General features: G+C 44.9%; 2 protein-coding genes across 2 annotated transcripts; one reads left to right on the top strand and one right to left on the bottom strand.

Moving 5' to 3' along the window:
* Positions 1-23,734: 23,734 nt before the first annotated feature.
* LOC135383675 (uncharacterized) lies at positions 23,735-33,381 on the bottom strand. The gene is made up of 4 exons (XM_064613050.1): positions 33,283-33,381; positions 31,314-32,982; positions 23,806-23,896; positions 23,735-23,738 (listed from the first exon to the last, which is right to left on the bottom strand). Exons 1-4 carry the CDS (start codon positions 33,379-33,381, stop codon positions 23,735-23,737), a joined length of 1,863 nt encoding a protein of 620 aa, XP_064469120.1.
* Positions 33,382-33,599: 218 nt separating this feature from the next.
* LOC135383664 (uncharacterized) lies at positions 33,600-38,873 on the top strand. Its single transcript, XM_064613042.1, has 3 exons — positions 33,600-36,563; positions 36,671-38,440; positions 38,574-38,873. The coding sequence occupies exons 1-3, from the start codon at positions 33,600-33,602 to the stop codon at positions 38,871-38,873; spliced, it is 5,034 nt and encodes a 1,677-aa protein (XP_064469112.1).
* Positions 38,874-72,089: the final 33,216 nt, after the last annotated feature.

Genomic DNA, 72,089 nt, shown 5'->3' with positions numbered 1-72,089 from the left:
ACATCTCCTTGAGTCTGAGGAGCAACGAAGGGGGGAACTAGACAGGACGGCACGTCGTTGTCGATTCTGGTCCCGTGTCCGTCCTGTCTCGTTCCCCCCTTCGTTGCTCCTCAGACCGAAGGAGATGTTTCCGTTCCATCGGACTATATTTGTTATGCAAGCGCCATGTAGTAAAATCGCGCCAAACACGCCTAGGGAAGAAACCTCCCTTTAATGAGTTTATAAAATTTGCAGAATATATCCATATGTAAGTCTGTAGCATTAGAGACGTAGAACGGATGTTGATGTAGTTTGGTGAGCTCCAGGATTCCAAATATCGACACTAAGAGGAAAATTTTTGCAAACCATGGCGGCAGAGGGAACCTACAAGTGCGCGACGTGCCATGATATGAAACGGCCGTGTCATGACGATACATGCATGTGTGTGTGTCGACATACGTATGTCAAACAGTCTGTTCGTACATCTCTTATATGCGTACGTTTGTAAGAGTATGTACGTACGCACATAAGAGATGTAGGAGTCTGTTCGCCGAGATCCCTGTGTACTGTTTGTGTTTCCATGTCTTTCATTTCACAGGGAATTGGGCTTCAGATACAAAAGGGAAGGGACCTGTGAGCACATGGCACCTTACCCTTTGTGTAGCCCATTCAGATACTCCAGGATAGCTATTGCGAAATGAAAACATCTGCATGACAATTAATGAAATACGAAAAAAAAGGAAAACAATGTCCACAGACTGTACAACGAAGTGACTGCTTCGGTGAGGTGAGAGAAAAACACACCCTTTGTAATGATGGCCTCAACTCCCTGTACAGTTTCCATCCAAGTTCCCTCAGAAAGTGCAGCCGGTACACATCCGTAACCGTCTGGAAACAGCCGTTACGGTTATCAAATAGCAAGCAGAGCGATCCTCATCGCCAAATTTCAGCAGGTACAAAGCCGTCACGTTGGTTATGAAACGGCTGTGTGCCAGCTGAATAATGTGTGTGCCTCCTGAACCTTGTACTCCTGTGCTTGTTGAATAATGCGTGCGCCGGCTGAATATGCGTTCCTCCGTTGTACTACGTTGCTCCGCGCTCTGCCGGTGAGGAGTGACATGGCACAACGTATTCTTCCGCAGTACATTTCTTCCAGCTTCCCGCTTTCTTGCCCGCTGTCTGCGTTGCAGCCTCGCCTTTGAGAAGGATGACACCTTGCTTTTTAAGTACAGGTCTAATGTTTGCTTAAGGTAAGTCAACCTAGCTGTGATGCATCGTACGACGCCTGCGTTTTGCTCGTGTTTAACAATCGAAGTACCTTCTGTTGCAGACGGTGGACGTATTGCAGATGGCGGCAGGAGAGGATCGGCTGCATCGGTGAAGCGACGATGTACATTACAAGCGAGGTTAATTGTATTATTTCGTTATAGGTGACCGTGGGACTGTATCGATTGCGAGGAGGTGAGTTACAAAATGGAGTACTATTCCAGCATTAACGTTGGAACAATACCAGCGTGATATTCACTTCGGTTTCTTTACAGGTTGTTTCCTGTCTCAACGGTCACACATACGCGTGCAAGATTGCATCTGTTTCTCACGTCGAATTGGTGTCTGTTCCCACTTGTTGGACAATTGTTCCTCGGCCATTTCGTTTGAGGAACTGTCGTGTTCGTCACTAAGGATCTTCATTGAACTTTGCAATGCCAGCCTGTTCGAAGTTTCGAGGGTTGTGTGGTCGGCGTTTGGAGGACTGCCTGGTGCATCGGATCATCGGATGGGTCGTGTGCCCGTGCAGCGTGTGCTCCATATGTGTGTCTTGGGATTAGTGAACTGTAAATGCTTTCCATTCGGCAAACGATGATGTACTGGATGCAATTTACTGGTATCTTCAAGCCAATAAAATTTGGTGTTTCATGTTCAATGTGCTTGGAGCATTTTCTTCCTTGCTTTTTCTTTTCTTTGTGAAGCGTGGAGGTAATTTTTCTGTTAGGGAACACGAGAGGCGCAATGTGTTTCGCGTATTAGTGGGTACAAGTAACCCTTCGATACGTCCGGTGCAATGTGGCTCCTGGCGTCAGCAGGGATGTCGTACCAGTTGCTTTAAGGGACACATGGCGCCTGCAGCATTAGAAGGCACCACGTGCCCCTTGGAGTCATCTGGTGCTTAGGTCATAGGTGCCGTCTGGTCAACTGGCACTTTTCTTTTAATGTGGCAGTTGATCAGAGGGCACCTATCTGTCACTGGGTTTAGAGTGCAGCCTGTTCGAAGTTTTGAGGATTGTGTGTTCTATGTTTGGAGGACTGCCTGGTGCATCAGATGAGTTGTGTATCCGGTCAACGTGTGCTCCGTTTGTGTGTGTTCGGATTAGTGAACCATGTATGCTTTCCATTCGGCAAATGATGAGATACTGGATGCAGTTTAAAGGTATGTGCACGTCCAATTAAATTTGCTATTTCAAGTTCGATGTCCTTGGTGCATTTTCTTCCTTTCTTTTTCTTTTTTCTTTTTTCGCAATGTCTGGAGGTCATTTTTCTGTTAGGGAGCTCGATAGTCACAATGTGTCACGCTAATTAGTGGGTACAAGTAACCCTTCAATACGTCCGGTACACTGAGGCTCCTCGCGTCAGCAGGGATGCCGTACCGGTTGTTTCAGGGTGCACAGAGCACCTGCAGCTTTTGCAGACACCGCGGGCCTCTTGAAGTCATATGACACATTTTTTAAAGAAATGTGCCAGTTGATCAGACGGCACCTATCCGTCACTGGGTTTAGACTGTATGGTGGAGCACCAGACTACCACGGGTACGTTAAGGCTTCGGTCCTGCTCCCCTTGTGAAAACCGTCGTGTTTTGCGCAGAGATTTCGCCGCCCCTATGTGACACAAGAGTAAAAAGCGGGACTAATGTACCGAAAAGGGGAAATAAGTGGGCAATATGTTGGACATCCTGCGACACTTTCGGGTTCCCCTTTTTCTGATCAAGAGCGTCCGCTCGAAACGTCAAGTATCCTAATTACCCTCCCACTTATTTCCCCTTTTGGTACGCCAGTCCCGTCTTTCACTCTTGTGTTTTCTGTACATGGCAGTCCTTTTTGCCGCTCCTATTTGTCTGAATTGGAGGTATCGGTATCGTAGGCAAGCATTTTTTCTATACTAAAACGCGACATCGTTCATTTGTTTTTATTGTCAAGTGGAGGGGCCCCTCTGGCTTTCTCGGAGCCTTTTGAAAGGAGCGATCGAACGGTTCACGGACCTCCCGCCGTAATCTGGACGGGAGGTCCAACGTCTGTATGACACTTCACACAGGTCAACGGGTCCCCGCCAGCCCTGCGAAACGACAACGGGTAGGGAGCCCTTCCTCCGGTGATCCCGACAATCCACAGGCAATGAATGTTTCCGATAACACCATGGACACTTCGGTACCGGCAGCTCCTCAGCAGACAGATGAGATGAACGATGGCAACCTTGCCACTTCTTTTCATGACCCGTTCACCGCTGTCACCTACAGGAAAAACCGAGCCGGCGGTATTCCCATACTGTTTCGACCAGCAACTAGTGGCTACTCCTTCTGGAAGGTGAATCCTAATGCGGTCGCTAGTGGAATGCGCCTGCTAGCCCAACAACAGGTTATGCACCACCGTTTCCACCGAGATGGTTCTCTCTTCGTCTCAGTACGGTCCTAAGCAGCTGCCCGCAACTTTTTGTCAGCTAAGCGCTTAGCTGGGATTCCGGTGATACCATCAATACCCCAATCGTATGCCAGAAATATGGGCAAGATATATGATGTTCCCAGAGAGTATTCGAACGACGACCTCATGCTCTACCTCAAAGACGCAGGGGTTTTATCTGCACGGCGACAGGTTCGGCATTCCATGGCAGAAGATGGCAGTGGTGTATTTACCCCGTTACGGAGCGTTACCCTGACTTTTGAACCTAGAATCCGTCTTCCCCACCGAATTGCCCTCGGATTTGAGACCTTCACAGTCAAAGAGTACATAGAAGGCCCCATGCAGTGTTATAACTGCCAACGATTTGGCCATACGCAGTAAATCATTTTACACCTTTATTTGCTCAAAAAAAGGTGTATTCTTATAAAAACACCCTTTTGCTATTCCGCAATAGGTGCAAGAAGAGCATTACTAAAGGTGTAATATCGACATACACCACGTTTTATCCAATGTCGATCATTAAGGGCGTAAAGTGGGGTGTTGAAACTGGCGTTTACCATCAAACACACCTTTTTTACACCCTACTTGAATTGAGACTATGGTGTTAAAAATGGTGTTTTATTTCGTGAGACAAAAATTGTGCCGGTTTCACAGCTCCGCTCAGCAAGTAAATACATTATAGACGATAACCCGAGTTAAAAGCACAGTATTTGACAGGAAGCGATGTTAGAAATTTAGCTTACATCTTTGACTCGTTGCAAGCGTGGGTGTTACTTGCAAAAACGCACTCCTGTCACCGTCACAAACGTTTCCCGCCCCACCACATGTAACGAACGTGCCCCAACAAATTGTATTTCAGTATATGATCCATCCGACACGCCAATATAGGCTACTGAGTGGTTGGTGTTCCACCATGATGCCAATACATACTGAAGGTGCCCGAGGTCTCTTCAAGCCTCGGCACTCACGTTGGTCCCACAGTGTTACCAAGCTAACAAGGCGTGCCTGCGACGCATTGCGCTCCGGTTTAGGTTCTACGATGGAACCACGGCTTGAAGTCTGCCGTGTTCACAGTGCTGCTTGCCATAGAAGCAAGAACATCGAACTGTATGTCTCGGCCACTGGTCTCGGCATGCTGCCGCGGAAGCTTCTATTACACTATTTGTGAGGGAATATTTGCTAGCAAATAATTCCATCATAAAAGGTGTTTTCAATAGAATACTCCCCTTTTAATGGTGTTTTTGTTTTTAAACGCCCATTATAACAGTGTTTTAGTAGGAATACACTTAACTAAAGGGTGTATTGGAAAACACCCATCATTTGAGTGTAAAGGCAACACCAAAAAGGTGTGCGTCATGGGACAAGCCATTTACACCAAAACAAGTGTAAAAACGTTTACTGTGTATTGTACGAAATTGCCCAGGTTCCACACGGTGTGGCATATGCGCCGGGCCTCGCCAGAGATCAGACTGCAACAATAAAAGAGAGCCAAAGTGTGCTAACTGCAAATCCAGCCATCCCGCATCATTTTCTTTATGTCCTGTGAAGACCGCCGCCACCAAAAGGCACCAAGACCGGACACTACGACTTCCGTCTGACGCTTCTAGGGGTGGAAGTCCCACACTCTCGTCTGGTACAAATGCACAAGAATTTCCTGCACTACGCCCCCGATCTGCACGAGGTGAACGAGTGTCCCTGAACACAATCATGGCTAAGCCCATCACAAGCAGCCACCCACCGCCTCCTCGTCCATCAAGGCAGATTACACACACTTACGCCAATGTGACGGAGCCAGCAGGCACGAGGAGACAGTTACCCTCATCAGCCCCTGAAAATATGCCTTCTCTGGGACTCTTCTCAGCGGTACTCGCTGCCCTCAAGGCAATTGGCTCTGCTTTTCCTGGTGCGTCGCAACTGCCTGAGGTCCAAGCGCTTCTGGCACTGGAGGCATTATCTTTGCATCAGCATGACGGCATTGTATAGAAAGGTCATGGCGATACACTGGAATCCTCGAAGCCTGTGTAACGAGCTCCTTGATTTTAAGTTACATCTACAACAGTACAAGTTCACTTTCATAGCTGTACGCGAACACGGCATGGATTCTACACATCGCGTTAAAATACAGAGTCTATCGATCTCATCAATCCTCTGAGAGCAGAACAGCGCTATACGTTCGTAATGACCTCGTTGCTGCGCCCATAGGGTCAGTTTGTCATCGCTCTTACGATTATGTCACCTGCAGGATCCGCCTTGGTCCCATGCTGTTAAGGGTCGTCAGTATCTAAATACGTCCCGCGGTACAGGTCCGCTGGAGTGACCTCGAACGCTTACTTGGTTCTCTGGAAGCCCCGGCGCTCGTGCTGGGTGACTTCAATGCCCATCATTCGGCCTGGGGACCGAAGCCGAAGGACGGACGGTAGGGGAAGGAGGTTGTTGGAGGCAATCGAGAATAATGACATGTGCCTGCTGAACAATCGAGAGCCAACTTACATACGATCCCCAACGTCACTCGATGTATTGGACCTCTCGTGGTGCTCACCCGACATAATTCTTGTCGTGCGCTACGGACGTCGACACTAGATGAAGCGATCATTTTCCTCTATATATTTCGCACGACAGTCTGCCCCTCTTAGCAACTACTGGACTGATTTCTTTCACAAAGTGGAAACTTTTTCGTGACGGCCTCAGAACATCTGTGCACACCAGTATGTCCCCAGAGGCTCTCTCGCAAGCAATTAGCCGCGGTATTCAGGACGCGGTGGTCATCTCTAAAAGGGTAACAGGACATGTCGGTCATTCTCCAGCAATTAACCACCTTAGGGCATTACGTCGCCGAGCAGAAGGAACGGCTCGTCGGACAGGGCAACTTACGGACACTGTGGAATACCGCCGGATAAAAGCTAAAGTAACACGAGAACTTAAGAAAGGGGACAGGAAGCATTGGCGTAAGTTTTGTTACCATATTTCACCGTTTGACCCGGCCACGAAGATCTGGCGGACAGTCCGAGCTCTGAAGGAGGTGCCCCCTCAAAAGAATCCTCTCGCGGCCTTGGCAATCGTTAAGAGTGTAGACGAAAACTCGCTAGCGACGGACTTCTGTGTGGTACTAACGACACCGGCGGCTGCCTCGACGACTCCGCTACACCGCAGTTTTGTCCACAGTTTGACGGCTGAACTTCACCAAGACTGGCCCCGTCCACCGGAAGCTATGGACCGCGACTTCACACTAATCGAGCTAAAGGCAGCGCAGAAGCTTGTGAACGCCGCGTGGTCCCCGGGACCCGATAAAATCACCTATGCCGCACTGCGCAACCGTGACGGGCGGTCACTCCAAGCTCCCCTTTATGCGTATAATACGTCTTGGCAACAAGGATCTTTACCACCTACCAGGAAGGAGGCATTGGTTGTTCCCATCTTGAAACCAGGCAAGCCCTCAAATGCCCTATCCTCTTTTCGCCCTGTGAGCCTGACAAGCTGTATGGGAAAACTGATGGAGAGAATGGTTTTGCATCGCCTTGACTGGTGGCTCGAAAAACGACGTGCGTTCCCTCACGAAATGGTTGGGTTTCGTCGCCACCGAAGGTCCATGGCAGTTGCTTCGCGGCGCTAAAACGGAATTTAAAAAAAAGTCCATGGATCCAGTTCTCGACCTAGTCTCTACAATCCAACATGCTCGTGCCCTCGGCGGATCGTCCTATCGGCTTTCCCCGACATCAAGCGCGCATATGATACCGTCTCGCACATTTGTGTGCTGCACGCCTTGCGCTCGTTTGGGGTATCCGGTCGGCTCTTCATCTGGCTCCAAGAGTTCCTTACGGACCGAACTGCCGCTCTCCGTACGTCCCAAGGCCAAAGCCCTCAGCATCCTGTTCCTCAAGGAGTCCCCCAAGGAAGTATTCTCAGTCCGACACTCTTTAATGTGGTGATGGCCGGCCTACAACTAGTAATTCCTCCCAAAGTGTCGTTTTCCGCGAATGCAGATGACGTCGTCCTTTGGACAGTAGGAAAATCACGCCCAGCTATACAGCGCCGCCTGCAGCTCGCTTTAAATAACGTACATATGTACCTCACGCACCTTGGAATGGACCATTCACCCGAAAAGTGCGTCGAGCCCTCTTTCACGCACAAAGCTATGATCAATTTCCCTCTTTGGGTTGGTGCCAAGAAGCTTGAGCCGGTACCCTTCCACCACTTCCTTGGCGTGGTAATCGATTCAGACTTACGCTGGGCTCGCCACATTGAACACCTTGAAACTAAACTGTAGCGATGGTTCCCCGCAATTCAACATCTTTCTGGCTCAGGATGGGGCTGTGATCGCCGTTCCCTGCTCGCAGTTCACGCGGCGTTGGTGAGGGCGACTGTGCTTTACAGCCTTCCGATTCTGCACAGGATATCAACAACATCATTAAATACCCTTCGGTCCCTGTTTGCTCGAAGCCTTCGTCGCTGCCTCGTAGTTCCAAGAATGGCTGAAACACGGCAAGTACTGGCTGAAGCTGGCGAACTCCCAGTTGAGGTTCTACCTGAACGTGAAACGGCTCGGCACTTCCTACGTTTGCGTGCTCACATTCCCCGTCACCCGCTCCTTAGGAAAATTCGATACCGCCCAGAAAGCGACTTCTATCGAGTAGCGGAGAGGACACGCCACACCCTCACCGGCTTCATAGCTAAGGACATATTACCGCCGGATGGCGCATCCCGAAACAACAAGTCTGCCTCAGCATTCCTCATACTATTCGAAGTCGTAGTGCAAGGACGACGCCTTTTACATCCAACCTCCTCCACAGCTGCGGAACTCTATGCCATCCATTTCTTTCTACAACACATCGCTGATTTTACCCCGCGGGAATGGGCAGTCTTCACAGACTTCAAATCTGCACTTCAAGCTATTGAAAATTCCTGCATACGAGGCCCATCCGCACCCCTACCACACTGTCTACGCAGCAGGCCACAGGCTACTTTTCCAGTGGCTTCCAGCCCATTGTGGTGTCGTGGGGAACGAGCTGAAGCAGCCCTCTCGTCCCCATTATTGTTCTGCTGAGAGGAGATCGCCGTTCCATTCTACGACGCCTCGTGACCCCTGGCTTCCCGCCAATGGACAAGCGACATTCTCCCCCCATCTATGTTGAGCAGAGTTGATCCAATGCTCGCTTTCCGCATGCCACGAAACACCTCTCGTCAAGATGCTGCATGATTCCACCGAATGCGACTCGATGTGGCCTTTACCGCTCAGTGGCGTTACCGCTTGAGACAAGTTGCCTATCCCACGTGCTGCCACTATGGTGCTCCTGAGGATCTGGAGCACATTCCTCTTCATTGCCCCCACTACCAACCTTCCCGAACCGAACTCTCCGAGTCTCTTAGTCAGCTGGACTCTTGCCCCTTCTCCCTATCGAAATTTCTTGATCCCTGGACCAATCCAGCCCAGCAACGATCTGCGCTCAAAGCTCTTTTGACATTTCTGGACACCATCGGACTTCGATCGTTATTGTGAAGGGGCTCATTATTTTATTCCCCACTTCCCCACCAGTACTGGGGTAGAGTACCGCCTCTGGCGATGAACCTCGCCACTCTCCATCTCAAAATAAGTTGTTGTTGTTCGTTCATTTGTTTACACATCGCTCATCTGTGCTACTATAATGAGAGGGACATTACATATTTTTGCTGTCTTTGTCCATATCTTAGATAGATATATATATAAGATAGAGCTATATAGTTTTTTGCAGGCTGGTGTCCTGGGACATGCAAAGTGCGCCTTATATCAGTATTACATATATTTGGCGTAGGTAGCTTATAAAAGTTCCTTAGAACTGAAAAATGAGATTCTTCAACTTGTCATTTCGGATTGTTCTATTCCTTGTCTGAAACAAGATCCCTACTTAAGACAGACAATTATCTGCGCAACGAATTCTGAAATTTTCACTATTACCAGAGTTTATCAAGGGAAGCCGGAATGTCAGGAAGCTACCCATCCAACGCCCAGCAAAACGGAATCCGACGGGCCATGGCAAGCGAGATTTACCGCGTTTAAGTTGGTAATCATGGCTTGTAAGTCCCACCCCAAGCAGCACAGAGAACACGGAAAAGGTTGCGAAGCAACGGGGCTACTGGTTCTGCAAAGGCCGGTATGGAATGCAGGAACCCGAGGCTATGCCGATAGTATCCCGGTCCCAAGAGAAAAGAGAAATGCGAGAGGGAAAAATTGTGAGGTCGCACCCCGAAAAATCCCCGATAGTCACCCGATTCGTGATCACCTGGTAGATGTCAAAACAAAGCAAAATCGTAGGATTTCCACCCGGTTCATTCCCCGACACCATGCCGATTCCGTATCACGTGGCTGAACCCCATACGGAACAGGCAAGCTCACTTTTAGGACATCTAAGCTTACCAGGCTGATGCAATGCAGAACCATGAAGGCGCCACGGCGGCTACAAATTCAAACGGCGAAACGCGAGAGCAGACAGGGTGAGAGGTGAGAGTGACAGATGTGACAGTTGGGAGTTGGACGCGTTGCGGTGAGTTCGTTTTGACTTCGGTTGCCGTAGCAAGGATCGTGTAACTTCTGTGCAGAATTTGCGTGTGTTTTAGTGCGCTTGCTAGACAATCGAATGACAGTGGCCCCTGCGCAACACATTGTCGTTTTCCCGGAAGAGTTTTCACAAGAAACGGACGGTGAAACGCCAACCGGACTGCACGTGGTGGTGCTTCTGATGTTCGAAGGTGTGAGTGATGACCGTGATGTTTTGCTTACTATTAATTAGATGTTTCATTTTAGAAACTTAGCAGGAACTCAGAGATACAGATTCCAAACGTATCGTGAAGAGGAAGGGGGTATATGTCGCGACCTGCATGGAAAACAGGAGTGCTATCTTCTCCGAGAAAATAGAAGATGTGAGGTGGCGAACAAAACGTAAAGCTCCCTGTGGTCCGTGAGTGCGTCGCACAGTCAGACATATGCTTTGTCTAGACACAGTGAGTGATCAGACTTATACTACGTAGTACGTATATATGGAGATGCATTGTTTATTTCTTACTGCTTAGTGTATGCTTTCAGCAGAATAAACAGTATATTTACTTGAGCAATATGTTCATTTCCACGTATTATTTTCGCTTATGCATTCAGTGGTTCCAGCTGCCAAGTGGCCGGATCACGGACCACTTGGAGAGGGGACCATAGGATCAGTTCCAGAAGTGGCACCTCAAGTGAAACTGGTTCAACTTCCACCTGCTCCTGGTCCCACATTCAAAGTGGGGCCTGTCCAATAAACCACTTTTTTTGCCACCACCAGATTTTTGCCTTGGACTGTGGGTACTTTGACTCAGCCACCGATTTTACGCTACACAATGATGATTCCTCATTCCCGAACGCTACCATTTGCAGGTTTCACGTGTTTTAAAATGTTGGTTCGCAGATAAAAGTTGTATTTTCTCAAAATGCGGATTAAGTTTGAGTTTTCATGACTGCTAATGCAGACGAGGTAATTGGGATAACCGTTCTTGATGCAAACTCGCCGTACATTACCAGGAAAAGGTCCACAAGTTCCACACACTATACGAAACGTTACACATAGACGAGCATCGCGAGAAAAAACTGGTTTGGGAGCACACGTTCAGTTGGATATCATGAACCCAAACATACGATGTACACTCATTAACCTTACCACCGCAACGTCTTTCAGTTTTACTTTGTGGGACAGCGTTGGTGTCGGTTAAATGATGTTCTGATATTTTCTCCATGTTTGAACTGCCCCCAACTGCATTGGACTTGTACATGGTTGTCGTGGCATGTCTTTTTACCTCTTTTACTGTGACTTTTTTTTTACTTTTGGTTATATTCCTGCAGTGAGTCTTCTTAGGCCCTCCAAGGGTGCTTCATTATGCTTTCCTTTTGACAAGCAAGTACCACTGAGTCCAGACGAGTGCTGCTTTGTAGCGGTTTTGGTAGGCTGGAAAATATGTAGTCACTTATAGTCAATCTGCTTCTTTTGTTTACCTAATAATAAATGAGAGCGTCACGTGAGCGTCTTGTCCTTGGATGCAGAACACTTTCCGAACGGCCGTAGGAGGAAAGCTTTTTTTCCTGTGGTACGTTAAAAACTGGCGGTACTAAAATTGTGGCCATTTTAAATCCAGCAAGTATTGCAGAAATAGTCAGTTTTCCTTTTATCGCTCGGCTCGGAAAGTGTACTTCGTTTGAAATAAAGATCTAGCCATAAAATCGAAAACTGAAAAATAAAAGCGGGCGAGGAGGAAGGCGAGGGTAGGCTCCTACTCAGTACCGGGGACCAGTCGGGTACGCACTGGGCTCCGGTACCACGATCCGATTTTCGTCGGATGTGTTCCCGGTATTGCAAAACCAGTACCGGTCTGATGTTGTGCCCTGTTACTATCGCATCTCATACCGCCGTCGGACCGAAGTTTTCCCGACGCGCGGTGCTGCTTTTTGACGCTATTAGAAAAATCCGAAGGAAGTCTCACCATACAAAAGGTGTACAGAATTATTGGACAACAGAGGCCATTCACTGTACGGAGTCCGCAGACCACAGATATTACGTAGGTAATGCGAACTCCTCGGAACCCTAGCCATAGATGATACGGACTCCACTTGCTCTTCAGGGTCCATTAGCCACGGGCGATATGGATTCCACATGCTGTACGGAGTTGCTATGCCACAAATAGTTACAGAACAGAAAGCTATTGTCCGTTCATACAAACACATATTATCCTTTATTGCACGCATATAGATCATACGCGTACATAAAACCAAATCTTGGAATATCTAGCCAGCTGTCTATTCTTCTAACTTATTGGCTGTCTTTAGGCCGACACTACGGGCATTCACTGCAGTGTTACACATATGGATATAATATGTTCTGAATTGTTCTGTTTGAATGTTTGTTCTGAACTGATTTAATGTTCCTTTGAGGGGAAAAAGATAAATCTATTGATATGCTGTCCTTGCTTGTCTTTTCTTGCCTTTTTTGAATGTCAGTCACATGTTCTGTCTTGGGAAATGAGCACATTGAAGCTGTTTTCTTTACGGCTTTTTGCTCATTTTTTCCAATCGTATTGTTGTAATGACTCCTGCTTTAGTATACCCTTTATGTACATGAGTATGAATAAATTATTTCGTCCACAAAATGTTTTAAAATGCTGTAGGAGTTCCTCGATGCAATAGACGATGTTTCACAAAAAGCCTGAAATCGTACCGCCTGCGATTGCCAGTATATCGGCGGGGTTGATCAGAAATGAGCCTGACCAAGAGCACGATGAACCATGTAAGCCACCTTCCAAAAGACCCAGGCGAACACTTTTAGAAAGGACAGTGGCTGCATTAGAGCAGTTCAATACTCTGTTTAAGGAGTACATAGAAGGGAGATTTGGAAGCTGAAGATAAAAGGGAACCCGAAGCCAGCGTTGTAAATATTAGTGTTCTAGTTCTTTTTTCATGTATCATATCCTATTATTTTGTGTTCTGCTTTGTTTTTCTTGTGTGTGTGTGTTATTTTGTGGATCAGATTTCGCTCCCGCAAACAGATGCAAGGATTTTGTCTGGAGCCGTTTTTTGCATGCATCTTCCATGCATACATATGTATGCGTTCAGGGTGTCTACCATTCTGGAAAACTGGTCAGGTAATTTTGAAGGAAGGAACTGTCAGGTAAATTGCCCAAAAGCAGCTGAAGCCAAGGAAAGTTGCAGGCAAGTGTCGTAGATGCGTGCTGTAGAAGTGTTGTTTTGTTCAAAGAATTGGCTTGAAATAATCACTGAAAACCTGGAAAAGTCGGGCACTGATATTATTATTCGTTACATATTTACAATATACTCTTAATATAGTTTCGTTTCGCTACACCACTGCTCTCACTTCCTTCGTACAGTTTGTCAGCACTATCTGGAACTTCGTCAACAGTGGCGACTTCAAAGTCGTTACCCTACATCAGACATGCATTATGCAAGACACAGGCCCACGTGATGACTTAAACAATGTCTGGCTTCCTTGTCTCAAGGTAAAGGAGCCTCCTAAAGCGCCCTTTTAAAAGCCGAAAACCCCTCTCGATTGCCACTCTGGAATGGCACATTTTTTGTTAAATGCAAGGACAACACTTCTCGGTTTCAAATGCAATTAACGTGGAGTATTGAACTGGTCAGAGCGGCGCATCTCAAAGTACAAGTTAGTACACAACATTATTGCTCGTTTGAAGTACCACTGTAACGGGTGGTTCAGACTGGATTTTTAAGTAGAATACACAGACTAGGGCTGTGAGCATTATGCAATGCGATTGCCAGTTACATCCAGGCTAGTTTCTTTCCGAAAAATGCTAATAGTGGAGCTACATATAGTGTGTTTTGTGTCTTTTTGAAGGGATCCACGTCCTCTTTCCGGCTACTTTTGTCGCGTAAGCACGCGGCGCTTCGTTCTGCAGAAATTCGCTTAAGAGGAGGGTTCCGGCGCCACTGCGCCTGGTACCAGCTGGCCTCTGTCTAGGGACGGAACTCGCTTCCCCCTCGTCGGATCTGTTGAACTTTTAGGTTCGTTATATCCCGTTTGTTCCCCAAAAACTTTATATCTCACATCTGTGTTGTAGCCTATGCTGTAGTTATTCGGCAAATTCCTATGCCCACCTCCAATTCTGCCACCTTGATCGTGTTTCTTGGTTCGAAACCAACGGCGTAACTGCACTATACTTCTGTACGGCTTTTGAATTATCTTTTACCCTCTCGATCTCTTATAATGCACGGTTTGGCAGAACCTTTCATCCTTGTAGCCTTTCATGACATACCTTTCTACGCTGTGTAGAATGTTTTGTGTCTATCGCATACCAGTGTTTCACAGTATCTGATTCCTGTGTTTTTTCATTTTACGCGTATTTGTTTTGTGTGAAATGCTTAGAGGCTATCACAGTAAAAGTTTTTTGCATAACATTAATGCTTAATTCTTACATAGTACGTTTTTTTCTCTGTTACTTGCTCAGGGTCTTTCTACCTAGAGAGCAGCAAACAATGTATGCAATGCAACACAGCGGTTTAACTTTCTTGCACGGAGTGTTTACCAAATAATATGGGTTGACCTTGATGTTTTTCAGGTGTAGAACCAATTTGTACATTTCATCATGTTGAGTTTTTCGTTAGGGTGCTGTCAGCCTCCCTACTGACGACTTGCCTTCCACTGACGCCAGAGGTCAATCATGAAGGCCATCATTCCAAGCCAATGCCACAGAAGGAGAAAAGAACAATGAGTATATTACGTAACAAAACTGACAGTAGCTCTTACTTTTGCTCATGCTCAGGTGCTCTTTATCCTCGTGTATTTATTCTCATTCAACAGTTTCTTATAAGTCCCCAAATCTGATTGGTATAATCTCAAAGTCTGGAAGATTTGGCACGGAATGACAAAGGATATTCAGCTAGGTAGCGAAGGGGAGAAAAAAAATATGACCCTGCAACATTGCCATCTCTGTAACGAACCTGGGTGTTGATAGCACGGACGTAAATACAATTATTTTACAGGAAACGTATAATTGCTGTGTGTACTAATTATGCATGTAGATTTTCAATGTAGTCAAAACACAAAGTGATTGTGTGACAATGTCACGCGAAAGTCATTCGCGTGTCCGGATCTTCGGGCTCTGCACACGTGTACTCGCACTTTGTGCTCGTTTATCCGTGTTTCCGTGCAGTAGTACGTGATTGTAGTACACAGTCAGTACACGTATTTTGGCTGAATTCCACTCAGGTAAGCGAGGCACGCATCTCGGAACAAAGGTAAGATTAACATGTTAAAGCAGAGGAATGAAATATGTGAAGAACATATCATGTTATAAGCTCTAAGTAAAGCCTTACGACAAAGCGAGATATGTCCGCCGGCGCCGCTTTATGAAGAGCAGAGGGGACTTTGACGCTGATGACACAATCAGTAGCATTGCATTCCACCGCTTTTCTCAGGATCCTGTTAGGTGAGCTTTTCAACAAGCATTGTACAACAAGGTGCAACATTCGTCAACGTAATAGAAGTACAGATCCCGACAAAAGTTTACGGAACACCGGAGTGGTGTATATAGTCATCCTAGCGATACCGTTGCTGCAAACAGGTGACTGGGTACTTCATGCACCTCTCAGTAAGTGTGTCCACTCCCGTTCGCTGCTATGTTGTCGCTCCGATCAAGAAATACGTCGCTCTGGTGTTCCGTAAACTTTTGGAGGGATCTTTACGTCCAAAGAGGCTAACTGTGAGAAACTGGCTGTACAACTGGCTGTGCAAGGAAAGGTGTGTAATACTAGTGCGTAAAACGATATCTGATTTCCAGACTGTAACTTCGTGAACATCTATTCCCACTGGTCATCTACGCGCACATAGTTCAGTATGTGCTTTATTGGTTCTCCTGTTGCAGCAAAGGGAGCACTATTCTGCACGACGTAGATGATACTGCATCCCACTTACAAATGCGCTGGCAGCATGACATTTGGCTTGCTCAGTTGCTGTTGCGTTTCCATAATTGTTGGGGATAACCTATACATTTTTCTATAACAGCCATATGGCATGTATAACGTCTTACAGATGCATAGCACGGCTGGCATTTTGAAACACGGCACTGCAAGACACTCCCTCCTTTCAATTGCATGATAAGGTCCTCTGTACCTAACAGTTTGCATCCAGTGGATATTTGCGAACGGGTAGCCTCAGATGGGATGCCAGTCCAACACTCAGACGCAGTTGGCATGGTGTTGGTAAACACTGCCTCACCAAAAGTTTTAGAGTTATCACTTTTCTTTGATAATACTATATTGATGTATGTGCAGTTGCAGGGAGAATAAGACATTGATTTGTTGACGTTTTATAGGAGGACAGAGAACATATGCAGAGGGCAGTAGACATGTATGGGGACCAGTGTTGGTGTACCAGTTTTCATTGGAGAAAATGTGGCAGTAGAAGATACATCACTCCTGGTGGAGCATCGCATTGATGTTGGAGGTACACTGGGATGAGTCGCTGTTTGCGCTTTCGTGCCAGTGCATCCATCCCCTTCCCAACCTCAATCATCATCATCGCAGCCACACTCTCACAAAGCAACCGGATAGTAAGGGTCAAAAATCGTCAAATTTTTTACCCATATTCTAAGGGTCAACACCTTACGTATAAAAGTATGACGGATAGTAAGCGTAAAAAATCGTCAAATTGTTTACCCCTATTTTAAGCGGTGTTCGATGCCGGTTGGGCTGTTTGGCTACCCTTGTGAGACCGCTTACTGCACCTAAAAATGCCACATAGTATGCGTCAAACCTGAGCACCCTAGGCGTCACATGACCTCACGGTCCTAGTACAGGCAACGGCCACAATTCTGAAATGACCCGCAATGCGGTTTTCCGGCGGCTTTTCTGGAAAAGGGTATGTGGTTCCCGATTGACAAAAGCATCAGAAAGAAGTTTCCAGAGCAGTAGACGGAAAATCGGATTGCCTGTCAATTTTGGATTGCAGGTATTGCCTGCCCAAGGGACGCTGACATCACGCGGCGCCTAAGGTTGCAAGATAATAATAATAATAATAATAATAACTTTATATTTGTTATGGTACCCAAAAACAACCACTAGGGTCTACGTAATTGGTGCACCACACAAGGTTAACAGTGACACAAACGAAGTTAAACAGAAACAATGGCACTAATACTAGTAAGAAAATCACGAGAAGGAGCGAAAATGTCGATGTCATGGTGTTGTAAGGCGGAGTTAAACATTAGTTGTAAACGATTGATTGGATGAAGCTTTGCAAAAGAGTGAGGATAGAAAAGAAGGTGAGACCTCAGAGAACGTGAGGGCACTCGAAAGTTGATGCACGATAGTAGTTCGGGGCAGGCGATGACAGAATGTATGAGCTTATGCAAGAAATGACAGTCACGAATCGTTCTGCGAAATAAGGTACTGTGCGGCATTCTGGCGGTGAAATTCTCTGTGCAAAGACGGCATACCATGCGAAATAGTTTCATTGGAAAAACAGAACACCTGCCACAACAGGATCTTGATGATACGAATCTCACAGGGCATGAAAAAACAGTTCGTATCATCCTAGACTCGGTAGCAGTACCACATAGGTGCACGAAGCATGTATACGGACGGAAGCTCGTTCACTTTCGTATGCTATCGCTTAGAAGATATTCATGGTATAGGCATAGCTTGTTGCTCATCCAAAAGACTTGGCAATTGACAGTACGCCACAATAGCTAGGCCCACTGCACTGCAAAATCGTATGACACAGACAAACGCACCCATCACGTGAATAACAGATATAAAAGGCACGTTCTTGCGCAAGGCAAGCAATGTGCAAGAGTTCTCGCGACAGTCACAAGAGAAATAAGAAGCACGAGTGCATCACTTGAACCGGGTTCATCGTCTCACTATAGCCCGCGTACGCCGCTATCTCATTTAAATCTGAACATCTGGATACATGGAAGTATTTCCCACAGCGTTAGTAGCACGCATCTAAACCGTAATGCAACAAAAAATCGCCAAATAATTCCACTTTATTGCAGGAAAGAGCCCAGAATAATAGATACATGCATGTGTTTGTAGAATATTGCACCTATGGCCTGAAAATGATGTGGCATAAGGCGCACGTCACCAAACATTAAAAAAATGGGAACAGCATACTAGCCATAAACCAACAGATTACAACACCTGCAACATTTTACAGAATTATGAAATGACATTGGTGCATTTTCACAACACTTCAACACCTCAACACAACAAAATATAAATTGTAGACTAGCTATATGAGCTAGTAAATGGATAAAATTACGTTTATAATGGAAAAATATTTAATGAGCGTTATATTGTAACGACGATAAGGACGGTGGGCGCATGCAACGCAACCCATGCGCACTCTGTATCATTCTGCCATTAAACGCACAACATCGTCACGACGCTATGCTGCCTAACATTTGGTGGAGGTGCGGGCCGTCCACTGTCCTCGAGCTGCTGCCGCAGCCGCCGAAGCCCCAGCCCTGAAGACATGACGCAGATCTGGAGCCGTGACCCGAAGATTCTGTGAACTAAACGACGATGTGATGTTGTGTGACCCGAAGTCAACGTGATCCCCAGCCCAAGCAAGTCCCATCGGCTATGGCGGCAGCACAGTGTGGACGTCCGTCAACGGATCCAACCGTCTACGGGCAGCGTAGCGTCACATCACATTCGTCACCATCGTTCTTATCACAACCACGTCCTGGTCTGTCATCCATCCATCATCAATTCTGGCCATCATCAACCACCGTCCACGTCGTCATTGCAGCAACTGACTTGTTCGACAACTGGCTCCTTCGCCGCCACGTACCGCGCTCCGGAGGGCCACGTCTCCGGGAGGGGGTATTGTAACGACGATAAGGACGGTGGGCGCATGCAACGCAAGCCATGCGCACTCTGTATCATTCTGCCATTAAACGCACAACATCGTCACGACGCTATGCTGCCTAACATTTGGTGGAGGTGCGGGCCGTCTACTGTCCTCGATCTGCTGCCGCAGCCGCCGAAGCCCCAGCCCTGAAGACATGACGCAGATCTGGAGCCGTGACCCGAAGATCCTGTGAACTAAACGACGATGTGATGTTGTGTGACCTGAAGTCAACGTGAACCCCAGTCCATGCAAGTCCCATCGGCTATGGCGGCAGCACAGTGTGGACGTCCGTCAACGGATCCAACCGTCTACGGGCAGCGTAGCGTCACATCACATTCGTCACCATCGTTGTTATCACAACCACGTCCTGGTCTGTCATCCATCCATCATCAATCCCGGCCATCATCAACCACCGTCCACGTCGTCATTGCAGCAACTGACTTGTTCGACAACTGGCTCCTTCGCCGCCACGTACCGCGCCTCGGAGGGCCACGTCTCCGGGAGGGGGTATTATAACGACGATAAGGACGGTGGGCGCATGCAACGCAACCCATGCGCACTCTGTATCATTCTGCCATTAAACGCACAACATCGTCACGACGCTATGCTGCCTAACATTTGGTGGAGGTGCGGGCCGTCCACTGTCCTCGAGCTGCTGCCGCAGCCGTCGAAGCCCCAGCCCTGAAGACATGACGCAGATCTGGAGCCGTGACCCGAAGATTCTGTGAACTAAACGACGATGTGATGTTGTGTGACCCGAAGTCAACGTGATCCCCAGCCCAAGCAAGTCCCATCGGCTATGGCGGCAGCACAGTGTGGACATCCGTCAACGGATCCAACCGTCTACGGGCAGCGTAGCGTCACATCACATTCGTCACCATCGTTCTTATCACAACCACGTCCTGGTCTGTCATCCATCCATCATCAATTCTGGCCATCATCAACCACCGTCCACGTCGTCATTGCAGCAACTGACTTGTTCGACAACTGGCTCCTTCGCCGCCACGTACCGCGCTCCGGAGGGCCACGTCTCCGGGAGGGGGTATTGCAACGACGATAAGGACGGTGGGCGCATGCAACGCAACCCATGCGCACTCTGTATCATTCTGCCATTAAACGCACAACATCGTCACGACGCTATGCTGCCTAACAATATCACAGGATGAGGCATCGAGGTACACAGAATATCAGACATATACAGAAAGAAATCCATAGCAGACATGTCATAAACTAATTATCTAGAGGGCGATTCCACGCCGGATCGGGCACACTGTAAACTTTTTCACACCTTTAAAGGTGTGCGCTATGCACATTCAACCTGGTTGCGTAACATTGCATCTCCAGGATGATATTTTACAAAATTCGGAAAGCATTACTAAAGATCAAGTGTCAGTGTAAAGCTTGCTTTCATTATGTCACGGATATTGTAGGTACGAGCTAATGCATATATGCATCGCTGTCGATAATCGAGCACGCGCAAGTGTCTACAATACTGTTGAACAATGCTGAGATGTTGCAAGACTGAATTTTTGGAGGACAAACAACACTCGAGTAAAGCAAATTTGTGCGAAACCTTGCTCCATTATGATGTTACCAAAATTACACCTAAAAAGGCGTGCGCCATGCACGTTATTACACCGTTAAAGGTGTGAAAAGATTTAGAGTGCAGGGTGGTCCGGTCGACCTCCTCATTTTTTTTTTCTTTCAAACATATGTTAAAGCCTTGTCCCTAGCGGGCATATTGGCGCTGAAAGTAGTTGAAAATATTGGTGGTTATTTTTTAATGAATTATCATTCAGATGTGAGGTTCCTACGCAGCTTGACACCACGCATCTTAATAACCGTTTGATATATTCAGCCCATTACTTTTTCCTTCTTTCTTTTTTTTCACGTATTTTCTGGGGTGGGTAGCATTTCATCCAAATTTGTGAAGATCCTAAAATTTGCCTTCCAGGAGACGAAAAATCGCAAATTTGCCTCATTTGTAAAATATGGTACGTTTTGGGAACCTCATAACTCCTCCCCCAGTTGTGATACCCGAAATTAATCTACATGATTGTGTTCGTCTCGAAATGCCCTTTCTTCGCATAGCGAGTACGCCGTATTGTGAATTGGGGTCCCAGTTCCAGTTCCCGCGTTGCGTTATCGCAACGCTGGAACTGGGTAAATAGGCCATCCAAAGAAAAAAATCACCACCGTGCGTGATCCGGCGTGAAATCACCGTATATTAACTGAAGCATATAGTTCAGTGTATTGCAGACGTTGCATTTATCGAGCAACGCATCATTACTCATGAAGCAGTCACAACTTACAAGTCATCTTTACAGGTGAGTTGTACTGGTTGTACATGCGTGAGGGAGTAGAGTCTTGTGTACTTCTTCACAGAATATCTCGCATAGTAGAAATTTTAGGAGCACCACCTAATGCAGCTGAGGGTGCATGCCTGGTATTATGCAGTCCAGCATGGTTACGAAGAGCGTGTCGTGTCCTGTTCTTTGTGATGCTGGCCATAGAAATTTATTGTCATGAGCGCGAAATAATGTGCTTGCTGATATTGTCAAATGGCTACGCATGTCCGTTCAACAGTACATTCCAAAGATATGGTATTGCATTTCAATTAGAAAGCTAATCTCGAAAATGTGCTAGCGTCATAATACGTGATGCAGATAAGGTCTTCTTCGCCAGACCTGGGTCATCTCCAGAGACCTCCCCCATGAAATGGTCACAGGCTGCCAAACATAGCATTCTGAAATCTTTCTCGTCCTTTGAGTAGCATTCAAATGAATTTTGTTAGACCCGTAAATCATTTTATCATGTCATTGATGGGATCTGTGGTACTGTCAGATGGGTGCACGTGTCTGTGCAGCAGTATATATCGCGGAACTGATACTGTTTCTAGCGTTTAAATGGGAACACTAATCTCGTAAATATGGTAACGTCGAAATAAATCATTCCGATAAGGTGCTCTTTGCCAGACCTGAGTCCATCCCCGCAGGGGCCGCTTACATGAAATAGTCATACATGTAACATGGACTTCAAAAACCACTTACTATAACTGGAAACACTCTAGTCCTTTAAGATAACAGTTAACTGAATAACGTTAGACGCGTAACTCATTTCAGCTGTCTAAGAAGTGACGTTCCACACGTGTTTTGCAGCACCACCACAACCACCACCTGCACCACGTTATCGAAAATCGTGACCGTCAGAAAATCGATTTGCTTCATGTCAACACATCATGCTGCGGTATAATCAGCAATAATCATCCGAACCCCTATTACAAGAACGGATTGAGGAATCGTTAACACAGATGCTTCAACGGGGAGAAACGCAAATCCGAGAAAAACGAGAACAAAACGAGTCTCACCTGGTGGACAATGGGCGTACGCATACGAATTTGTAGCTTGGAGAAAGCTTGGAGAATCACAACTGTTCAAGCAGCGTCGTCCGCGTGCATTGCCAACATATCGTTCGATGCCATCACGTCCTGTGATAAGTTTGACACAAATGAAATATGAAATTAAAAAACTACAGACACCCAGCGCAAAACGTGGCAACTTACATTTGCTAGACCGTGCATGATGTGAGGCCGTGAGACGCCAGAAGCCAGAGTGACCGTTAACGAAGCGAAAGAAAAGACGCTTTGCACACGGAACCATGCACGTGTTCTCAGAAGGCAGGGCCCGTATAACAATTGAAAAACAATAAGCGTCAATATAGGCGTAAAGAGCTAATACTCCAACGCAGACCCTCAGTTTATCCGTCAAGACGAAATCGTATGCGTCAGGATATAAGAGTAAATCATGTCCTCCCTAGTGAAAATGTATCTGAGAGGCCTCTCAGGTCTAATATCCATAACTTCTAATATGTCTAATCTGGTCTAATATGTACTCTAATATGTACTCTAATATGTCTAGTCTGTCAGGTCTAATATGTTATGGGACTGAGAGGACCTCTCAGGCTGAGAGGTCCTCTCAGGCCTGTGGACCTCTCAGGCTGACCTCTCAGGTTGAGAGGACCTCTCAGGCTGAGAGGTCCTCTCAGGCTGGTGGACCTCTCAGGCTGACCTCTCAGGTTGAGAGGACCTCTCAGATTGATAGGACCTCTCAGAAGCTAATGCCCAGATCTGGCATCGGAACATCAATGTTCAATTTCGCCGTCTACGCTGCACCTGTCATCGGAGTGGTATAATCATACAGTGCTATGATACACCAGACATAGATACAGACAAGTACATGTCACAAAACTCCACATATATTGAGTTCCTTCGATTGTACAGATACACTCAAGGCATGCACACTGCTATCTGATTATGTAACAGTTATTTCAAATGTCTTACAGAATTGTGAATATCTAATATTTGTTGAAGGATCGCTCGCAAGAAACTACACGAAACGGTAAATTGCACCAACAGAAACTAGATTTAGCACTTACATGTCTACGAAAGCGTACGAGTCATCATCAACACATACTGTCGTATTCCACAAAGCGTGAACTCATTGGACACATATTCACAATGTCCGTACAGCGGCGATGAAAAATATTCTTGAGGAACTCTGCTTCTCGGTGATCAAGTTCATCTGTTTTACGTATACTTCGGGACCTGCGATGCACCGTCTAGTTTCCCTTGCTTGCGTAAGCCACCAACTAACTGGAGAGATTGGGTTTTCACCACCTTGTGTTCTCACCACCTGTCACTTCGTACGAGATTCATCTGTAAGAAATACAACTTCAAAATGTCAGTGTAAGGCAGTGTGTAGGCATCGAAGTATATAACACACCGTTTGGCACCCAGCGCCATTGGTAACGTTACGTGGTTGGTAATCTTCCTATCGGCGCTCATAATGCGTGTCTGCGAACAGTAGTAAAAGCCTAAAGTGAAGAGGAATGACTGTCAATCACAAAAGCATATTTGAGACATCGCCTACATACCTCAAAAACAGTTACAATCCCGAAGAAAAAACGCAAATTACTTGAGATCCGCGGCCCACGTCCTCACACTTCAACGTTTCAAAACAGACTGATTCAACCGCTGGCGACTGACCGAAACGCTTCCACTTACGTGCAGTGCAATAATGCACGGATTGCAAGAACAATAGCTTCAAGGGGGGAAGGCAATACAAGGTTATCACGGCACATGTTCCTTGAAGGAATAATGCACAAACACGTGAAATCTTGCGATCTATTTTCCAAAGCGGACGAGGTAGCATGTTCCGCGGCGCGGAAAACACGTAACAACTTGCTCTGGGAGGTGTTGCATGACGCACTGTCGCAAAGCTGTCTGAGAGGTCCCCCCAAACCTCTTAGGGCTACATGAATGATTATACAACGTCTTCCAGATTTTCTCTAAGAGGTCCTCTCAGACCCCTGTGTGCTGCCTGAAAGGTCCTACCAGACCTTTCAAGATTTCTTGAAAGGACCTCTCAGACCCTTCAGAAGTGCTAAAGGGTCCTACCAGACCCTTCAGAAGTGCTAAAGGGTCCTACCAGACCTTTCAAGATTTCTTAAAAGGTCCTCTCAGACCTCTTAGGACTGCTTGAGAGGTCCTCTCAGACCCCTCAGAGTTTCGTAGAAGGTCCTCTCAGACCTCTTAGGACTGCTTGAGAGGTCCTCTCAGACCTCTCAGAATTTCTTAAAAGGTCCTCTCAGACCTCTTAAAAAATCCTGAGAGGCCTCTCACATACATTTTCACTAGGGCTCCGTCCCATTTACACATAAAACTCCGCCCTTTACGCTTACAGCGAGCGCGTTTACGGGTAAAACAGAGCTTTACGGATACGGCGTCTGCGATTTTGTCGAACTTTACACTTAGTAAGAGTAAGATTGCACATAAGCGTAAATTTATCCGTTTCGTTTCTGAGAGTGTGGACAGAAGTGCATCCTGCTTTTTAAGAAAAAGCTACATTTGAGCACAGTAGTCAAGATCTGATTTATTTCAGTGTTAGAGGAGTACAATGGGCCTTCCAAAAAAATTCAGATTAAGACGTCTGATGAAAGTGTGTGTGTCATTTTACGGAATGGCGCTAAAGGTTTCGATGTGTGCAATTCGTTTCCCAGAAAAAAATTCACATAAACATTGGTCCGCGCCTTCACCCTTAACTCGCCACTCCGGGTATTACGAGAAGGAGAAGGAATAATGACACGTCACCGATGACGTTATAAGGAGAACTCGTTCTGGTTGGCCGGTCAGTGGGGCTCAGCGCCTTCTTCCTTCGCCACCGTAAACCAGTTTTGTCAGTTCTCCCGGAGAATTGAGGACAGAAGGAGCTGCCGAATCATTACCGAGCCAGGAGAAAGGCTTTTTCAGAATCCCGAACAGCCGAATAGCAGACGACAGAGGAGTAGCAGACAACATTTCTCTAGGCCAATCAGCGAGCGTTCTCCTTATAGCGTCAGCGCGAGGTCTCAGGCAGATCACAGGCTGGTACTGCTCTTCACCACCGTTGCGCACGATCGCTTTTTGCGGCCTATTTTAAATTCAATTTCTGCGATAATTATGACTCCGTGGTGTGAATTACTTCGCATGGTACATCTTACTGGCATACTTAACAGTTATATAGGAAGAAAACAGGGTGTTGAAAATGACGTCTGCGCTACTTTAGAACCCCGGACAACTCTGATTTCAGCAAACAGTCTGTGTTTGTTCTGCATTCCCAGGCAGCACAGCGCGACGACCCAACGTCGGTGCGCCGGCGGCGACCGACCCGACCATGGTCCGGCATACGGTTTGCAACACGGGCATGTTAATGGTCCGCTATCAGCAGCCTGTATCGTACCCCAACGATTTCCCGAGGTGCAGCCAATGCACACTTAGGGGTACCTCCTACCCCCCAAACAAGAGTTAAAGGAATACAGAGGGCCATCCAAAAAAATTTCAGATTAAGACATCTGATGAAAGTGTGTGTGTCATTATACCGAATAGCGCGAAAGGTTTTGATGTGTGCAATTTGTTTCCCAGAAAAAAACTCACATAGACATAGCTCCGCGCCTTCACCCTTAACTCGCCACTCCAGCTATAACGAGGATGAGGAGGTATGATGGCACGTCACCGATGACGGCATAAGGCTTGCCGGTCAGTGGGGGTCAGCGCCTTGTCTCTTTGCCGCCGTAAACCTGTTTTGCCAGTTTTCCCGGAGAATTGGGGATAGAAGGAGTGGCCGAAGCATTACCGAGCAAGGAGAAAGGCTTTATCAGAACCCCGAACAGCCGAGTAGCAGACGACAGCGGAGTAGCAGACAACATTTCTCCAGGCCAATCAGCGAGCGTTCTCCTTATAGCGTCAGCGCGAGGTTCCAGGCAGATCACAGGCTGGTACCGCAGTAGTCAGAAAAACTAGCGTATCTCGCAGTGCCTATCTAGCAAAACAATTGCTAGATACGCTAGCTAGCGTATTTAGCATCAACAAACAAGACCGCCCCCGTCCCCGCCCCATCCCGCTCTTGCGAATGTTAATTAGGGCTAAACCACGTGAGCGCCAGCCCACAGATACCGACCTCACTGTATCATCTGAGGAATTAACCACGTGGGCACCAGCCCACTTTCACGACTCCATCTGGTAAGCCATCCCTGCCACATGCCTTTCTTAATATTATAATTAGGTGCACGCCCTACTGTGTTGGAGTAAACCACGTCAGAGTGATACCGACCTCACTGTGTCATCTGAGGAATTAACCACGTGGGCACCAGCCCCCATATCGTAAGCCAGCCTCCAGCAAGTCCCTCGCACGCGCAACACGCGCTTCTTATTATAATTAGGTTGCATGCACACCTACTATGTAAATAACTAAGACTGGGCACGCGCCTCAGTCTTATAAAAACGGTGCATGCAAACGGAGATTAGTCAGAACAATAAAAAATGGCAGACCAGTTCTACATCAACTTACTCTCAAACGCTTCCACCGATGTATTTCCTAATAACACGATGAGTAAGTTCAGAGTTAAACTTGCTCATCCCGTGCACTTAGATGGGAAGTGGGAAGTTGCCCTGACAGAGGTGAATGTCCCGTTTGCAATTAAGAACGTCACGGACACTGTTAACGCTATATCTGAAACTAGTCTCTTTGCTCCTACACTCACAACAGAGCAAATTAAGTTTCACGCAGGAGAAAACATTATCTTACCAATTCGACAATTCCTAACAAAACATTTAAAAAGCCAAGCAAGGATTATACGTGTCACTGGACATTATGAGCTACAACTGCCACTCAATACCGGACTTGAGTTGAGCCTAGCTCTCTCTGCCAAGCTTGGTTTTCCTGAAAAGATTATTGGATGTTCGGAAGTGGATGAAGGTCAACCAGTAAAAGTATTGAAGTATCAAGAGGATACAGAAGAAAAAATTACTTTAATCACGTACCGCTCACGTACAACAAAATATGAAATTCCAGAAGGGTATTACGAGTCGGGAAAGGACCTAGTTGATGCAATAAATCATGCATACCGAACAAAGCTAGGGCTACCAGAAAGTGCACGTGTTTTGTTTTATAATCCATACAATGGAGTTTGTCAGCTGGAAGGTCGTAGCGAGGGTTATGTCACATTTCATCCATATTTGGCTCTGATGCTTGGATTCGGAAAAAGGACAACCTTCTCAAGTTTAGCTGTAGCCCAGCGAGATGTCTGTCTTTTTCCAGCACAAAATTATATCTTTATTTACAGTGACATCATCGAGAATGAAGCTGTCGGTGATATCACGGCACCTCTTCTCCGTTTACTCCCTTTCAGAGTGCAGAGTCGGAATGAAGTGATTTCATATTCTTTCACTAATCTTTACTATAAATATGTGATAGCAAAAGAACTGACCACCATTCAAATCGAACTGGCAAACGAGATAGGTGATTTCATTCCATTCATTGCCGGCTCAGGACGTGTTGGAGTGACACTGCATTTTCGAAAATGTATATAACACAGGCACCCTGTTGCATAGCACATTATGGTACGGGCAGACGTGATCAACCACTGCCACATTATTCAGCTCCTCTTTATCAAGTCGGATCTGGTTATTTCTTTGATTTAGTGCAGCAGTTTATACCTATACTAACGAAGAAGGTAGCTCCCTACGTGAGTCGAAAGCTCCTCGACACTGGACGACACATAGCAGAAGAAGTTAAGCAGGGATCAACGTTTAGAGAAGCTCTAAGGAAAGGAGTTGGTCGTACAATCCATTCAACACGTGACGAGTTGCTTCAGAGGCTCAGAGGAAAAGGAAGGAAAAGAAAACAATCTGTCAACAATAAAAGCAAACGTAAGAGGGTGGGTCGGTCAGTAAAATCCCTGAAGAAGCGAAGAAAGGTCGATTTTTTTACTACAGAAAATGTCTAGCATCGCAATAGTACATAAGAATTCCTGCCTCTGCACCACAAACCAATTGGAACTGTTTTCTCTTCCTCCAACAAATTTTTGCTTGGAGAAGTCAGAATATGTGGAGTTTTTTCCAGTTTCTGCCCCTACAGCAAGTGGTGTAATCGAATATAATGTTCCAGGTCTCGGAGGTGGATTCTTTGACTTGCAGTCTAGTTTTCTACACATTCAATGCAAAATTGTACGGAAAAATGGAGATACAGCATCAAGTACAGTTGGCAGTACAGTGACACCAGATAGTGTGATACCTGTGCAAGCATTTGCGTCCTCGCTCTTTCATCATGTCCACGTCTACCTTAATTCGACACTGGTTTCGAACTTCGAAAATTATGCATATCGTTCATACTTGGACATAATAACAAATGCTAATAATGTTACTCAAACTCACACCCTCTCTGCAATGCTCTACGAACCAGATCCAGTGGGGAATCTGAAAATTTTGCCGCTCCTGTTGAGGCAAAAGGAATTTTTGCACGCTACAAACGGACCAAAGGTTCGACACTCTGCGATCTTTATTCCCCTATCTTCAGTGATATATGTCAACAGGAAAAGTTTCTTCTCAATGGAGTCGACATAAGAGTTGTCCTTCGTCAGAACACAGATGATTTTCGACTTCTTGCACCTGCCAGCGAGACTGAAAAACACACTATAGAGTTTTCACGAATTGTGTTGTACCTGCGACGTGTGCAGGTTTCTCCAAGTGTACTCGTCGGCATCGAACGAAGACTTCAGACAACTCCAGCATCATACCTCCTTCGAGGATTAGAGATTAAGTACAGGACAATTGCTCCAAATCAATCTCAAGTGATTTTCGATGACCTTTACAGTGAACGAGTTCCCTCAAAGCTGACAGTATTGATGGTTAGAAGTGAAGCCTACCAGGGTAACAGACAAAGGAATCCATTTAAACTTGAAAATTTCAAGCTTAAGAGAGCTGTGCTTGATGTTGGTGGACAACAGTACAGAGATGACTTTGACTTTCAACGATCGATCTACTCTAAAGGATATATAAAGGATATATATATTCACAAGCTGAAGCGGAAAGACATACCTCTAGCTCCGGCTGCATATGAGAAAGAAACGTTTATGCTCTACTACCATCTCACTCCAGATGTGGAAGTGCAGTCGCTGAGTCCAGTGGTACAAGCCAATGTTCGTCTCACCCTAACATTTGGTGGAAATCTTACAGAGGCTGTTACAGTTCTCTTTGTTTCAGAAACACCTCGTGTGCTAGAAATCAACAAAGACAGACGAGTCAAATTCGTATAGAAAAAAAATGGAGGAATGGGAATTTTATGCAGCCTTTGCTCGAAATCACTGCACAAGGCCACTGTTTCATGGAACATTTGCATGCAATGAAATTGCAAGTCAAAAAGCTGAACCAGGGCTGTATGTTGTAAACACAGCTCCTAGATCCTCTCCTGGAGAACACTGGACCTTATGTTACATCTCTAAGAACAACAGCATTTCGTATTTCGACAGCTACGGCATACGACCAGTTTGCAAAGAAATCTACCAGTTTATTCACCCAACATCTTCCTTTCACTACAATGCAAAACGACTTCAGGGATATGGATCTGCTACATGTAGACTGTACTGCTTGTATGTAGGTAGTCTTCTAGCCTGTGGTTTCTCTCTTCAAGAGTGCACTCAGAAGTTTTCACCAACCAACTTCAGACACAATGACAGATTGATAGAAACACTTGTTTGAAAAAATTTCCCAAGAAAAACAGAGGATATGTCATGCTGTAGTGTGCTATGAGCATTCAATAAAATTTCAGTTTGCCTGAAAAGAGCTTTATTTGTCAACTTAATTTGCACACTATATAATGAATCATTGGTAATAAAAAAAAATCTCATCTGAGATAGGCTATTTACAAACAGTGACTTGCAAACAAAGACATTGTTGATGATTACATACATGCTATTAGAAACTGGTTATTTCATACACATACAGTCAAACTCCTTTATAGAGAACACCATTTTAACGAAAATACCACTACAGCAATTTTTTTGCGGACCTGCTGGAGCCCTATAGGCCCAATAATGGACATCCTTTTTAACGAAAATACCTTTACTGCGAATTTTTTTTGCTGTCCCCTGAGTTTCGTTGTAAAGGAGTTTGACTGTATAATCAAAAATTTTCTGACACGGATCATTTACAAACAGTGACTCTCATCTGAGACAGGCTATTTGCAAACACTGACTTGCAAACAAAGACGTTGTTATAGATTACATACATGCTATTAGAAACTGGTTATCACATACTCTTATAATCAAATTCTTAGAAAACAGGTTATTTCACACACATATAATCAAATTCGTCTGAGGCGGTCCATTTACAAACAGTGACTTGCAGACAAAGTCAGTTGTTATTTCCATCGCAAATGCATGCAGCAATATGGGAAAGCAAACTGTGTCTTTCACTCACATCAAGAGCTACACATTACTTCAGGAAGACATGAAATTCATCAGACCAGGTCTCAGCTTAGTCATCACTCGTGGCTAACAAATATCCTCTAGCTCCTAACTCACAGTTGTAAGTAATCCCACATGGACAACCATAGATGTGGAATAATGCAATAGCTTTAGTTCATGGTTCTAACATGACATTGTTGTAATATGTGACAAACCATAGGTATATGGATATAACATCTTTATTACAATTTTTTTCCGTGGGACCAGGAATAGAAGGGCAACATCTGTTGCGGGGGTGATAACAGATGAGTTCCCTCCTACTCCCGTATGCCAACTCTGTAATGAAACCTCGTGACGGTGCACACCCCAACACCATCGCTTCATTAGAGAGACCAATCCGTACACATTAAAAAAATTCAACCATAGCCAAAAGGTAGCGTGTCAATTCCATCATCACAAATGAAGCGTTTCGTATCCAGTGGATTGAGGGCTATTTTTGTCACTGACACACTTTTGTTGACATTGTCCTTGTGCACAATGAGGTTCTGTTTAACTTTATGCATTGTGCCCTGCTCGAGAGCATTCGTGTACATAGAGAAGTGGAGTTTTTGTGCTTCACATTGTTTAACACCCTTAGCGCGATTGTACTGCTTTTTGCTGCACAGATCGAGGGCGTACAGCTTTGGCTTCAGACAACAGAAGCCAAGAATGTGATCACGAGGAAGCTCATTTTTAAACTTTCCTAGTACCATCCTGTTTTTTGTCGAATAGAGTGGGTGATCAGGGTCATATCCAGAGTTGTCTAGATGCTCGTCAGCTAGTTCGTGGAGTACTTTATCGTCACTCAGCATCACAATGTAAGAATCAGTGTCCATGTATAGCAGTCGTGTATCAGGGGCTACACGGAGAAGATGGTTATGATAAAAATCAAACATCTTCAGCTTAGACAATTCCAATATTGTGAAGCCCAGGTACAGCGGTTGCTTCATGCGAAGAACAGACTGACTAAATTGGAACAAGATGACGTGAGAGCTCAGAGGGCGGAACTGTTTCAAGTTTGGTTTACGTAGAAGCTTCAACACTTGCTCATCTGTTACTGTGAGGCGACAATTTACGAATTTCCTGACTTGCATACATGTCCTGCCATATACACTATTAATCATTAGCTTTGATTGCTGTTTCTCAAATGCGTTTGTAGCTCGCTTCCGAAGTTCGTGATTGAAGTCGACATAGGATCGCAGAAAGGGCTTTTGATTGAACTTGAGAACCCTGTGAACTTTAGTGAGACATAACCCCAATTGCAGATACAGTTGCGAATTGCGATAGTGGAGAAAGTACCTCTCTTTATCAAATAATGTTAGCAACAGTTTTGCTTCGGTAGCTTTCTGTGGAAGATTGAACTTCTTCATGAGCGCCTTCTGATAGTCTGACAATAGCTCATAACGAACGGACATTTTTTCAGGGGCAACGGGAAGATCTCTGTGGCGTTCATGAGTTGCTCGGTCATACACTAGGTCAACCTCAAGAAAGTAACCCACAGGGGTATCATCTCGTATCTGAGCTATATCCAAGTTAACAATTTCCTCCTCAGTGAGCCACTCAAATCCTCCGTAAGGCAATGGTTCTCTCATGACTGCTCCATACAGGCCATTTACATCAATGTAGTTAATTATTTTTTTTTCTTTTTCGGGATCAAACTGTTCTGTTCCTGGCACATTCGCAGTTGCTTTTCTCAGGGAGCACTGTGTGACACCTCCTCGTAAGCCATTCTCGATGAGCAGGTACGCGTTGGGGTCGTTAATGAGTTCTAGTTCTACCTGACTCATTTTTAGTGCACAAGACATGCTTAATCCTGGAAGGGATACAAAATGAAACGGTTCAGTCTTGTGCACATCGAGTGTCCACTTTCGAAAGTTCTGAAACACATCTGCTAAAAGCAGTGTGTCTGTCAGAAGGTATAAGTCCGAATACTCTCCAAGACTCTTGAGCCGAAATTTTTCATACACATTCTGTGCGTGGTTGTAGTCTTGTTCACTTACTTCGGTTCCATTCAAAATGTTAAAGAACTTATCTCGAGATGGTAGCGAAGGCTCATCATAGGCTTCAAAACTGGTGACAAAGTTATAACAGAAGACCCCCTTACGAACAACCAGCTGAAAGTGTTCCTCATTTGGAAAAAACTGGCGAAGGCATTGAAAGTTGGATTCACCTTTATCACGTAGATTTTTCACCAGTGTTTCAAGGCTTGCGTTCAGAAAACTCAAACTGTCCAAGAATCGATAAGAGCCGATGTCAATTGCTTTAAATTTTTGACAGCTGGTGGCAATCACGTTGATGTCTGACTTCTTAAGCAGATGTAAATGAGACAGGAGAAAACTCATGTCATAGTTAGCATTATGTGCAATGATTGGAATCTTGGGTGGCACTCTCACTTTCAGGTTACACGTCTGACATAGTGTTTGTCGAAATTCTCCGCTTACATGGTCATGGTCTCGAACTTTTTGTCTTTTAGCAAAGGATTCTTTGCAGATATTACAATGAGTGGCTGCTGTATGTTGACGCTCATTCTCTTCGGTCATTTCTAGAGGTGCAAAAGCATGTGTTAAGGAACTTGAAGCTACTGCGCACCTCGCTCGCGCACCTGATGGACAGTGACGTTATGGGCATGAGCTAGCATTCTCGTTTTCGCTTTCGGGCAGTAAAGTCAACTTGCTCCTGCTGTCTGTCGTCCTTGCCCTTCCTCAACATTAAACATTGGTGCCGAAACCCGGGAAGAGGACATTCCAAGGCCTGCAGGATGATGGAACCGCAGGAACAAGCCACGAAGTCCTTGCTTTTGTCCAAGAGGAAATCCCTTCGTCAGCGGTTGACAACCGTGCTCAACGAGGCCGAACGCCTGCTCGAGACGACCGATGTTCCCGCTGACCATGCTGGCCGTTGCGAGCTACTGACCGAACGTATCAAGACGTTCGCTACTTCTCTGGACGAAGTTGACAGAAATCTGGAGACCTTGTTCACCGTTGAACAAGCTGATGCCGAATTTGACAAGGTATTGGAATATCAGGACCGCGTAGCCTCGATATCATGCTTATTAAGCAGGAGCCTTGTGCCTCAGCCCATCGCCCAGGCCTCGACGACCGCGGCGACAGTCCAGATCGGTGCTGCTGCGCCACCGGGAGGTACTGGTCATACAGCGTCGGGATCCATTCTGAGCTCTACTCGTCGTCCTAATTTGCCGAAGCTAGAGCTCATCAAGTTTGACGGCAATATGGAGAATTGGCAGGAGTTCTGGATCCGCTTTGAGTCCATCGTGCACTGTAATTCATCGTTGTCCAACAATGAAAAGATGTCCTATTTGTCGTCTGTCCTCAAGGGAGAAGCCGCAGCTTCCGTTAAAGGGCTTCAACTTACAGGCGACATGTATGACACTGCGGTCAAAATGCTACAGGATCGATTCGGCAATCCAGACTCGCTCATGCAGTTCCATCTGAAGCGACTGTTAGCCATTCAGGAGGTTCGTTCGACCCGAAACGTCTCCGAACTTAGACGTCTGCATGACACGGCGCGCGCGCATATCCGAAGTTTGGAAGCGTTGGGAACTGGATTGAGTTCGTATTCTTCGCTGTTGTACCCAGTATTACAACACGCCCTTCCAGTCGACTTGGTCCTCAGCTTTCAGAGGAGACTTCACACTGAGGCCGCGGACGCAACTGGAACCGCAGACGATCGTCATGAAAAGGTTCTGAGCAAGTTACTAGACTTCATCAAAATGGAAGCTGAATGCAGGGAACACGTCGCAGCGGCAGAAGGGACACAAGATCCTCGACGTTTTACACAGAGTCGAGATGGCAAACACACTCGAAATTCACAGGACCGACTGCCCTTCGCTGCAGCACTCAGTGCTGAAGCCAGTAAGACATCTAAACCAACGAATACCACGAAAACTGCAGACAACGCTTGCTTCTTTTGTGGGAAGGATCACGACGTCAGGAAGTGCCGTCTAGATGCTGACCTGGCAGACCTGGAAGAGCGGCTTCGTCGAAGCCGCCGCTGCTTCCGTTGCGCAAAGGAGAATCACACCGCTAGAGTTTGTCGATCTGTGAAGGGCCTGAAGTGCGAACGATGCAGCGGGCGGCATTTGACAGTCCTATGTAGGCAAGGGAGTCAGAAAACTACGGATGGAACCGTCGTAGCAAGCGGTACATGGCAGCACTGTTCTCCATACCCACAGGTCGTGCTCCTGCAGACGGGGTATGCCATACTTTGCACTACTGATGGCCGACGGAAGCCCATTCGTATTCTCATCGATGGCGGCAGCCAAAGGACATTTATTAAGAAGCCACTGTCGCGGAAAATGCAGCTGCCAATCTTGGGAAGGGAAGATCTTGCAATCAACACTGTCGGAAAAGCCGGGAAGCAGTCCTTGCATAGCAGGGTCAGTGTGACCCTCCGATCCCAGTACACGTCCCAGGAGGTGTCCTTTGAGGCTCTGGAAATACCAGAAATATGTATCAGTAACCTTCCGCATATAGACGTCAAGGCTCTCGATTGCCTCAGGAATACTGGAATCCAGTTAGCGGATGTGGCTGTGGCATCTGTTCCCTCAACAGAAATTAGCATTCTTTTGGGCGCAGACTTTTACGGGGCGGTTGTCACCGGCAAGCAAATGCGGCTTGAGGGTAACCTCATCGCCCTCGAAACAACTTTCGGATGGACTCTGCAAGGTCCTGCGGGAGATTATTCTTCGCCAGAGGTGAACACTTTCCACGTTGATGTTTCTAGCTTCTCCCAAGACGACTTAGATGAGAGGTTGCAGTCATTCTGGGACTTGGAGCACCTCGGGATTGCCGACGCCGCAGAATCACCAGGAATAGATCCCGTTCTACAGAGATTCGAGGACAGCACTCTATTGGAGAACGGTCGCTACAGTGTTGGGCTGCCTTGGAAGGACAACCTTGTCTCTAGGCTCGGGACAAACAAGACAACAGCTGAAGTACGTCTAAGAAACGCCACCCGCACTCTGTTGAAAGACCAGGCTGTAATGAACGAATACGACCAAGTTATTCGCCAGTACCTCGAGAACGGTCACGCTGAATGCGTAGATGTCACAGCGTCAAAGGTTGGCCCAGAGTATTATCTCCCACATCATGCAGTGATCCGACGTGAAAGGGAGACTACTAAAGTACGCATCGTATTCGACGCCTCGTCAAAGGCACCTGGTTTTCTATCTTTGAATGACGTACTACACGCGGGTCCTAATCTCAATTCGGACATTCTCTCTTTGCTGTTGAGGTTCAGGATGCATCCCATCGCCCTTGTTTCTGACATAGAGAAGGCCTTTCTACAAATTGGCCTTCACAAGCAGGACACCGACGCATTGCGTTTCCTTTGGTATTCTACGACTCCGGTTACTGGGCAAACCCTCCCAGACATTGAAACTTGGCGGATGACTCGAGTACCCTTTGGTGCCAGGTCCAGCCCCTTTCTTCTTTCCGCCACTATTCGACATCACTTACGGCAGTCTGAAGGGGACTACCCTGAGACAGCGGCGCTTCTACAGGACCATTTCTACGTCGACGACTTGGTGGTCAGCGTGGAAACATCATCAGACGCAGAGATTCTGTACCAGGACACTTTGCGAATATTTGAGGCCGCAGGCATGAAAGTGAAGAAGTGGGTGACCAATGACGGGTGCCTATTACGCCAGATGTTCAACGACGGCAGCACAACCGTCGAGACGACTCAAGATCACACTAAGAAGGTGCTGGGACTTGTCTGGGCGTACACAATGACAAACTACGATGCCCTCTCGCAGCCATTTTGGACTTTGTTGCAAACGAGACGAATGACAAGAGACACATTTTACAGTCCGTATCAAGGATGTACGATCCTTTCGGCTTACTTGCGCCCTTCACCATTACTGGGAAGATTCTGCTGCAAAGAATTTGGGAGGCGGAGCTAGACTGGGATGATCCACTGCCAGAGGACATACAATCAGTGTGGAAGGAGTGGTGTGTGGGAGTGTCAGAACTGGAACAACTCTCTCTCCCTCGATTCCTGGGATATTCGGGCACGGCCACGCCTAGGAAGATGCATGTATTTGCTGACGCTAGTCCCTACGCTTACGGCGCGGTAATCTACGTTGAAGCGTCATCGAGCGGCTCTTCTAGCATGGAGTTTCTCGTCAGCAAGAGCAGAGTGGCCCCCATCAAGCGCCAAACGCTGCCAAGGCTTGAACTTATGGCAGCCCTTCTTGCCGCACGGCTTTACCGATATGTCTGCACTGCTTTGAAGATTGTGCCCGACTGTGTGTTCTGGACGGATTCTCTCATAGCGTTGCATTGGATAAGAGGGCCAGTAACACGATGGAAGACCTTCGTTGCGAACCGCGTCCAAGAAATTCAAAGCATCACTTCTACTGAATGTTGGCGACACTGTCCCGGTGAGGAGAATCCTGCTGACCTCCTTACTCGAGGTGTCAAGGGGCATCAGCTTCAGGGCAGCGTCTTGTGGTGGCACGGCCCTACGTGGTTGGCACGTGCGGAAAATTGGCCAAGTTCACTCATACCAGAACCCACTTGTCCTGATGAAAAGGACGAAGTGGTCCCTCAACGTGTTTCCTCGGTGGCGATTGCGGCGGCTCAAACCCTCATGTCGCCAGAGCGGTACAGTAGAGCGAACCGACTTTGTCGAGTAACGGCGTGGGTGCTGCGCTACGTACAGAACTCAAGGGGTCGGAAGCAGACTGGCCCGCTCACAACACAGGAGTTGAAAAATTCCGAGCAGTACTGGATCAGGATGACACAAGCAAAGTTCCTGGACAAGGAGTCCACGCATCTTCAGAATTTCCGTTGGTACAAGGATGACGACGGCATTCTCCGGCTTTACGGGCGTCTCCAGCATTCCGAACAACCAGCAGCGACTAAGCACCCAATCCTACTACCGCCTGCTTTGGAAGCCTGGTTCACCTGCCTCATGGTTCTTCGCGAACACGAAAGGATGGCCCACGCCGGGGTTCAGGAGACTCTACATCAGATACGGGAGGATTACTGGGTGATCAGAGGAAGGCAATCTGTCAAGTACGCCCCGCACCACTGCTACTTTTGCCGACGTCTCCGAACACATTCAGGCACCGAGCAAGAGGCGCCCCTACCGAAGGATCGAGTTTCACAGCAACTTCCGTTTGACACGGTCGGGGTAGACTTTGCAGGTCCACTGTATTACAAAACAGCGCACGGATATTCAAAGTCGTACGTGACACTCTTCACTTGCACAGCTACAGGAGCCATTCATCTAGAGTTGGTAACGGACCTAGCCTTCGGCACCTTCCTCATGGCGTTTAAGCGATTTGTGGCTCGCAGGGGTATACCAAAGAAAATCTATTCCGACAACTTTCTAACATACAAGAAGGCTTCCCGAGAACTTCCTCCTATGATTTCCGCTCAATTTCAAGCAGTGAAAGAATATGCCACCCAAACACGGAGCACATGGGAGTTCATAGCAGAACAAGCACCATGGTGGGGAGGCTTTTGGGAGCGCATGGTGCGCTCCGTCAAAGAATCACTGCGCAGGTCGCTAGGTCGGTGCGAACTCGACTTCCAGGAGCTACAGACCGTGTTGACGGAGGTCGAAGCCATTGTGAATTCAAGACCTCTTACTTCGCTCACAGAAGCCCTTTCTCCTTCACACTTCCTGATCGGGAGACGGCTTACCGCCTTGCCCTCAATGCAGTTTCTCTATTCAGTTGACGTCAACGTCTCCCCCCTCGCAGGTTCAGCAGGCTAAAGAAGGTCTGCTAAACAATTACTGGAAGCTATGGTCGAAAGACTACCTTCTCCAACTGCGGTCAGCTAACCTCAGCAAGCATGTAACCTCGGCCAACGTTCGGCAGCACGATCTGGTCCTCATACCCGATCGACGACAGCCCAGGATGTTTTGGACCCTCGGACGGGTAGAGCAGCTGCACCTCGGTCGAGATGGGCTAGTTCGTTCCTGCACCCTACGGGCATCAGGCGGCGCATACCTACGACGACCAGTTCAGCTGATCCATCGCTTGGAACTCGACGGATGACAAGTCATTGTGGGGAGAGTGTTAAGGAAGTTGAAGCTACTGCGCACCTCGCTCGCGCACCTGATGGACAGGCACGTTATGGGCATGAGCTAGCATTCTCGTTTTCGCTTTCGGGCAGTAAAGTCTACTTGCTCCTGCTGTCTGTCGTCCTTGCCCTTCCTCAACATTAAACAGCATGTATCCATCCTAAAATTTCGTCATGCAATTTCCGCAGCAGCTCCATAAATACTGTGACACAATTAGGACCACGGAAAAGATGCTTTTGCAACACGTGTGAGTCGGATGCACGTATAACCAAAAGGCAAAATGAGGAAGGACAGTGATCCTCATACACGTTTGTTTCCTCCAAACAAGGTGACAAAACACTTTCAAAATCATATACACAGTAGAAAGGGACTTCCGACATGAGATGTTCCCCGGCAAATGCTACCGTCTCTCCCTTCTTAGGGTAAATTGTCTTAGCAACCTTTTGATGCAAACACATCTTTAAATGATCACTGAGGATTCTGTCTGATGAGAAGCCCATCATACACCGCTTGCAATGAAACCGTCCGCTAGGTTGAAATAATCCATTAAAATTTGTGATAAGCAGAAAATGAGAGTCGATTAGCAACAGATCCACATGTTTCTCACGCTCGTCATCGACAACCTTGATGGGGTACAGAGATTTGTCTTCCCTTTCGTAGGCGTACACATTGATACTGATACCATTATTTTTTTCGAATGCTTCAACCTCTTTTGGGAAAGCTACCGGGAATGTTTTCGGAAAAACATACTCAGAAATATATGGTCTGTATGAAGATGCCCTACGCCTGCGATAACCAGTAGCAGGATGCAGTGCAGCTATTACAGAGAAGGCAAAACACATGTTCTGCTCATCTTCATGCAAACCAAAGTCCACACACAACAGAGAACGAAACTTATGCTTCAATTCTTGCGGTAACTCAAACTGGGCACATCCAATCAGTTGAGGCATCAAACGTCCAATGTTCATGATACAGGCATGAATGCGAAAGAGAAAAAAACCTGAACCTTCTACTTCGAGGTTTTCCAAATTTTGTGCTATTTCAGCAGTCACTTGAGTGATAGAAGGTTCTACATCTGCCTCTGACCATACTGTCACTACTTTGGAAGGCACGAAACTAATTTCGAGCTGTAACTCATCGTCTGGCGTGTGACGACCAAGTTCCACTTTAAGCAATACAAAATAGCGCAGTGGGAAACCAAAGTGTCGTAAGACATCAGCAATGTACTGTCTGTACTCGTGAAAAAGGTTGTAACATCATGTCCGCTAACGTCCCTGTCGTGTAAATGTAGCTCGAACCGATTAGTATAGTTTCGCAGTGCGCACAAAGTCTCACAAAAAGGAATGCAGGGGGCTTGAAGATTGTGAACATTTGCCAAGTGAATCTGAAGACCTAATGCTGTTGCATAATACTGCCGTTCGTGCTGGGAGCATAAGTGACACGTCACCATATCTCATCACTTTCTCTTCGAATTGGTGAAGATAATATCTGGCGAAATGACTTTTTTACCATCTTTGGTAAACCGTTCTTTCTTCTCCATTTTGAGATTTGGAAGCAGTCGCATTTCCTCTAGCTCTTCCTCCGACAATTTTTTGAAGCGCCCAGGTAGATACACTTTCACTGGCTTGTCGTTTTCCATGCGGAGCGCCACGTATACTGCCTCGCCATACATAGTGTCAATTTTCTGAATGTCCAGCACTTCGAACTTTTCGTTTTTGGGTATGTTGCTCATTTTCTGAATTTCACCGTCACCACATTTTTTTCAGTTTATCCAACTTTTCCATGACGGATGACATAGCTTACTTGTGTTATGGAGGCTTCGCTGTTATGATGACAATTTGCTTTCTCCTCTTGCTGTATAGAATGAACTGAAAGAGAAGAATAGATTTGTAAACTCTTACATCTTCCACAGGAATATGTAACACACCTCCTCAGTCTGACGTTCTGAATGAAGAACCACTCTCTATGTCCGCTCTTATATAGCGATTGCATGCAGCTCTCTAACATGTGTGCACAGCCTTGAACGTCTACATCCTTGCAACGTTATACGTGAAGACATGTTTCAGCGTGTCCTATCTAACTTCATTGGTCTGGTAACTAACATACCTGCGTGCACAACCTTGAATGTCTACAACCTTGAACGTGTGTACTTCGACTTTGGGCAAGCTTAGAGCACAGACTTGTCTTTGCTTTTTGTTGTAACCTTCCATTATGGAATGCTCCTGGTCTGATAACTAACATGGCTGTGCGCAACCTTGAATGTCTACAACCTTGAAGGTCTGTATTTCAGTTTAGCCAATCTGAGAGTGATGTACAGGCTCGTCTTTGCTGTAACCTTCCTTTATGTAATGTTGTGATTTCATAGCATGCTTCATTCGTTTGCAAAAGATGCTGAGGTTGGACCTTATAGGTTTACCACTCCGGTCCCAATGACCATATCAGGTCAAAGCCAGAGTGGAAAGACGACACTTGTTACACGTCTAATTAAACATAGAGCTGCTGTCTTCGACAAACCATTTGATCATATATTGTACATATACTTGTACAAACAACCAATCTTTGATAATTTTCCAGAGGTAACCTTCAGTCAGGATATTCCTACTAATCTTGATACTGTAAGAAATTCTTTAATTATATTTGATGATTGCTTAGCCGACAAACAAAGGCTCAAAGAAATCTGCAATTTTTATGTAGCTGGCTGTCACCACCTCAACTGTTCAGCTATTTTCATAACACAATATTTATTTATTAATGATCCTCTCTATAGATGTATTCAGTTTAACAGCAGTGCCTTAATTTTATGTCATTCCGCCCGCACTGCGGACCAAATGCAAATACTTTCACGACAACTGTTTGGTCGAAAAAAAAGTGAACTACTGCCAAGTATATATAAAGATGCTTGCAAGAAACCATATTCATACCTTGTAATTGACCTATCCCAAAACTGTTCAGACAAATTTAGGGTGTGGACTAATATATTTCCAGACGACCAGCGACAAATAGTATATAAAACATGAAACGTGTCAAGAAGAATATTCATTTCCTTCAGTTGCTTGCTGATGCAAAGTTGCCGGAGCAACGTTATTTTCTCCTGGAACATGCTACGAGAGAGCAACTAACTGCTATTCGAGAGATTTGTATGAATCTTTGTAAAGGAAACATTAAGGTAGCTCCAAGAGTTAGAAATCAGTTGCAACCTTATGCAACACCTATCCGCTTTTTGGCAAAACGAGACACTACAGGAGTGAAGAAAGTCCGAAAGGTATTGCAACAATCTGGTGGTTTTCTACAGTTCCTTTTGCCACCTTTGCTGGGTCTCCTCTCGACTTTAGGTGGAAGGGCGATAGCAAAAGCAATCGGAGTGTAGTCGATGCAGAAATACGAGCTTGTGCCTTACCGGGAAACCCCCATCCCACAGATATTGAAGAAAGATGAACCAGACGATATCAAAGCAAAAGAGATAATCCAATATCTTCACTCCTTGCTACATCCCACTGTGAGTGAGAGCACACCTACACTGGGTTCAACAACAGCGAGAGAAGAGGAAACACAGACCGAGGAAAAAAGTAATACTGTCTTTGATTTCATGAGCAGTGGCTATAAAATCAGATCAGAAAACCTATTACGTCTTCTGGAACCAACGATCTCATGGGATAGGAAAACATTTCAGATAATTGTCGACGGTGAGCGAGTAGACAATACTAATATAATTGACCTCGTATACTATCTCGTGACGAAAGCAAGAAATGTTCAAAGACCACCCTATTTTGATCGGATTTTGCCGCTATTGGTCAAGCTAAACTTACCAGCACTTATTGTGCACCCATCTCGTCTTCAAAAACATACAGCAGAGAAAACTCTGGCCACTCCTTCACCTCATTCCGTAAGTGAAGCTTCCACACCTCGACGTGCGTCACCACCGCTAACACGAGCCGCGAAGCGCGCACGACAGCTCACATGGACACCGTACTGAACTCCGAGGAGAGAGGCTACTTCGAAGAAGAAAAAATAATGTCACACTTCCCTCCAAGGCATCATAAAAAGGTATTAGCTATGCTTCAGCTGATGACAACGGTTCTGGCTTACGACGAGTACGGAAGAGTTATCTGTCACGGAAAGGTGGTGCCACACTCATCTATTGTTGAGCTTTTGAAGTACGAACTTCACAACAGGCAACCTCCCTGGATGAGAGGAGACGTTTCAGCTACAATCAACGCTTATCTATCACTCGATGCTCTTAGAGTTTGCAGTAGGAAGAAGTACTAATGGCAGCCTACTATGACCCGCAACATGTCGGCAGCTTTGGTGGAGTGCAGAGACTTGCTCGAGCCATTGGCGAAAAGAAGGACAAAGTCACTAAATTTCTGGAGACAAGTGATGTGTACAGTTTGCATAAGGAATACAAGCGACCCACGAAGTTTTAGAAAAACCATTGCACTTGGACTTCGTGAACTATTCCAGGCTGACCTAAAGGATTTGCAAAGTCTAAAGAACCAGAACGATGGTTTTCGCTATTTGCTCTTTTGTATAGATGCTTTCTCTCGGCTTCTTGCAATTGTACCTATTCGTAATAAACGATCTCCCGAGGTTATTCGAGCTTTTAAACTTGCCTTTAAAAGAATTGGGACACCCAAGCTTTTGCACACAGATCGTGGAACAGAATTTACAAACAAGGTGGTACAACAGTTTCTGAAAGCAAGGGGGATCCGGCTCATCCATACAAATGCACCTATGAAGGCCAGTATCGCCGAGCGATCTCAGCGAACAATTGTGACCACACTGTACCGTATCTTCACATTCCAGTGTCACAAGCGATATGTTAACATTTTACCTCAAGTAGTGAAAGCTTACAACAATCGCGTACACAGATCGCTTTCTGCCAGACCAGTGGACGTAAAGAAAGAAAACGAGCACATTTTCCGAGAGAGACTGTACCCAAGTCCGGTTGGACCACCAAAAAAGCCGCGCTACAGTGTTGGAGACGTAGTGAGAATTGCAAAATACAGACATCAGCTAATAAAACGTTATTTAGGGTCATTTACGTCAGAACTCTTCGTGGTGAGAGCGATCAAGTTAGGGTATCCTAACACGTACCTATTACGTGATCTTAAAAATGAAGACATCATTGGTGGGTTTTATGAGAGTGAAATTGTACGAGTGAGAGAGGTTCCAAAAGTAGAGAAGATCATAAAACGACGAGTTAGAAATGGGAAGCTTCAGTACTTGGTTCAGTTCACTGGCAGTCTGGACAAGAAGTGGATTGCAGAAAATTACCTTGGTTTGTAATGACCAGTCAAGACAAGTCAGCCGCCGATGACACAACATGGCCTGAGGTTGATCCTCGGCTTGATGGCGCATGGTTGCCATCATCAGACGCAGATGAAGAGCAGCCTGTGCTAGGTAGAGATGTGTGTGGCAGATGGAGAAGAGGTTACACACACGAATTTCGGATGCAGCCTGTGTGTCGTCTCAAACACGTCTCCTACAAAGAGATATTGGAATGTGGGTTAACACAAGTAGGCAAAACTTCGCTCGTGGAAGCTTTTAAAATTGTGACGGATATGGTGTTGTTTCAAGCGCTGCCAGATCAACCTCCTGACAGGGTTACTTGGAAAACTGCAAAAACAATGTATGCCAGAGTTCACACCGCCTGTACGTTTGCCTCGGAATCACCTTTTGCCTTACTTGCTGAATGGTCACATCACGTGGACGAAATTTTGACATATGCTGACGAGGTTGACGCTATGCATCTTGCTGCCGAGAGTCTATGTTTCATGGAACAAGCCGAGTCTGAAGGTTGGCACTACTTAACAGGCTACATCAGCAAGCTAACACTTGACCTCTTCAAACATCGACTGGTGCACAATGGAGCATAAAAAAAAAATCACCGCTCATGTATCAGGGAAATAAAAATGTACATTTGTACTAAGCCCTCTCATTTCATTGTGAGTGAACAGACATGGATAGATGTTTGTGTGTTCTCTTCTCCGTTGTGTGGCACACGTTTTTGCTTGTTGTGGTGATCATCGAGCTAACGAAGCTTCCATCCTCTTCCCTTCAGCTTCATCAGGGCAATTGCAGCAAAGAAGCTGAACTGGAAAAATATGTTTATGCACATTCGTGCCCTTCTGACTTGCTTGTGGTACGCATTTGGAGTGAAAACGGTAAACCGAAGCGTTCTGGTGTTACCCTAACACGAAACGAAACACGCCAGCTGCAAAAATGCTTAGAGACAGCCAATCTTACAAGGACCTATTACGATAACGAATGCTCAGATGTATGCTGTTTGTGCTTAGAACGTGAGTTAAAACTTCGCCGCTGCCCAGGCAACATTTACTCTCTTGGCAGAACAATTGGTCGACATCACTCTGGCTATGGAATCTCACTATCTAAAAGGGCTGTGATCTCACTGTCCTTGTATCTAAATAAAAAAAAAGTAACTGTTTGCAAACGTTTTCACTTCCTGTGATGGGCTAGGAAAGCATTCCTTAAATCACAAAGACCTGCATGTCGCCACTGAAAGCGGGAGGCATGAAACCTTGTCGTTCCTCATATTTGCATTTCCATAAATGACTTGCATGTTCATAGAAAAGCATTATATATATATATATGTATTGCAAAAGAGGTGGGCAAATCCATGTACTTACCACAGTCTGTCTTTCCAGTCAAACACTCTCACGGAGAAAGAAATCTTCATCTGGAATCCCGAGTGGATTGACTTGAAAAAAAAAAGTTTTCCACCTCTTCTCCATTGTATAGCACACATTTTTGCCTTGTTGTCAAGGAAGATCTCAAACTCTTCCCTTCAACCTCCTCGGAGCAGTTACAGCAAAAGAAGGAAGATGAACTGGAAAATATGTTTTATGTCAAACCAAAATCAAACGATTAAAAGAAAAAACACCGTTTCACTAAGTTTAAATGCAAAGAAACATGCAGTAGCAAGACTGAACATTTCCTAAAGTAGGCTTTCCCCCAATGCATGTAGGAGTTGGGTGAAGACTAGCTACATCTCACAAATGAAGGTAGACACATTCCTTTCTTTCTGACCTGTTTGCCATTGACGTGCAGGTGAAGTGTTCTGTTGTTACCCGAAGATGAAATGAAAGAGAGAAGCTAAAAAATGCTTAGAAGAAGTCGATCTTACAAGCCCAAAATGTGAGATGGCCCTTCAACCTCGTCGGAGTAGTTACAACAAAGACGATGAACTGGAAAATATGTCTTACGAAATATGTTTTACGAAGAACCAAAGTCAAACAATTAAAAAAAACACAGTTCCGCTGAATTGAAATGCAAAGAAACAAGCAATCCAGCAAGACTGAGCATTTCCTAACGTTGACTTCCCGCAACGCACGTAGAAGTTAGGTGAAGACGACTTGTAAATTAGCAATGTCCTCCAAAACATACAACGCAATGCAATGTCCTAAATAAAAAAAATAATGTTGTACTGTTTGCAATCGTTTATTTTTCATTTCATCTACTGCGACGATCTAAGAAGGTGTACTTTAAAAATCACAAAGATTTGCATGTCGGCAGTGGGAAGGAATGAACCTCTTTTCTTTTTTTCTTTCACGTACATGCATTCCATAAATGGCTGTGACCTTGCACGCTCACAGGGGAAGAACTTATAACAAGAGAAAAGAAAAAAACATGTACTCACCTTAGTCTGCTTTTCCAGTCAAACACTCGCACGGAAAAACCTGAGCTGGAATGTCAAGTGAATCCACCTGAAAACAATCAAGTGGCATTCACTTGACATTCCAGCTCAGTCCGGAAAGCGTTGCGGACGAACTGTCTTATATAGAAGTCGCTTCGTTTGCCTATGAGAGTGCAGCGTCGACCGTCTCGCCCCAAAGACGTGATGAGGAAAGTGATATTATCGTTTATCCTTGAGAGGTAATTACGGCTTTACCCGGGCTGGCTCGCTCTGTTCAGAAATCAAAGCAGTCAGCATGGAGGTAGCTGTCACTAGTATACTGCGTCTTTTTTTCTTCTTATTTTCCCTGCGGCGCAACATGTATCGCATAGTAATTATTTTTCCTGTCTTCGAGTTGCAAAGGCGACACCGGCTAGAGTAAAAAGGTACGACCTTTATCCAACGAGTTGTCTTATATGCAAATGCTTGCTATTGCAATAACATCGTGTATCTTCGAGCGTTTATGCGACTTGCTCGCGTGCTCATGCAAATCAGCAGAAGAGATATCACAGTCTGAGTGGAAACAGCGTGACCTTCAGCCATCCCGTCGTCTAATATGAAAAGCGTCGCTAACACAACAACATCTTAATGGAATACGTAAAAAGTGATCTTATCATTTCTCGAGAGTTAATCCGTGTCGTACACAAAACGGATTAATGGGGAGAGGTAGCCTGGTCGACTACAAGTCCAAGCATGTTTAATGAAATCTCTACAATGAATATCATGATGTTCCCCCATGATGCGTCGGATGTCGAATTTCGAAGCGGTAAGCCTTTTGTCGGTTACACGCCCTTAGCACCCTGTCCATAATCACTTCTCAATACTAGCTACGCCATATCCTTGCAATTCGCAACGATGTTGTGGCGGCGGCCGGTGCATTTTTTTTTCTTTTTTTCGATCGGTTGTCGAAGATCAGAGCTTTAGGCCTTTTTTTTTTCGGTTACGCTCTTAGCGCTCTGAAGTTTAAGTATATACTGTCTCTTCGCACTTCGGAAGGAGCCGATTGGCTGATCAACCATTTCCATTAGGCAGACGATAGCGAGGTGTCCTACTTGTCGACTTTAAAACGTAATAAGAAAAAAATATTTGAACAATGTTGTGCCATGTATGAATCGAGCTATCGTTTTATCCTTGCAGGGATCCAATAAACAAAACACAGAAGCCGACACTGAAGATTTTTGTTTAAGTTTAATTTATACAAGCTTTCGCGTGGAGGTCCACGCTTAATCTGTATTTTGTTTATGAGATCTACAGGACTTGACTCCCCTCTTCGTATACGCTTTTGCAGGATCGAGTAAGAATTGTGCAACTATCCATAAAAATTAATCTTCGTAATCTTATTATTATTTCTTTTTTACTAAGATCCTTAGATGGATGAACGGTTATGGCACATTTCTGATTTCATAACTAAGCTAATTATTCATTGTTAACGTAGTTTGTTTAAAACAAGAGGTATATCATTCTGATGGAACTACACAATTAAGATGACATTCAGTGAGTGCATCCTACAGGCAAGCAAAGGGGTTGGTGCCCCCACGTGGTCAGCCACAACTGGTCAGGTTTAAAATCTGCGAGAGGGTGGAGGTAAACTTATTAAGAAGGGTATAACGACAGCTTCGTGGGCTGGTTCAACCGCGTTTGAGAGTAAATTGATGTAGAACTGGTCTGCCATTTTTTATTGTTCTGACTAATCTCCGTTTGCATGCACCGTTTTTATAAGACTGAGGCGCGTGCCCAGTCTTAGTTATTTACATAGTAGGTGTGCATGCAACCTAATTATAATAAGAAGCGCGTGTTGCGCGTGCGAGGGACTTGCTGGAGGCTGGCTTACGATATGGGGGCTGGTGCCCACGTGGTTAATTCCTCAGATGACACAGTGAGGTCGGTATCACTCTGACGTGGTTTACTCCAACACAGTAGGGCGTGCACCTAATTATAATATTAAGAAAGGCATGTGGCAGGGATGGCTTACCAGATGGAGTCGTGAAAGTGGGCTGGTGCCCACGTGGTTTAGCCCTAATTAACATTCGCAAGAGCGGGATGGGGCGGGGACGGGGGCGGTCTTGTTTGTTGATGCTAAATACGCTAGCTAGCGTATCTAGCAATTGTTTTGCTAGATAGGCACTGCGAGATACGCTAGTTTTTCTGACTACTTACCGCTCTTCACCACCGTTGCGCACGGTCGCTTTTTGCGGCGTATTTTAAATTCAGTTTCTGCGACAATTATGACTCTGTGGTGCAAATTACTTCGTATGGTGCATCTTACTGGCAAACTTAACAGTTTTATAGGAAGAAAACTGGGTGTTAAAAATGACTTCTGTGCTACTTTAATGTGCGCGATTTTTAAAAGCAAAATCAATATATCTTTGTAGAAAACCCTTTATTGCATCACAGTCACAGGATACATGGGTTCTTTAATGCATCACTTCACCAGCAATGAAAAAAAAAAGAAAAAATAATGAGTGTTACATTGAAAATATATAACCACCAGTCCCGCATATGTACTATTTACTTCACAAATATTCACTTAACACAGGTTATATGGAACAGAGATAGAAGTTGGAACTCGTTGCCAGTTAAGTTAGACTGTTGAAAGATGGAAGTCACTGAAAAGGTTAGCCAGAACATAATTGTAGACCGGATCCACGTTAGCTCAGACAAGACTTTTCATGATTTTTTATATATATTTAGACGCTTATCGCAGATGATGATCAACATTGGTAAAATTAATCATTCGAATACTTTCCACGCAAAAAAAAATCTAGAAATCCAGCCCTGAATTCGATTGTTGCAATTTTGCCGTGTTTGCACATGTATACATCCTGAGTTTTAAAATATATCGTAGTGCATTTTTTTGTGCTCTAGTATACCTACCGGCCAGCACTCCGAGCGCAAATTTAGGCGCACAGGTGCAACACTGTATCGTAGAAAAAGCGGCGAACATGCTCTGTCGCGCAGTTTTGTTCAAACTTCGACGCGACTTGCTCTGGCTGTAGACACCTCCGACACGTTCGTACACAGTTGGGCCGCGTTTTAACGCGCTAATCAGCAGTATACGCCTTTGGAGAAGAAGTTTCTGCGTTACATGAATGGCCTAACATCGGGCCATATCCTGGCAAAATATATACATAATCAAGGGGGTCCTTTATGAGAAATACATGCGCAAAATCCATGTTTATTTCGAAATATGCCTAAACATTTGCCTATTTCAGCACATGCCGCAGGAAGTATATGCAGGATAGATATATCAGATGAAAGAGCATTAAAAGCTGAGTGAGCTGATACCAAGTATTGCAATCAGGACATGTATAGCCAGAGATATCAGGCGTCGAAATTAGGACAAAAGTGCGCGAGAGGGCATGTTCGTCATTTTTGATAGCACACAGCGTTGCACCTGCGCGCTAAAATTTGCTCTCTGACAGCCTTCCTGTAGGCATAATAAAGCAACATCAAAAAATTTCACGACAGTATCTCCTAACACTCGGGAGGTATACGCGTGCAAACACGGCAAAACTGAAACATCCGAATTCAGGGCCGGATTTTCTCGATTTTTTTGCACGAAAGCTATTCGGCAAAAATGTTGATCATAGTATACGATGAGCTTATAAATATAAAAAATACTGAAGACCCAGGAGGTCGATGGGACCTCCCTGCCTGAACTGACGTGAAACCGGCCCGTAACTAAAATTCAAACGCAGTTACACGTAATGAAAATTGACGTGAAGTTCCTAAGCTACTTTAGAAATGTAACAGGTTACCTTCAAGTTATTTTCTACTCAATATTATACTTTTCAGCTCTTGACCTGTCTATATGGATAATTCAGACCCTGCTGTCACAATGGGCGATTCTAGACGTTTCAAAATAGTCTTGATGATATCAATATCTGCTACGACAAAAGAAGCCTACATTTATAGGCTACTTTGGGGAAGGATTTGATGATTTTGATCTCGTAATAAAGCACGTGAAAAAGGAGCACAAAGCAAGTTGATGCTCTACGAGTTGTCCCTACATACATATCGTAGAACCGTGTCAAGTTTTAATCCTGCTACTCAATGCCCTCTATCATTATCAATACATTGCTTATCGTTAAGATGCGCGATACCTGAGCTTCCTAATGCTCGGCTAAAACATAATTTGTAACATTCACCGTGTAACAACCGGAGTTAGTCGCGCCGTGCACGTGCCATCTTTCATCTCAAGTCATGGGGAGAGGACTCAGCCTGCGATGTTTGTAGACCAGAATCGAACACAAGTTACTTTGACGAGCACTCTTTCACGACGTCAGAGAAGTTAATCGAATGGATTGATATTTTCTGTATACACTATAACATAATGCGAATTCTTTATGTCGTGGATATTAAAAGTTACGAATATTTTCCGAACGAAATTTATTTAAATCTCGAAGAAAGGGTCACCCGCGTCGTCGAAGATGTTTCGGCAACACGCCGGGCCGCGTTTCCCCAATGCCGTACCCGAAACCGAACGCGATTCTGCGGCCGACGCGTTAACGCGGTACCGCACACGAGCGTGTTGCTTTTTCCGCAAACGGGTTCGTCGACGCGGGTGACCCTTTCTTCGAGTCTTAAGTAAATTTCGATCGGAAAATATTCGTAACTTTTAATATCCACGACATAAAGAATTCGCATTATGTTATAGTGTATACAGAAAATATCAATCCATTCGATTAACTTCTCTGACATCGTGAAAGAGTGCTCGTCAAAGTGATCGAGCTCAAGCTTGCGTATTGTGAAATTACACATTCTACAACACTGATCATAAATCGCAACACCGGTTCAAATTTTATTAAACTCTTACTGATGTGCGGTAGTGACCACTTCTCCTGAATGTGAATCGATAAATGTTTGGCATTTAATCCGCAATCAAATATCTTGTATAGTATGTGTGAGTATATGCACAACTTTTTAATCTATATCTTAAGAAAAATGCAAGAAATAGCGTGCAGTTTTGACTTTGAAAATTTAAAGAAGAAAATGAACTTTGGTGTGGAATTTGCGTTTTACAACGTTATGAGCTAAAGACTTATAAAATTAAAGTATGGCCTTTCCATTTGTAGTGCCCGGATGCTATGACACTAAAATAATGTGATAGTTTTTCTGTATGGCTACGTGAAATCTCGAGTATATTTTGTGAATTGGATCTACATTTATGTGTGACCTGCGCTGATCTGGTTATTATAATTAATATAACATATCTTCCATTGTGTTTACGCATAACGCTCATCTTGATTGTATATTGGTTAAGCACTTCTGATGGCGGTTGTGTGACCCGCTTCTCCCAAAATCTGATTGCCACTTGGAAATTATTTCATTAACAGGGTGCCCAGAAAACGTGTCATTGAAATATAATAAAAAAAACTACGCCACCTAGAATGATACGGTCAACGGCATTTGTTCTTATTGGGTTTTTGCCACCTTGTAAAGTTAATGTCATTTACCCCAAGTTTAATTATGCAAATATTTGCGAACTGAACTCAGAAATTTGCCAAGGGAAGGTCACTTTTTTACCCCACCAATATTAAGAGCGTACCGAATTGACTCATATTCATGAATAATCGAGAGTGCTATTCACGAGCTATCCCATCGGGAAAAATAGCCGAATATCATGCTTTTAGGAGCACCGGACCATAACGCGCGATGTCTTTCTGAGCGCAATCGCTCGCAGTCCGACGAAAGGAGGTTCCGAAGCCAGCCCACAGAGTGATAGTAGAAAAGGTAACAGTTCCTAAAATTAGGAGAGGGAAAGCATTATCCCAGCGAAAGTCGGACGTCATAAGCCATGCCTGCGTTATCTCTTTCTGCGATGCCGGGGTGGGCTGCTTTTCCAACCTCCTTTCGTCGGACTGACACAGATAGCGCTGAAAAATTCATCGTGCGCTATTCTGTGCGACCTCCGTAGAGCATGCTGTTCGGCTATTTTTTTTTCGATGGGATAGCTCCTGAATATCCCTGTCAATTATCATTAATTTGAGTAAATTAGACACGCTCTTCACATTGGTGGGGTAAAAAAGTGACATTTACTACGCAAATTTCCCACTTAAGCTCGCAAAAATTTACATAATTAAACTGACGTTACACGACATTCTCATGAGGAGGTGGCAAAAACCCAGTAAAAACAAATACCGTTGACCGCATGACTCTAGGGGCCCTATCCTGGTCAAAGTAATCTACCTCGATTACTTGAAATTTCTTCTGTCATTGGTGCACAATCGAAAAAAAATATTAAAAGTGGTTGACACCTTCTATCAACCAATTGCCCCACGTGTTATCTTGGAAAGCGACCCGCCTTATCGGTGTTTCCTCCTGAGAATCCGAAGGCCACACCTGTGATCTGCCCGCCCTGCCTTGTTGCTTCGGCTCTTAGGTGTCGGAAACAGAAAACTCTACCGGCGTAAAACTGAATTGCGTGGAAAATGCGCGGAAAAGCACGCTCGTAATTTCCTTTTTTGCTGTTTGTCATTTTTCTTGACGTACAGGTGTGCAAGACGGCAATGTTTGTGTGACACCGTGATTGTACTTTGCATTTAAAATTCGGTATGTGCCCGTGAGAAGGCGCTGATGGCAGGCAACAAAACGATGAAAGCGCGAAGGATCATTGCAAAGGGTCGAACGGACAGTGTGGCGCGATCCGTAAACGCGTTTATGAGAAATCGGTTCGTGCTTTAAATCTTGAGCTTTATTTATGAGCTTTTCTTTATATTTTTCTGTGTGTTCGTATGCTCGATATGCGAAATGATAATTCGCATTTCAATATGCTTCTTTTGCTCGTGAGCTGTGGGGGTGGTAATGATACCGCAAATGAGATAGTTTCACTCAACAAACAGTGAACTTTGATCGATGAGTTTTCTGTGTGCACACCGCTACGTTGCAATGACATTGATTGTACGACGTACGGCTCGGACGACGCTTCGAAAAGCCCGCCACTTTCACGCATACGATGCCGCGATCGGCGCAGAGAAACGGTGTTACGCGGTGCTTTTCTATCATTATTAAACAAAAACGAAGAAAGATATGATTTTTTTGTTGTGACGAGCACATACAGACTTTATACAACACAATACACGGAAATGCACATGCGGACCCATCACGAAACCCATCGCCGCTCAAAGTAATCGACCCTCTTTCGTTACATTACTTTTCAGCTTTGAAACTAATCTTTTACGTCATTGTTGCGTCAAAATGACGTAGGGTCACGGTCCGAGATTAGGGCCGAGAGGCTGCGAAGGAAAACTAGGTATAAATTTCAATTGAAACGGGCGGGATTTAAGGGCGGATTATTTCGTGGCAGCCCCGCCCTACAGCTTGTGACGTGAAGTAATCGAGGTCGATTACTTTTGACGAGGATCGGGCCCTAGGTGGTGTAGTTTTTTTATTATAATTCAATGACACGTTTTCTGGGACACCCTGTAAGTTTGTGTGCCGTGTGTTACGAAGACTACGGGATTAGAGATGTAGACTTGGCCTGCACGTCATGCTCGTAAAATCTTTCGTTTGCATTGTGGCATCTTATAATCGATTCGCTTTTCGCGAAGGCTTCGTGTTATCTCCTAGGCACTGAACCCGAATGCGATTGTAAAAGTCGATGACACTGTGTCGCGAACGCTTTGACTTATTCCGCCGCAATCAGTTATCTTGCCTTATTTCCCGTTTGCTCTGTCTTGGACGGCTCATTTTTCCTATCCAGTCATACAAACGGACAACTGTGTTGACAAAAAAAAGTACTTATTTGTTCCGCATTCCAATCGGGTTGCTTGTCAAAGACGCCTTTTCTTCTTCTTTTACTACGTCCGGGCTGGTGCAACTGATTGAGAAATATACATGCACTGTGGAATTTCATTCATGAAATATGAAAAGTTTTCACAGGAGATTAGTGACCCTTTTTGTAATCATAGACTGATGTATCATGTCTCTAAATTTCAATGACCGATCCTGCTCCGGCAATTCTATCCTTCGGGTGTTGAACTTGTACAGAGTGTAGTCGAGTAAAACCTATTTGGTGGTCAGGTCTCATTCCATATGAGAATTCTTACACAAATTGTGGAATATTCGTCTCCTTAGCAATCTTGAATCTAATCAAAAGCTGTTTTCGTTGCGATGTGTAGAATACATTACAATGATGACAAAGAATACAATTATTATTTCAATTATATGATTGTTTATTCCGATAAATTACAATTCTATTCCAAACTCTGAAGTTTTCGTTTGTTGTCTTGATTCATGAATTCCGAAGACATCAAGTAGTTTATTCTGATTATTGGGCGCTTGAATCCAGCGTTGATTAACGCAGGATTAATGTTGTCGCCGTGTTTGTATTGCTTCAACAACTTGCACTTTGTCGCGATTAACTTGCACAGTCTCTTATTGATGTTTCCTTTCTTTGTATGAAGATTCTTGAATGGCGTACAAGAGAGTATTAGATGAAAATCGTCCGGTGGTCCACCGCAATTGATATGTTTGTTGAGTTTCAATAAATGATGATACATCAGACCTTGCACAACAATATTGAACTTCTGTTCATTCGACATCACTGACTGGTAGAATAAAGTAACTGCGTTTGCCGTGGTAGTGGAACATATCACGTGATAAGATTTTATGTACTTTCCATCTCAGATATGTGTAATTTCAACAAATCCGTAATGAATCGTGCGATATAGAAAGCTTGTGTATGATAATTTGATCTGACTGCTTTCTTGATGAACGCAATGCCCATTGCAATGATTACAATTACATCTGGTCTAGCGTATTTCAATTCTTCGTTAGCAAACCTCAAAAACTCCGTCGTCAATCCCAGTGGCCCTTCCGACGTTGATGTACAGATATTTTTATAAGTATTGTAGATTCGGCATATAAATTCTTGCACCTTCAGTTCTGTAATTTGTACCATATCTCCGAATACGACCATGTCTAGGACGTATTGAAAGGCAGCAATAATGGAATCGTTTCGCGGCTCTTCCTTTTCGAAGCAGTTTTTTTATCACATCTTCCCATGATTTATGGCAGCGAGTACAAAATCTGGTCATCTTTCAATGTAGAGCAAATGTCTCTTCTGTTTTCAAGTGCACGTCTACACTTCATTAAAAGCATATCTATGCTCATTTTATTGATTAAAATTTTATTAGCTGGTTAGAATGCTATAATCTCCATCTGTCGTAATAATTATTGTTTTGACTTTGTTTCAAGTATTCACTAGATTGATATTCTATACGTTGTGAAGTCACTGCCTGAAATAATTATTGTCTTGTATTTGTTTCAATTGTTCACTCGATTAACATAAGTAAGTACCTCTAAGATGGGAATGCCTCATACCTCTGAGTTGCATTTCACATTTGATATTTCTGTGTGGTTCATTAGAACTTTCTGTTGAAATATATTACAAAAATTGATGTAATTAAATTTGTTTCTCGTTTTGGATTGAGTATTGTTGCTACCATTTAATAATTTGGACTTTTCTACATGTTCAATAAGAATATCGCATCTGTACAAACTTAGCCGACATGTCAACCACTTTGACAAAAGATTTCCGTTTCAAGGAAATGATGCGAAAAGATACTGATTCCAACGAGTAATATCGGCATCTATTTGCACTGCACAATAAAATATATCGCCTTTGAACTATCTTATCTGACCTCTAGAGCGTTCTGTTTGCTGGAGGAAGGAATATAGCCCCCAACCCTTTGAGTGATAAAGCATGCGCCGTGCTTTGGCCATATAGATAGAGACATAAAGTCTCCCGGCTTTGAGGAAAAGAGTGAAAACCGAGATGAAAACAGTGCATATTTTCTACGTCTTGGATACCTCCATTAAGGTTCGTAGTCTTTGTTAGAATGAACATTGTATATTGGTCGATTTTATGATGGTTCAATGATAGATTATTTTCCTCTGTTGTTGTTTACGTGTCGCCGCGTGTTCCTCTGTTCTTCAGCGTTAAGTCTGTGCTATAATGTTAACTCTTTGCTATTTCGCCTTTTGATAGATTGATTAGCTATTATTTCTCTAAGTGTTGGATGGTGCGCAGGTTTGGCTCTCTATTAATTGTAGCTGTTGATTGTGTTGTTTCTCGTTATTTCCTTACGCCTATGCTGTTCACTGAATAAGAAATGGATTAATTAAAAATTGAGTAATGTTGGAATATGAGACTGAGATTCCCTATTGCGCTCGAAATGTTATGAGAGATATTCACGCTATTGCAATGATGGTTCTCACGTATAGGAATATTAGACTTTTTATAATACAACTTGTGGTTGAAGTTCATTTTTAACATATCTATTTTCTGATGATTTTGATTTTTACTTCTGATTTTCTGAATGATAGATTACTCTGTTGTTTGATTAGGGATATCTTCTTTGTAGTGGTATAGATTTTATTTCCTCTTGTGTTCGTGTCGTTCTTGTCGTTCGTGTTCCTTGGTCTCACATACATCTATCGCCACCCGTCTTCAACAAATCAGGGCAGATATCATTTGATCTGGTTGTTGGCTAGGAGCGTGCTATGTGGTGAAGTTCATTTTTAACATGTCTATTTCCTGATGAGTTTGATTTTTTCTTCTGATTTTCTGAATGATAGATTACTCTGTTGTTTTGATTAGGAATATCTTCTTTGCAGTGGTATAGATTTTATGTCCTCTTGTGTTCGTGTCGTTCGTGTTCCGTGGTCTTCCATACAACTATTGGCAGCCGTCTTCAACAAATCAGGGCAGATATCATCAGATCTGGTTGTTGGCTAGGAGAGTGCTATGTGGTGAAGTTCATTTTTAACATGTCTATTTTCTGATGAGTTTGGTTTTTTCTTTTGATTTTCTGAATGATAGATTACTCTGTTGTTTTGATTAGGAATATCTTCTTTGTAGTGGTATGAGATTTTATTTCCTCTTGTGTTCGTGTCATTCTTTGTCGTTCGTGTTCCGTGGTCTTCCATACATCTATTGGCACCCGTCTTCACAAATCAGGGCAGATATCATTAGTTCTGTTTATTGGCTAGGAGCGTGCTATGTGGTGAAGTTCATTTTTAACATATCTATTTTCTGATGTGTTTGATTTTTTCTTCTGATTTTCTGAATGATAGATTACTATGTTGTTGTGATTAAGAAGAACTTCTTTGTAGTGGTATAGATTTTATTTTCTGTTGTGTTCGTGTCCCATAGTCTTCCAGGGTCTCCGCTGTTCACAGTTAATTACATACAACTATCAGAACTCCTGCTGTTGCACTAATGGTTCTCACGTATAGGAATATTAGACTTTTTATAACACAACTTATAATTTTGTTTATAACCATATTGGTTAAGAATATCTTCTTTGATTAAATGCGGTGATCGTTTCTCGTTTTGATATGGTGTAGCTATTATTTCCCTATATGTTGGATGATTGGTTGATTCGAATTGCTGCCTTATGTCTGCGCTATTCACTTCATAAGAAACTGATTAATTAAATCTGTGTCATGTTGGAATATTAAACTTAGCTTCCATATTGTGCTCGAAATTACTTACATCTATCAGGTTCTCACGTCTCAGGCTTTTATAATAAAACTTGCAATTTTGATTGTAATCGTATTGAGTAAGAATATCTTCTTTGATTAAATGTGTTATCACTTCTGATTCATTGAAAACTTGTGTGATTACAGTTAATAAAAAAATATTGTGTTTGAGCTGTGATACCTATTCAATGCTATTGTATCATACCTTTAATAAGTATATTCTTTGTTACGTGTATTGTATTGTGTTTCTTCTGCTTCAGGTTTTTTGGATGGGTTTTTCTCCTCCACACAGAGACACAGCATAATTTCTGACACTAATGACTTTAATAAATATATTTTCACTTGTACTTTTGTGTACGGCTATCCTTTGCATGTAAACAGCCTACTGCACATCTGTTGTAGCCGAAAAAAAATTACGATTGAAGTCGGCACAGATTGAAAAATGACGAAAGAAGTCGACCCGGGCTGCAAAATGTGAGCGGGTAAGTGCGCACGCAGCACTCCAGCCACGCGCCACCCACCGGTAAGCGCCTCCACCAGAGCGCTGCCCGCCGGGTGCGGGAAAAAATACGCGAACCAAGTCGGCCAAGGCTAAAAAATGTTGAAAGAAGTCGGCTCAGGCTGAAAAATGTGAGAGGGTAAGCGCGCACGCAGCCTTCCCCCCGCCGAGAAGCACACGGACAACCTTCCGCACACGCGCCGCGCGGGGAATAATACGCGCAGGGCTCAGGGCCAGGGGTGCCGTAGTTTCGCCCTGCCGTAGTTTCTGACCGCCCTCCTACTGCTCACCCCCGAAACAAAAGAAAAATGGAAAGGAACGAGCTCCTCAAGAAGTTACTGCTGCTCAAAAGCAAAGAGCTATGCAAAAAGTTACTGAAAATAGCTAAGCCGAGTAGCCTAGTTACAGTATCGAGTTACTGGTAACGAGTTACGCCCAACAACATGGAACACGTGAACAACTTGAGAATCCGTACTACATGTGTCATAATCGTTCTATACCTTCTTTAAGAAAATAGAAGAAATATTCGCGCACCTTTGCTAATACGAGGGCAACATACACACAATTTGGGAACCACAATCTAAGAAAAAAGGTGTGAGAAGGTGGTAACTTCCTTAGTTACCTCTTAAGCCAACATAGCGTCTGATAAGAGGTGTAAAAATGTGGTAAAAGAAATTATCGTCCATCCAAATTACAGCAAAAAGGTGTACGCCCCCACCTCGCTCACCGAATCAGAAGGGGTAACCCTATTATTCGTGACAGAGAGTGAGGGAGCAGGTAGAACTTTGCAACCTTTTAGGCACAACATATGCGACAACTATTAGCTCCTAAAAGATATAATTGCTCCACCCTTTTTTCTGAGAGCGCAGTATGGCACATATAGCGTGAATCGTCCCTTGTCTTTAGGAGAAATATTAATGTATCAAGAAGATGCCTTTTCTTATGGCGTTCTTGCTGCGAAGGCCTCTTATTATGGATACCTGAAGTCCTTTTAAAAGAAAAACAGCACAGCATACCAGATTGTATTCCTTTCAAGCAAGTATCACAGCGTGATAGGTTCACACTGTTGTAACCGAAGTGCGGGGCGGATTCTGAGTGGAAGATAGCTTGAGGTCAGGGTTACACTGAGAAAAGTAGACCACATCACAAGATGCACACGTTATTGAATACACACCAAATAGCTAAGCTTACAGTTTTTAGCATGACATGTCAAGATCCGCAAGAAAAATCTTGACCATCATCACTGGTTCTGAGGCAGAGGTCTGTTGGTGGGCGCTTCGGTGATACCTTCATCAAGGCATTGATTTCTTTAAGCACGCTCTGGCAGTGGTCCAGCATGACATTCTGTATGAAAGATCAGGATAGCTTTCATTCACTCACAGTTTCAAACAAATTGACATATAATGCGTCGATCACATTACACAAACGGATTAAAGCGGAATAATTTATTCACTTCGGAGGTTCCTCTTTTTCATTTCTTTTTATTTAGAATGACTACAACAACGAACCTTGAGCTGAAGTCCTCCAGCATTCCAGTTTTGTACGCACGCAGGAGATGGAAAGCACAGCTGCAGCACGCAGTCGTCCTGAGAAATGGTTATATTTCGTTTGATGTCAAATACACAATGCACACGATTCCACACTTTACTGAACCATATTTTCACCAAAACGGAGTCCATTATCCTAAAAGCAACGCATAAACCACAATGGAGCACTGAAATCGAAGCTATGCGATGCTGCGATGCTAAGTTTCTAGAGAAGCCTTCTAGAACGGTGTCACTCATGTTGAAAAGCGTCTATGAGTAACGTTTATCAATGCAAGGAATACCACAAAAACAAACAAACAGCACTTACCACTCGACGAATCGCTTAAAAATGTTGGCATTCATCGAAAGTTTCGGGAGCACGGCCGGATGCATTCGTTTCTCGCAGCGAGAGCGACGGGGACTCCGACAGTGCAAACACGGCTGGATGATCGAGGCACATCATTGGCCAGATTCGAAACTGTGGGTTACGTGATTGCATCACTCGGCGCCTGACAGTCTGGGAAGAGAAATCCGTTGCTGCACCCCAGATATGTGACTGATTATCGTGACGTGATCAGATCAGCATCGGGGAGCGATCCTATTTTTGGTCACATGACCAAGGTCAGTCCAGACCGGGAAATGATCAGAGCAGCATCGGGGAGCGATCCTACATTATTGTTTACACGATCAAAAGGAGACCAGAGCGGGAAATGATCTGGGCACCGTCGGGGGACTACCTTATCTTCTCTTATGTTCTACCTCCTCAGTTCCAACACCTTTGGGAACCAGTCGGGCACTATCGCCCGTTTAGGAGCCGAAGCCCCCATTGCGTTCACATTCTTTTCCCGAGGGTTTGTGCTGCCTGGATTTGCAGTATTTCTCAACGCATGCGAAGAAGCCTTTAAAACTAATGTCGGTAGACTCATCACTATCCAAGACATCCGAGTGACATTGTGCGAAATGCTAGATACGATTGTGCCGAAAAGTTTAAATTTGTGTTGCCCATAGGTGTATAATGATTTATTTCTTCTTTTACCTCAGAGTGCGATTGCTTTGGTATACCAGGCAAAAACAGAGACTTGAAAGACAGTGCAGTGCATCTCAAGACAGTACAGCAAATTTCAAGACTACAATCATAATCCCTTCATTTGTACATATTTGTTCAGTATGTGCTTCATAATTGTATTCATGTTCTTCTGTAGTGACCCTCCGGGGCAAGAATGACGACAACCTCTACAAAAGTGAGACGTTTAATCAAGAGCCCTTAGGCAGCAACACCGAAAGCCGGAGCAGAAAGACCCCTCCTGTCAGACGCCGGTTCCTTTTATCGCACCCTAAGCTTCCACCTTGCTCGTGGCACACTCACGACACCCATGAGACTTGCGCTGATGTACAGTAGTAATGACTGGACTCTCATAGTGCACAACGCTCAACTGTCCTGAACACGATTTAATTAGCAATTAGAGCTAATTGGGACCCCCCACAGTAATTAGGATCATTCAGGGAGCGTCTAACTCGTGTCCAGACCAGCTGAGCGTCGTGCACTACGAGAGTCAATAAAAATTAAAAAATAGGTAGAAAATAAGACAAATAGATAGAAATAGAGTGGAGAGAAACAATTTATTCGAAAATCAACGATGCCGTCCTGAAGAAACCGCTCCGGAAGGCCCGAGTGACCAGAGCCCGCCATGTTGGTAGTTGGCACCCAGCTGTTGCAGAGATCGACGACAGGTGGCCAAGTAGTTGCAAAGAATCACACCAGATGGCGCCACCATCATAGCTCTATGCGAGAAAGACAGAACAAGATACTAGCAGCAGGTAGAAAATGCCACTGCTGAATAAGTCTAGGCATGCGAGAGAAAAGGTCTAACCGCTACTGCTAAACAGCACGGTGAAAACAGTACACATCGGGGAAAAGGCAATCGACTAGGCCTAACCACAGCGTCACAACACTATGTAGCTAACACAAGGCCGGAACCGCTAAACGTGCGTCAGCTTGGAGAAAAGGCTTGGTCACCGCTAAACAAGTCTAAACATGCGCGTACGGCGAGAAAAGCCTTAACACAAGCGCGGTCAAACATCGGCAAATCACTCGTTGGTCACCGCATCTGTATAAAGGCAGCGCGCACGGCGCTCGCGTCATCAATACGTGGAGATGTTCAGCTACCACTCGTTACAAAATCGTTCCCGTGCCCACGCTTCTTGGGAAGAAGTGGAGAAGGAATATTTCAGCAGCGAAAGTCCCCGCAATGAGCTCGTCATCACTGCTTTTCGCCACGTGATACATGGTAGGCTATGACAATATAGGAGAGATCTCGCTGGGGCCGCTGCAGGAGATGGTGCGTCGGATCTACGCCCGTTACAAGAACGTCTGCATAACGGTTCCGGACGGACCCCTGGGACTGATGACCGAATTTGTGAGTCTGGCCAACGCAGAATTCAACAACATCGCTGCAGACATCGTGGACCTTCTCGCTCGTGCCATTGCTCATATTAAGCACACCCTTGCGGAAGCAGCGACATTTGCATGTAGTCTACATCACGAACTTTGTCACTGACTTATTGAAATACCGTTTGGTTATCGACATGCAACGCATTAAACAGTCCGAATGGCTTTGACGAGAGTCTGTGTTTTCTTTCACTGAAACATCTTTATTGAATACATACAAAGGAGTTGGTCGATAGATGCCTGCACCCTCCCTGACTTGCCTCAACAGAAAGGATATGGGAAATCTTCATTGCAGCGTCGTCATTGCGCGGGTCACTGCACCAGCAAGATGACGGAATGGTAATTCTTTTCGTACACCCATTCCGCTACCACACTGCCACAACGACCCGTGTCTCTCCTGTCTGAGAGAGAAGGAGAGAAGCATGTGTCGACTAGCACTTTTATTCTCGATTACATGCGCGTGCAGCTCTTTGCTTCACGGTCACTCGATGCCTGACGACGATGCTCTGGGGCTCTCTTCCGGGTTTTCCGGTGCTGCACAAGGAGAGAGTACTACCGTAATTGTATACGCGTCAAAACATAACAAAGCTCACCGTATTCGCAGCTTCCATAAGGGAAGGAGTGTACGGCATTCCACGAGATAGCGCTTGTCGTCGTAGGGGATCAAGCTCTTCTTGAGTCTCGAAATGGTGTACATTGTTTGCTTTATACTCTGGATGGTGCACTGCTTCTGAGAGACTGTCTTTTCATTGAACAGAGAATCTCGGTACACTTCGTGCAATAAATGTTTCCTCACCACGTCTTTCTTAACTCCTTTCGCTCTCGCGATCTGTTTGTGTGACCCAGCCAAGAGAATGTTGTACATTTTGGCTCGGATAGCTACGACTTCCTGAATAACTCCGCCTCCTGTCTCGTCTTTGAAGTACCCCATCTGATTCGCGTGCTCGTCGTTGAGAAGCGGGTGGGCTGGTGGATAGGAGGACGGATCTAACTCATTCTCAGTCTTCATCAGCTGTTGTTCCAGGCTTGCACACGTGAGAGAAAAAATATGCTGTCCGTGTCGCTACAGATTAATTGCACTGGACACGTCAAGCAAGAAAAGAGCGACTCGTAGATGAAGCTGTACATTCGGACTTTGGATATCTCTAGAATGGCAAAGCCCACGTAAAGGGGGTGCGTGCATTTGATACGACACTGTTTCATCTCGTACAAGATGCACTTGTCACTCGGAATGTGAAAATGCTGACTGTTGACGGAGCTAGCTTTTTGTAGTGCACTTTCTTTGTCGTAGGCTATAGCGTACCTTTTCATGCGTCTCACATTTTGTATCGACTTACTGAACGCGCTGTTCGACATGGTTTTGTACAGAAGTCTTCCGAATTTCGTTGTCGCGGCATTCGTCAACGCGACGTTTGTCAGCACGAAGGTTCGCAAAACGTTGTCTTGGCGGAACGAGAGGATGCTGTGAACTCGTTTTATTTACATGCCCAACCTCACGTACAGAGTGAGCAATGCATAATGAACGACGTAGCATTCTTTCCCGTAGCACGTCAGCAAGAGTTTCTTTGTGGGAGGGGACTTTAGCGCCAACGCATGTTTCAAGTGCTGTTGATAGGGGGACAGTTCGTTCTCGTCCACGCACCTGTGTTCGGGTGCCAGGGAAAAATCCCTGGTAAGCGCGTGCAGTTCTTCGGGATATGACAAGTCTACCACGTACACGTAACCCACTTCCGAATCGTGAGGAATGTTGAGAAAATCGATCTCGCTCCGCCTCGAAGGATCCACCCACTCAAAACCTCCTGTTGGGAGATGGAAAGTCATCGCGTACGGGTACAAACTGTTCACGTCGAGGTACTGGATAAAAGTCTTTTCTTGCTGGGGATCGTAATCGTCGCACCCATCGTGATTAGCCCGAGAGTACCTGTGGAAGCTGTTACAAATACCTCCCCTGATCCCCTTCTCGATCATTTCGTACATCTCTTGGTCGCTCATGAGCTCGAGTTTGACATTGGTGAGCTTCAGAGCGCTACTCCACGAGTAACTGGCGAGGGACATGGCACGTAGGATATCCATCCCATCCGTCTCTAGCGCAATCTTCCTGAAATACAGCACGACGTTGCAGAGCTGAGAAGCGTCGAGCGTGACGTAGAGACGCGTGTAACCGCCGAGGTTCTCACGTTCGAACAATTCGAAAATCTCGAGGGCGTACTGATAGTCCTCGTCCGTGATCTCTTGGTCGTTCAGGTCACTTTTTAAAGCTTCCTTTGGCGGTAGTGCGGGCAAATTGCACGCTTCGAAACTGTCGACTAAGGTGTACGGGTGAATGCCCTTCCTGAGGAGGCGCCGGAAACGGTCACCATATATTTGAAGGTTACAATGAAACGCGTACTCGCCACCGCTTGCAAACAGGGTTTCCACCAGGTTCGACAAGGACAGGTTGAAAAACTGCGTGGTATCGCAGAAATGGAGATCACTAATTTTGGACCCTCTTATCGTTTCCGAACTCGAAGCTAAAATCCACGGTTCGCCCAGATTTAGAACGTGCATGTGGCGGAGAAGGGAGCTCAAATCATATTGCAGGTTGTGCACGCACACGACGAGTTCTTTGGTGTTACGACACGTAAGGTTACACGTATCACACACCGTCGCAACGAAATTCGAAGAACCGAACTCTACGAAGCGAGTGTGGTCGTGATGCGATACCTTCCGCGTGTGACGGTTAAATTCGATTCCACAAAATTCGCAGTGCGTCGCGCTCTCGTGTCGCAAGTGGTCTTCCGTACTCATGACCAACGGCGCGGAACAACGGTTCAACCTTTCGATTTGTGCGCTAAATCGCCTGAGCGACAGCAAACAATTCTCTGCCGCGTTGGGTCCCAAATAGCCATCTAGGCCTAGTATTTTTCCGTCCCAGCTTCTCACTACAACGATGCAATACGAGCTCATCCTGTGCACACTCACGGCGTCCTGAACGAGTGCATCCTTTTCCAAGACACACTCCGTGTCCAACACCGCGAAATAGGGATAGGGATGCATGTACTGTATCTTGTTGAAGAAGACGCTCTTCCCCGCTTTTGGCATTTCGAGAATCACTTCGTTTACGTCTCGACACAGACGTTCGTGTTGCTGCAATGCCTCTCTGGTCCCGTAACCGCTCGTGCATTTCTCGCAATAAAAGAAGTCACTTCGTCTCATGAAAGTGCTAAATTTTCTGATTCCATAGAAATGCTCTCTAACCTCGAGCACATGGACTTTATCTTTATAGAGCGTGCAGGGAGTCCGTCCTGTTGTTATCGAACTCGTCTGCTCGTCGAACACGTAGATGTACACGGAGATTTTGTTTTTTCTCTCCCACAGAGAAATGTCTTCGTAAGTGACTCGGAAGCAGGGCGGCCAGTACGTTACGCGCGTCTCCAAATTCGAAGGATTCATGTATTTGCGGTATCTGGCATACTCGTTTGGGTTGTTCCTCAACGGATGCAAGAGTGCCAGCACGCTATACTTGAAACGCTCGTTTTCGTGATTCGGTGGAAGTTTGACGTTTGTGAGAGTCTTTGTTTTTCTTTGTAGCAGCTCGGGAAGCTCGATCGTGCACCCAATCCGCTTCGGTTTTAAGCGCGTTAGTTTTAAGTCGACACATTGGACGTCGTTCGTGGTGAAACCAGACCCTTCTCTCGCATAGGTTTCTATGCGTTGCGATGACTCTGCGCGCCTTTATTCGCATTTATCGCGCCTTCGATTTCCTGGCGGTTATGAACCACTCTCATGTGAAGGTTCAAGTGAAGGAGATGAGAAGTCAACCCGTCGGCTCCGTCCTTAACCATGAGCGCCTTCGAGCACAGACAAATTTGAAAGGCATGGGATAATTTTTTTTTCGAGTCATTGTATTTGGTGTTGGAATTGTTCGCCATAACCCGAACGTTTTACCTATCATTGCGGCATACTCTTCTTGATCTGCTGCGAAGCAACGAACCGCTACGACAGTCACTCGCCTCAGCGAAATTTTGTCTGCTGCATAGCAAAGGAGCATCGGGACCTGATGATGTTCTGCAAATGCTGAAGTTGAATTCTTTGAACCTTCATCTAAAGAAACCAAGTGTGCTCTCGTGTGGCTCTGACGGAAAAGTAGTTCCAACAAGGTTAGCATATTTATTTTTCAGTTACAAGTCCACGCACTCAAAACCATACAAGTGCATTCGATCATTCTCGTAGCTGTTCTGTAACACGTATGCTTTCTTATACGTATCCCACAGAACCCTCCGCTTCATGAACTCAGTTATACTTTATGTGACCCGTCTGATGGCTCCTGACTAGGCTATGCCGCTCTGAAGCATTGAGATGACGAAAGGTCGTGGGGGCTGCACCTCTGCTTTCGAAAGATGAAGCAGTCATTCCACACTGTGCTTACTGGCTTTGTATCGAGTCTGACAAATCCGACATGCCTGGAATGTCTTAGAAGTTTGGGAAGGGTTGCCAAGGAAGTTTGAAATGTAATTATGTGTTATATTGGTTTCACATATCCCCGCCACATACTGAGTGTGTATATCGCCGTACTTTTGATGCTATAGCATATCTAGCGTACATTATTATTCAACACCTAGTGTGGAACACTCGACACCAGCCACACAACGCCAACAATTGTTTATGCATGTTCTTCCACTGATTATTTTAGTATAATCGTCTGATTTTTAATAGTCACAATTTTCCCATCGTTTTGGCGCACTATAGCCTGAGTTGCTTATGCGCCATTAAAATTGAATAATCATCATCATCTTTAACTGCCATTATCCAATTGAAGTGTCATGTTTCAGTTGGATACAATGATGTGGCCAGAGATAGTTTTTGCTTTCATTCCGGATTTGCTCATTTCAGAAGAATAGTCACTGTGAAGTTTGTTTTCGGAAACATTGAGAAGACTAAAACCAAACGCTTTTCTTTCAGAGCATCAATTATGCACCTGCATTTCAATTAAGATCTGTGTTACAAGAATGACAGACCACTCAACAGTGATGAACATTTGAAGGTGGAAGTGCTTGAACGAAGATGCGTTAATCTGTGTGAAAGGTGCTTTGTATGTGTCTGAGTCATGGCCATAGGTCACAACCTAATTTCTGTCTTCATAAGAGGTGTCAACTATGCTCTTTCTATCTACTAACCAGCTCCACTTTAGGGTTCCCCGTAAAGTAATGGGGCACATCATATACCAGCACGTTGTTAACCATGTTGAGTCTATAAATTTCTTTTTTGAATTCCAGCATGGCTTTAGAAAAGGGTATTTAGACAAAAGTAACATAATTCGGTCACAGCATTTTAAACTGTCTTGATTTCTGGGTTCACGTAGATGCAGTACTTTTTTTTATTTTGTGAGGGCTTTTGACACTGTGCTTTATGCTTGCTTGTTGGCCAAACTAGCCTCATTAAAATTTGATCCTGCTACCATTAACTCGATATGCATTTTTTTGACTAACCGCCACCATGCCAACAATTCGTGAGGAGAACCTATCATATCGCCACCATGCAGCATTTGTCAGGTTACATGTGCATCACATTTTAATCAAGTGTGAAGCAAGGCCTTTAGGTGATCGGTCTTGTATAATTAGTTACACGCCCCTCCGTTATTTAACACCACACGGTTCTTCAACCTATGACAGATAAATAAATATATTGCCAAGTACATTGTTTACAAGGCTGATTACCCCATTTCACCACATTACCGCAAGCAATTGTTAGAGTAGTGGCCCAGGGTATGAAGCTCGCCACTAATCATCATTCAAACAAGGTTCGTAATGTAGAATCCTTTATTGAAAACACCGACTTAACACAGCAATTGAGAACAAAGAGAGTGAACGTTTCGTCGCCTATCCGGGTGCATCATTGGCATCATCGCTACAACAGAGAACAGTCACAAACAACATCAAAGGAGTCAAATCAGTGGTGTGCATTCCTTTCATCCAAGGTGTTTCATACGCCATTTGAAGGGAACTGTGCCCATCAGGCATTAAGACTGTGCATATAAAGTTAAGTGCACAGACTGTGATGCAACCTACATTGGCAAGACAGACAAAAGACGTGGGACAAGACTAAAAGAGCACACAAGGGACGTTGCTACTGAAACCAGGACCAAATTAGTCTACCATTGTTGGCCTAATGAACATGTATTTAATTTTGATGGTGCGGTGACCTTTGCACATGACTAGCGATGTGGCCTTAGAAAGTGCTTCGAGTCCTGTTTTATGAGACGTGATGCATCATCCTGTAATAAAAACAGTGGCCCCCTATCGGATGTGTATGACGCCCTCTTAGATAAGTAGGCTGATATGCTCGTTTTTGGCCCTTGTACTGATGATGCCACCCGGATAGGCGGCAAAACGTTTACGCTCCGTTTTTAGTCGTTATGTTAAGCGGCGTTTGCAGTAAAGGATGCTACATTATAAGGTCGTCACCCGGCATATGGAATATATTTTCAAATAAAGTTGTTGTTTTACAAAGCTCATTACACTGTAGAAATAATTCTTGTTGCCTATATGTTTAGGGGATACCATTCTTGCAGTCACGTGCGGCACTGAAGGGCCAATTTCAAAAGGAAAGGCAATCTGATTTATGTTCTTGCCGACATGGCACAGCGTACGCACAAGGTAGCTCCATTTCAGGAGCCTGAGAACATTCAACGCAACTAGTGTGCTAGCATTAGATATTTGTGCAGCATTACATATTTGCTTTTGCTAGGGCAACTAAGAACGGTGGATAGAAAGACAATTACAACCTGTTTCCACAGAAGACACTCAGATTCATTAGCAATTTCCTGAAAGAGAGCTAAGGCTTTTCCAGATTACTAGAACACGGGTACCTGATTGTAGATAACAAGAGCTCATACACCAGACTCAGTGTTACACACACCCTGCTTTGCATCAAAACTATTAAAAAGTGTTTAAAGGTGTGACCCCCTAAACCTGCACAAAATTCCTGGAGTGTCTTCGCTGGGCACTGTCGCTGTTCCTCCCATAAGGTGTTCTCTATGAACCTGACTCCCTGTTCTGGATGCACTGCCTGAGGGAACTCCAGCATGCTTTCGCAACATGAATGGTTGCAACTTCTACAAGTAGTGTTGTACTTACTGAAAGCAATATCAAATGCTATGACTTCACAGGTTATGTTGATATCCTTCTTAAGACCGTAGAGAGATGTTGCTTGCTCCCTTTGTTCCAAACCGCACTATCAGACACAAGCCCACTTGCCACCAGGCCGATGAGTATTTCCTCACAGTCAGGACAATCAAGGGAATCAATCACTGAGGCTCAGAAAAGCTGTTTTCTATGTGGATCTCATCCAGGACAGAGACACGAGTAGCCCCAAGAAAGCACCAAGGTTTCTTTGAGTTGAGATGTGTCAGCTTTTAATTTCCTCCTTCCCCCTTTTTTTATGTAGTACCTGATTTAGCCTTGTACAGCTTTGGAGATTGAGGATGTGGAGATGATGTAAGAGGTGGAATTAGGCTTTAGGCACAATGAAGCAAAGTGTGATAACATACCTTCTGAGAATGTTTATGTATCATACACACAAAGAGAGGATAGGTATTACAATAGATGTTATATGTTATATTTATTTATTCATGAATGTACTCAAAGACCCTTGCAGGCATTACATGAGGGGGAACCACAACATGGGTCACTTAACAAATACAGAAGTTACAAGGAACATGCATATTTGAAAGACAGACTCTACTTTTCATTTGTTCATCAGTCTTGCTCAAGAAATTGTAGGAACGGTACACAATGTCACGAAAGGAGTGCTCATCTATCATTCCGCAAGACTCATTAAAAAAAACTAGTGCTGTGTTTCAACACAACATACTGAACTGATGAACCATGCATCATCCTGAGAGCTGTAAGTAATCCTAAATAGAGGTGCTGAATTAGTTTAAATGCGATAGACGAGCTGTGCGAAGAGCTGCCTCCAGATAGGATGTTGGGTACTTGAAGCCTGTGGCATTTTCTGTGTGGAAGGGTCGCCAGGTCCTGTTCACTGCACAGGCTGGGATGACCTTGTTCGTGTTTTTCCCAAGCTTGTGGCAAAAACACGTTGCGAACTGGCAATAGGCAGTATATCCGTATCGTCTACGCAGATGTACGCAAATAGGTAACCGGTCACAGTACAGGGCGTGTGTCGTGGCATTTCCACAGGTACGTGAAAGCAGGCGCGGATGTAAAGGGGGGGGGGGGGGGTTTGCACATGGCACTTGTCCATAGCGGACCCCCCCCCCTCGGAAAAATCCTAGATCCGCCCCTGCTTGAAAGCGACTGCAATTTATCTGCACACGCCCTTGTATATTACTACACATGCTGTATTCTTTTAGAAACGAGCATTTTTTTACTTTTCAGTGAATCGAAAGTAAGAACACTCAATATCGCTAAAAGCCTACGCTAAAAACATAAGCACAGGGCAATACACAAAAAGGTGACTTAAGACATATCATCTTGACAATTACACAGTTGCATAATACTGCATTTCTCCAGTGTACAGTTCTGTATTGTGTCGTCTTTTATGTGGTGCGCCCTGCACTGGTGTTTTTAGCGACCTTAATGCAGGACAAAACCAGTTTTGAGCGCCCAAATTTTAACATCGGTCGACAGGGCCAAATGTGACTTACTTGTGAATATGGTCGCTCATACGTTCGCGCTGCCCACGGAATTCAATATATGCCGTCTTGAGGACAGTCGCATTGAGGCATAGAAGTTGCAAATCTTCGTGGTTTGTAATGCACTCATATTGCTGTCATTCGGCTGCGCTTTCGACTCTTTGTAGCACAAGCATTCGATCTCCTTCGACATTATGACACACCAGCCGCTCCCGTACCTTAAACAGGAAGTACGCATTAAATATGAGGACACAAAATTTCAGAGAACACGTTTACATGTTCGATCACAGTGTGCGTTAAAAAGCTCATCGCTTACCTGTCTGTCGAAGACAGGCGACTGATCCTGTTTGCTTCATCTGTGATCGATGTTCGTAGAGCTTTGACTTCGGCTCGCACTTGCGGCATCGACGACATTTCGAAAGCGAGGCTTCCGAACTGTTCAGCACACAGAATTTCCTTCTCGATTGCAGAAAGGTCAGAAAAAAGTTACGGACTCGAAGTCTCCGCATTCCTTGCTTCGACGTCCATATTGCTTTCCAGCAAGCAAGATCGCTTTGATGCAAGCAAGATCGCAAGCAAGATCGCTTTCCGGATGCCGCCACTCTCACAAACTAACAACAGAACTTCCGGGCGCCCAATGAAACATGAACCTCATGTTTTCGTCACGCACACGGAAATTGGCGGATATCCACTACAAAGAGGCTAGATTTCGGCGCCGATTGCGCGAGTTGAGGAGGAAAAGCCAAGCTGGTTTTCAGCTCCCCGTTTGGCAAACTTTGCCGCCGCGCACAGTCAAAATATTTCGCGTGTGGCTTGGAGGCATATTATACCTTTGTAATAGATGCAAACGAAATATTTGTTGAACTTCTGGTCAGAGTCCCTTTAAAGTCGTAGTCGGCTC

The sequence above is a fragment of the Ornithodoros turicata genome, chromosome 1 (assembly GCF_037126465.1).
Source record: "Ornithodoros turicata isolate Travis chromosome 1, ASM3712646v1, whole genome shotgun sequence".
Lineage (NCBI taxonomy): Eukaryota > Metazoa > Arthropoda > Arachnida > Ixodida > Argasidae > Ornithodoros > Ornithodoros turicata.
The sequence above is the reverse complement of the archived record's forward strand: the minus strand, read 5'-3'. Positions and strand labels throughout refer to the sequence as shown.

What these genes read in the sequence shown, in the direction of transcription:
- LOC135383675 (XM_064613050.1), bottom strand. Translation starts at nt 33,381, where the DNA reads ATGACCGAAGAGAATGAGCGTCAACATACAGCAGCCACTCATTGTAAT. An exon ending in AAGTTCGAGACCATGACCAT is followed by an intron (nt 32,983 to 33,282) that starts GTAAGCGGAGAA and finishes TGCCTTCGCCAG; the next exon opens with TTTTTTCCAAATGAGGAACA. An exon ending in CAAGGACAATGTCAACAAAA is followed by an intron (nt 23,897 to 31,313) that starts GTGTGTCAGTGA and finishes TCTTCACTTTAG; the next exon opens with GCTTTTACTACTGTTCGCAG.
- LOC135383664 (XM_064613042.1), top strand. Translation starts at nt 33,600, where the DNA reads ATGATGGAACCGCAGGAACAAGCCACGAAGTCCTTGCTTTTGTCCAAG. An exon ending in CTCAAGATCACACTAAGAAG is followed by an intron (nt 36,564 to 36,670) that starts GTGCTGGGACTT and finishes CACATTTTACAG; the next exon opens with TCCGTATCAAGGATGTACGA. An exon ending in TGACGGAGGTCGAAGCCATT is followed by an intron (nt 38,441 to 38,573) that starts GTGAATTCAAGA and finishes CCCCCCTCGCAG; the next exon opens with GTTCAGCAGGCTAAAGAAGG.